This window comes from Panthera tigris, chromosome E1, assembly GCF_018350195.1.
Source record: "Panthera tigris isolate Pti1 chromosome E1, P.tigris_Pti1_mat1.1, whole genome shotgun sequence".
NCBI classification, from domain to species: domain Eukaryota; kingdom Metazoa; phylum Chordata; class Mammalia; order Carnivora; family Felidae; genus Panthera; species Panthera tigris.
The window spans coordinates 57,403,613-57,461,084 of NC_056673.1; the positions used below are offsets into that span (position 1 = coordinate 57,403,613).

General features: G+C 54.4%; 4 protein-coding genes across 8 annotated transcripts; 3 read left to right on the forward strand and 1 right to left on the reverse strand.

Annotated features, from left to right (window-relative positions):
• Window positions 1–10,010: 10,010 nt before the first annotated feature.
• SYNGR2 (synaptogyrin 2) lies at window positions 10,011–13,852 on the forward strand. 2 transcript variants are annotated; one of them, XM_042966808.1, is made up of 4 exons: window positions 10,011–10,142; window positions 11,950–12,187; window positions 12,567–12,706; window positions 12,794–13,852. In XM_042966808.1, exons 1-4 carry the CDS (start codon window positions 10,044–10,046, stop codon window positions 12,989–12,991), a joined length of 675 nt encoding a protein of 224 aa, XP_042822742.1. In that variant the 5' UTR covers window positions 10,011–10,043; the 3' UTR covers window positions 12,992–13,852. The 2 variants fall into 2 exon arrangements, with proteins under 2 accessions (XP_042822742.1, XP_042822743.1); XM_042966809.1 differs by lacking the exon at window positions 12,567–12,706.
• A 1,186-nt stretch (window positions 13,853–15,038) lies between these two features.
• Window positions 15,039–25,416, reverse strand: TK1 (thymidine kinase 1). 2 transcript variants are annotated; one of them, XM_042966806.1, is made up of 7 exons: window positions 25,174–25,409; window positions 25,038–25,069; window positions 23,567–23,677; window positions 21,050–21,143; window positions 16,482–16,571; window positions 15,983–16,102; window positions 15,039–15,862 (listed from the first exon to the last, which is right to left on the reverse strand). In XM_042966806.1, the coding sequence occupies exons 1-7, from the start codon at window positions 25,237–25,239 to the stop codon at window positions 15,662–15,664; spliced, it is 714 nt and encodes a 237-aa protein (XP_042822740.1). In that variant the 5' UTR covers window positions 25,240–25,409; the 3' UTR covers window positions 15,039–15,661. The 2 variants fall into 2 exon arrangements, with proteins under 2 accessions (XP_042822740.1, XP_042822739.1); XM_042966805.1 differs by having other exon boundaries at window positions 15,039–16,102; window positions 25,174–25,416.
• Window positions 25,417–25,517: 101 nt separating this feature from the next.
• AFMID (arylformamidase) lies at window positions 25,518–43,284 on the forward strand. Of its 3 annotated transcripts, none has more exons than XM_042967015.1 (11): window positions 25,518–25,601; window positions 27,220–27,310; window positions 37,670–37,819; window positions 37,903–37,951; window positions 38,381–38,466; window positions 38,562–38,634; window positions 38,824–38,921; window positions 39,218–39,296; window positions 39,416–39,557; window positions 39,747–39,851; window positions 42,533–43,284. In XM_042967015.1, the coding sequence occupies exons 1-11, from the start codon at window positions 25,542–25,544 to the stop codon at window positions 42,563–42,565; spliced, it is 966 nt and encodes a 321-aa protein (XP_042822949.1). In that variant the 5' UTR covers window positions 25,518–25,541; the 3' UTR covers window positions 42,566–43,284. The 3 variants fall into 3 exon arrangements, with proteins under 3 accessions (XP_042822949.1, XP_015397241.2, XP_042822950.1); XM_015541755.2 differs by having other exon boundaries at window positions 37,715–37,819; XM_042967016.1 differs by lacking the exon at window positions 27,220–27,310 and having other exon boundaries at window positions 37,711–37,819.
• Window positions 43,285–46,270: 2,986 nt separating this feature from the next.
• On the forward strand, window positions 46,271–56,703 carry BIRC5 (baculoviral IAP repeat containing 5). The gene is made up of 4 exons (XM_042967140.1): window positions 46,271–46,460; window positions 47,077–47,186; window positions 48,846–48,963; window positions 54,629–56,703. The coding sequence occupies exons 1-4, from the start codon at window positions 46,350–46,352 to the stop codon at window positions 54,716–54,718; spliced, it is 429 nt and encodes a 142-aa protein (XP_042823074.1). The 5' UTR covers window positions 46,271–46,349; the 3' UTR covers window positions 54,719–56,703.
• Window positions 56,704–57,472: the final 769 nt, after the last annotated feature.

A 57,472-nucleotide genomic window follows, 5' to 3' on the forward strand; every position in this document is an offset into this window, starting at 1 on the left:
GTCATGATCGTGCAGTTTGTGGGTTCTGGCCCCGCGTCTTGGGATTCTCTCTCCCTCCCTCTCTCTCTGCCTCTGTCTCTCTCTCTCTCTCTCCCAAAATAAATAAATACACTTAAAAATATATACTAACAACCTTAATACCCCTCTGCCAGTAACATACATATTCCAGGGTTTATGACTCCAACATCTACCTACCAAACAGGCCCAGGCCCCTACAGCCCAGCAGTGGCAGCTGAGTGTAAGCCCTGGTTTAGTTCCAAGGCCCAGGGGCCTACTAATTCCCCAGGGGGTTGGGGGGGGGGGCGGTGCAGGGGCCTAGCTGTTCTGGGCCCAGCCCTGGTTGCTGAGCCCATGGGGTGCTGTGGCCCTCCGGGTTATCTCCTTGTTGCAGGAACCCACCCTGGGAGCCTCCTAGGGACCCCAGAGTGGAGGTGACCCTGTTGAGGGAGCTCTTGTGAGCCTGAGCAGAGGGCCCTCTGCCAGCAGAGGCATGAGGCTCCTTCAGCTGCTCTGCTTGGCCCTGCTGGGTGAGCCACTGGGGACATCTCGTGGGGGGTGGGCAGGAGGGAGCCCTGCCAGGGCCTCGGGGAAGCAGGCTCGTGAGCACAGGAGGGGGACCTGGAGGCGCAGGAGAGAGGGAGAGACGTGGGCTTGGGTCTCAGACCAGCCCCTTGTGGCCCCTTTACCGGTCGCAGCATCATACTGGGCCCGCTATTTACTCATCCACAAAATGACTGATGACACCAAATGTTGAGGCCTCGAAAGAGCTTTTGTGAGTGAAGACGCTTGCTGAGTCCTAGGCTTCCCTTCTGGCCTCGGCAGGAGGCTCTCCGGGCGGCCTCTGCGTCCTGGGCTCTCTGCTTACTCCCCTATCACCCTCGCCTCTGGAAGCCACCAGCAGCTTCTCTGCGGAGCGGGAGGAGGGCGAGTGGCCCGCGTGAAGGAGATGGCTGGTGGAGGTTGCTGATAGAGAGGGGGTGTTTGTTGGCAGACAGCTGGACGATTCTGGAACTTGGCCTCAACTCCTGCGGGGTCTCGGGGGGGTGCGGAGAGGAGCGGGGTGAGCAGGCCCCTGTGGGACCTCCAGGGGCCATGGGGCCAGGAGAGTGCTGGCTTCCACCTGGGCTGTGGTGGGGGAGGGAGAGGGAGCAGCGCGCATGTCCCTGGGCAGGCGTGTCCAGTCTTTTTACCCCAGGGGCCCGATCTGGAACAGGAGCCCTTCCTGGAGCCCCCCAGCTCTGCCTCGTGGGAGTGGCCCCAGAGAGGGCTGGGGGCATTCCAGTGGGGCGTCTCTGCCCCGAGGAAGAGGAAGTCGAGGCTTCCTCAGAGGTCGGCTGAGGGAGCCTGACTTACTCTCAGAGGCAGCGGGAGGGTGGCAGGGTCCCCGCTCTCCACCAGGGGGTGGTACAGAACCAGGGGGAGGGGATGCTCCTGGGCCCGCCTCCGCGCCTGCCTCCCGCCCTGCTCTGCCTCCGCCCCCATTTCTAGCCCTTAAGGTCAAGGTGGTGGGTCACCTCCTCCTCTCCACCAGGCTGGGGGCTGGCGCGCCTCCCTGACTTGTCTCAACCGTTACCTTCCCTGGGTCACTGGGTCACAGAATTGGCACCTGCCCCTATTCCACTGAAGGGTGGGCCTCGCGCGAAGGCGGCAGAGGCAGAACTATCATTTCCTCATTCGCTTTAAAAACAAACGCGTCAGTTGTGGTGTTTCTGCTAAAAAGAGACAGCAGCTTGAGGCGGCAGACATTCCTGTCCCCGACCCCTACCTGTCCCCACCACCCCCCTCCCCCTCCCCCCCCCCCGTCTGCCCCCCGCCCCGCCCCGCCCCTGCCTTCTGCTCAGAGTCTTACCCAACAACCCTCGCTAACCCAACTCCTGAGAGACCAGCTGCTAAATCATTCATTCATTCAGCACAGCCTGTTGGAGCGCCTACCTGTTCGGTGCCAGGCACTGTTCTAGGCCCCAAGATGGATACACAGGTGCAGAAACAAAACAGAGGTCTCCTGTCCTCACAAAGCTTACTTTCCAGTGGGGCTGGGAGGGGGGGGGGGGACACAGACGACAGTGAAAATAAGCGATTTGCACAGTGTGCTGGGATGTGGTAAGTTCTAGAGAAAAGCAAGCAGGTAAGAGTAGAAGGGAATACGGGGTGGGGCGGGGCGGGGGCAGCAGCATTTACTGGGAGATTGTCGCTGAGAAGGAGACACCCAAGCTGGAGCAGGAAATGGCCCGCGAGGCCTGAGCGCAGGAAGCAGTAGGGAGGGGAGAGCTTGATGGGGAGGAGGGTTGAGCAGTTACAGGGGCAGGGTTTGCCCCGAAGACCTGGGCCGCTTACCCCTTCGCGGGTTCTGTGTTGAGAAGAGACGGGATGGGAACCGCGTCCCAGGGGCCTTCGGGCTGTTCCCTGGATCCAGAGGAGAGATTTGGTGATAGCCAGAGCCCCGGGGGGGGGGGGGGGGGGGGGGGGGAGGGAGGAGAAGTGATCAAGACATTCTGGAGGTCAGGCCAGTGGCACGTGCTGAGGATCCAAGGTGATGCGGTGGGAAAGAGCCGCGGGAGATGATCCCGAGGTTTTTGGCCCGAGCGACTCAGAGGACTGGCTAAGTGAAGCGCAGTCTTGACATAGGATATTGTGCAGACAAACGCCTCAGTGGGAGCAAGAAGCTGGACACGAGAGATTGGACGTGAAGGAACCGAAGAACCAAGATACTGGAAAGATTATCTCTGTGTGTTTTGAAATCCCTAAGAGGGGGGTGGGAGGGAGGGGAGGGTGGGTGATGGGCATGGAGGAGGGCACCTTTTGGGATGAGCACTGGGTGTTGTATGGAAACCAGTTTGACCATAAACTTCATATACTGGAAAAAAAAAAAAAATGAAATCCCCAAGAATTCGGGCAAGTACCGTGGGAACCGGGGGCAAGAATCTTCAGGGAGTGATGGGCGTTTCTAGGTAATGGTAGCCCAGGGGAGCAGGGCAGAATACGTCTGAAGATACGAGGTTTCAGGATGGTGTTTAGGGAGGAAGGAGGGAGACTAGTCCGGAAGTGTCGAGGGGAAGCCCACCCCTGTCCTCCCAGGTCAGTGCTGGGGAGGCTGTGGGGGACCCCCAGCACCCGGGACAACAGCTAGGGTAGGCGGAGCTGGGGGTCTGGGGGTCCCCGTGGGGCCGCCATGAACACATGACAATGTTCTCATTCAGCAGGTGGGGGGAGGGGATCTGGTTGAAGCATGGATCCGAGCTAGATCGTACTCCCTCCCCAAGCGAGAGCAAAGGAACCTCGGATTGTCCCCCATTCATTCCTAAAACCTGTTTGGAATTTTTGAGTGACGTTCTAGACCACTTCATGAGAGCCACATTGGAGGGGGTGCTGTATTAATTCCTTGCGGCAGCAGCCAATTACCCCCGGGGGTGGGGGCAGGGTAGGGCTGGAAGGTGTCTTTTGGGAAGACACAATTCAACCCTCAAAGGTGGGCTGGCTGTTCGGCATCAGATCCCTGGGCCCCACCTTAGGTCTAAGAAATTGGATCTTTGGGTTTGGGACTCAAATCTCCAAGCCTCCGGTTATCTCACACACACACACACACACACACACACACACACACACACACACACACGTCTGGAGAGGGGCCTAGCCACAGGGGCGGCGGCAGCTCCGCTCTCCCCGCTTAGGCCCCAAGGGGCTTCCTTCTTCCCTTAGCAACAGAAGGAGGCTCTGCGCGGCCACCCACTCAGCCCAGCGCAGCCTGGCTCCGCTTCGGGTCTGAGCGTGGGCTTGTCTCCACTCCACCGCATCATTCCAGGGCTCTGACGCGGTGATGAATTTTTAAGTGCGTGCCGGAGCACTCACTACCCGTGGGTTAAATGCATCAACTAAACAATCAAAAGACGAAGACCACGCCCGTCCTGAAAAGTGACCCCCCCCCCAACCCTGCACCCCACCCCCACCCCCCTTACAGAGCTCACGGGACTCTGGTCTGTGAACTTATGTAAATCAAGCTTCTATTAATGGCCATCGAAATGGAAACAAAGGCGGCCAGCTTTTCCTTTGAACTTTTATAGGTCCTCCTTCCGTTGAAGGGAGCAAAAAAAAAAAAAAAAAAAAAAAAAAAATGTCTCCAGACACAAAGGTCCCCTGGAAGCAAGGCCACCTCTGGTGGAGAACCTCTGATCTAGAAAGAACTATGCTTAGGGGTCAGAAACTTCGGGACTCCTGGGAAATGTCTCTGGAGGAAGCACATTCTGGTTGGTTCCAGTTCTCTGCTCCGTGAGCAGTTTTCTGATGGCGGTGTGATTTTCAGAGCCAGTGTGCCCAGCAGGGCAAGGGTAGTGCACAAGGTATATATTTCGATTTGGTAAACTCTTTTCTCTACGCCCCAAGCACTGCCCCCGCACACTATTTTTTTAATGTTTATTATTTATTTTGAGAGAGAGAGACAGAGTCATATGTCTTCCAGTTTGCTTCTTCCTCCTTTTTACATGTTTATTTTTGAGAGAGAGACAGACAGACACAGCATGAGTGGGGGAGGGGCAGAGAGAGAGGGAGACCCAGAATCCCAAGCAGGCTCCAGGCTCTGAGCTGTCAGCACAGAGCCCAACGGGGGGCTCGAACTCACGAGCCGTGAGGTCATGACCTGAGCCGAAGTCATACACTCAACCGACTGAGCCCCCCAGGCGCCCTTCCCGCCCCCCCCCCCCCCCACTATTCTTCAACAGGCACCATTAACATGAACAGTCCGGCCCTCCCCGCGAACCCCCATTCCGAAAGCAGCTCTGTTTCCTCCTGGCCTCTCTGCCTTGGAGAATTCACTATTGGCAGCGAGAGGGCCAGTAGGAAGCTCTTAGAAATGTCTTCTGCATCAGGTCGACTCCAGGATCCGCCTACAAAACAAAGAAGTTACTTCCAAGTTCCGCGTCTTGATGGACGAGCGCCTTCGGGGCGTGGCGGGCAATGGGTCTGGTCCTGGGTTTTCCAGGGGCTGGGAGCGTCCCGTCTCCTTCCGGAATCCTGCTTTCCCAAGTGGCATCTTTCTCTCTGGCTCAGCTGGTCCCTGTGGATCTGGGTCATACCCTCTACCCTCGCCTTCCGACGGTCCCTTTAAACCAGACATTGACCCCTCTGGGAGCAGGGGCCGGGCATCCCAGGCACCCTGGTGGGTCTGGCAGAGGAGGCCTCTGATACCAGGGGGCAGACAGGCCTTCCCGGTCTCAGCTCCCCCTCTCCCCCTCCCCCGTCCAGCATCAGGTCCGAGCTCGGGGCCAGCTGATCGGGTGGCTGGTCGACTTGGCACCTAACTTGTCTCTATCTCGGTGAGGAAATCCCCAGCTCGGCGCGCCCTCGAGGCGCGCACTTTATCGCATTAGGAGATGCCTGGACCGAGCATGCGCTCCCGGCTGGACATGCGCATTAGGAGCTGCCGTCTCCTGTAGCGGGTGGTTCGGCCAACCAACCCGAGATGGGTGGTGTCACCACGAGGCACACCAACGCCTGTCCTGCGAGTTCCAGTCGACAGACTTGTTGAATCTAGAAGTTGAATCCAGCGTCCGCTCTCCCGACCTCTGTTCAAACCTCTCCGTGCTTCCTACTCACATCCTAATTTCATTTTGTCTTTGTAGTAAAATATTCTGGACAAAAAGAGTCTAAGTCCCAGAGGTAGACTTTTATCCAGTAGGGTTTCCTTCCTTCCTTTCTTTCTTTCTTTCTTTCTTCCTTCCTTCCTTCCTTCCTTCCTTCCTTCCTTCCTCCTTTCTTCTTCTTTTTCTCTCTTCCTCATTCCCTCTCTCTATCTTTTCCCTCCCCCCTCCCCTCCCCTACTTTCTCCTTTCTAAATTGAGGTGAGGTGAATTTCACTTAGCACAAAATTAACCATTTTAAAGTGACGATTCACAGCATCTGATGCATTCACAATGTTGTGCAACCACACCTCTATCTAGTTCCAGAACATTTCCATCACCCCGAAAGGAAAGCCCCTACACAACTAGCCATCACTTCCCATTTCCCCCTCCGCCGGCCCCTGCCCACTACCAGTCTGCTTTCTGTCTCAGGATTTTCCTATTCTGGATATTTCCCACGAGCGGAATAGAACAGATGTTGCCTTTTGTGTCTGACTTCTTTCTCCGGGCATAATGTTTTTAAGGTTCGTCTGTGCCGTAGCATGGATCGGAACGTCACTCCCTTTTTTTTTTTATGTTTTTATTTTTTTAATTTTTATTTTATTTTTGAGAGAGAGTGAGAGAGAGAGAGAGTGCGAGCAGAGGAGGGGCACAGAGAGAGGGAGACACAGAATCTGAAGCAGGCTCCAGGCTCCGAGCTGTCAGCACAGACCCTGACGCGGGGCTCGAACTCACAAACTGTGAGATCATGACCTGAGCCGAAGTCGGACGCCCAACCGACTAAGCCACCAAGGAGCCCCTAGAATCCAGATTCTTCTAAGTGACAGTTCTTGTTCTGAAGGAACATGTATTCCAGTAAAAGGGTCAATACTGAAAAAATATAAATAGAGGCTGCCAGATAGATTTTGCACAGGACATATTCATACCGAAAAATTATTCATTATTTACCTGAAACTCAAATTTCACTGGGCATCCTGTATTTTTATTTGGTAAGTCTGGCCACCCAGAATGTACCATAAGAACAAAACCAAATGTGAAATTGTGTGGTACACACTACAAGTAGGGTTGAAACCCAGACATAAGACAGATGGAGGGGCTCCTGGGTGGCTCAGTCGGTTAAGCGTCCGACTTCAGCTCAGGTCGTGATCTCACAGTCCGTGAGTTCGAGCCCCATGTCAGGCTCTGTGGTGACAGCTCGGAGCCTGGAGCCTGCTTCGGATTCTGTGTCTCCCTCTCTCTCCGCCCCTCCCCTGCACACACTCTGTCTCTCTCTGTCTCAAAAATATAATTAATTAATTAATTAATTAAAAAAAAGACAGATGGAGTAATCCAGAAGGCTGCCTGGAGGAGGCAGCAATGACAGGCCTCCAAGCCCAGTAGGCACTTTGAAACGAGGGAATTTGCTGGGGAGAGGGTGTTAAAGTCACGCAGCCATGCCTTCCTAACCTCTTCTACACTATCGGAGCCCATGTCTCAGCTACAGGCTAACTCCACCTTGCTGGATGGAGACACAGGCCCCAGGGTGGAGGTTTCCTGCCAGGTGCCCTCAGGCAGCCCACCCATCGCCTCTAGCCTTGTCGGGAAGGACCCACAGGTCCACGTGCAGCGGGGACCAAACTACGGGCAGTCTGCCAACTTCTTCCCACTTACCCCGATGTCAGCCTGGCATTGGAGCCAGGCTGAAAACGACTTCAGTGGCCACCCCAGCCCGTTCAAGCTGGTGTCCCCAGGTGAGAGGCCCCCTTGGCTTCCAGAGGGGCGGTTGGCACTTCTGGGTGGGTCAGCGGGAGGTAGGAGAGCCCCGCCCTGGCCCTGCCTAAGGGAGGCCAGCTCAGCCACCCCCGCCTCCCTCCCGGGGCAGCTGCCCCTGGTACCCAGCTCTGTGCTGGCTGGTTGGTAGCCTCCTCCATTGCCGCTGTTGCCCCTGGGTTGCTGGGCCAAGCTCGCGGATCGCATAGGAAATGGGTGCAGGATGTGGGGGACAGCGAGAAGGAGGCCGGGTAGCAGGTTTGGAGGACGGGGCTGCCTCCAGGGCAAACGAAGGGCCATGTGGCTCATGCATCACCTGCAAGAGTTTATGAAGGGCCTACTGTGTGCCACGTGTCTGCTGAGGGCTTGCACTTCCGTGGCTTTATCTGACCCTGACCAACACTCCCCTGTGATGGAGTCAGTTGGCCTCCGGGTGGGGCATTTGCCTGTATTCCTGATGGGTCTGGGGAGGGACACGAGGAGCGGTGGTGAAGCCTCCTGGGGACCAGGCTGGATCAGGGGCTTCTGTTCTCCGTGGGAACCACATAGGTCGGTGCTTCCCAGCTGGTGACAAGAGGCAGGGGCTGGACCTCCTGGGGTCCCCTGTCTAAGGTTCTCAGTTCACTGACTTGTAAAGCGACCGGGCCTTTGTGGTGTCTGTCCCCAAGCCCCACAGGCCTCTGCGTGTTGCACCTGTCTGGCCTTTGGCAGCAACAACCTCTGCCCCGTGAACTTCTCACCTGCCTTGGTCTCTAGACACGGCCATCTCCTGGTTGTCTTCCTCCCTCCCTGGCCAGGCTTTTCAGTGGCCGCTGTCCAGGAGTCTATCCTTGGCACTCTCCTCGTCTCACGTCTGTGTCCCTTCCTCCCGTCTCTGTCCTTTCCAGAGGCCAGACTCCTGGGAGAGCCGCATCACCTCTCTGAGCCTCGGTTTTCCCTTTTATAAAGGGGATACAGAGGGGCACCTGGGTGACTCAGTCGGTTGAGCGACCAACTTCGGCTCAGGTCATGATCTCGCAGTCCATGAGTTCAAGCCCCGCGTCGGGCTCTGTGCTGACAGCTTGGAGCCTGGAGCCTGCTTGGGATTCTCTCTGCCCCTCCCCTGCTCATGCTCTGTGTCTCTCTGTCTCTCAATAATAAATAAATGTTAAAAAATTTTTTTTTAATATATAAATGGGATACGGAGACCGGGCTCTCCCTCACCACGTGACCAGGAGCCGATGCTTGCCCTCTTGGTGATTCAGTACCCCCCTTCATTTAGTGGCGTGACTAAGCCTTATACCCCTTCTCCTGCCCAGGGCACTGATGCGCTTGGCCCCATAAAATTCCTGGAGGCCTTGGGAGGGGTGGCTGAAAGGTGTGCTCGCCTAACCTGGAATCTTAACTCCTTTATCATCAAGGCTGTGGCCAGACGATGTGGGCTCAGTAGAGTCCCCTCAGGAGGGCCCCGGCTGTCTGTCCCCTACAGAAGGACTCGCCATTTGAATGAAGGAAATCCCTGCCGGCCCTGATTCTTGAAGGCTGGTGTTCCTCCACGAACACACATGGTGTTAGTGTGACAATTTCAGGACGGGGATGGGGATGGAATGAATAGAAGGGCCTGTGATGGCAGGGGAGGTCCACAGGAAGTGGGGGGACCTCTGTGTGGCCCCTGTCCTCACCGTCCCTGCAGGTCTGGGGAGAGGGTGGGGTAGACTGTGAAAAGGCCCAGCTGCAACAACCCACTCAGCGTCCCCTCCTCCTCCCCCACCCCTGCTCCCCTCTTCCCTGGTGTGGCACCCCATCTCCTGGTGGCCTAGTCGCCTGTCACTGTGCGGCTTACCTGGGAGGATTCTGAGCACCGCCCTCACCCCCCCCCCCCCCCCCAGCACCCACTCATTAATCCTTACCCGCAACTAGCAAAAACTGTCTGGAATTTTTCCCTTCCGGTCAGTCCGTGGCCCCTAGGGAGCGCACCCCCACCCCACCCCACCCCATCAGCCTTCTCTGTTCAGATGCTCTAAAGATGTTGGGGTGGGGGAGGGCTGGGTTAAACTCTGCCCTCTGCCTGTCACCCTGGAAACTTTGTTTCTGTCTGCCTACCATCTTGGGCATGGAAGTCTGAAGTCACACACCCCTGGGGCCTGGCTCAGCCCCGGAAAATTTGCGGAGAGGGTCCTCGGCACCACCCCCAGGCTTAGCTCCAGACGGGAGCAAAGAGCGACAGGCCAGTCGAGGAGGCCGTCCAGGCTGTGGGCTGGGGTTTGGGATGGAATGGGGAGAAAAGAGGGGGTGCTTCTGAGCCTGGGTCCTGGGCGGGTGAGGCCCAGACAGGCATCTATCTGGTGGGCTTCCTGGAGAAGGCGGGAGGGCAGGAGGCAAAGTGTGGGTGGGGCAGAGGGGCGGGCCCTCCTGGCGTCCCTCTCTTCCTGGGGACTCTCTGGCCCCTTGCTGGGGGCAGGGGGACGCGGCCCCCGCCACGACGTGGGCTGGACGTTTGTCGGCCGCCAGAACGTAGGCAGGCCCAGCCGTCGGAGCGTCCGGGCCGCTCTGCTCGCCGCTGGCTGCGGACCGTATTTTGCCCTCGGTCCCTGGGGCCGCGCTGGCCACGCCCCTGGGGGCGGGGCCGAGCCGGGGCGGGGCGGGGTGGTGGCAGGGTCCTAGGCTGGCGGCGGCGGCTACGGCGGCGGCGGCGGCGGAGGCGACATGGAGAGCGGGGCCTACGGCGCGGCCAAGGCAGGCGGCTCCTTCGACCTGTGGCGCTTCCTGACGCAGCCGCAGGTGGTGGCGCGCGCCGTGTGCCTGGTGAGCGGGTGGGGAGCCGGGCGGGGGTACCGGACTCCGCCGCCGGGGACCGGGCGGGGGAGGGGGTGCCGCGAGCCTGCGAGCGCGACAGGTGGCGGCGGCCGAGGACCGGGGGAGGGGTGCGGGTGGCGCGCGTGGGGCCGGCGAGGGGGCCCGGGCCCCGCCGCCCTCCATCCTCCGGGCCCCGCCGGCCGCCACTCGCGCGCCGCAGCTTTCCCCGGCTTCCCCTGGTCCCCACTGCCCCCCACCGGCCGGGCCCGGGCGCGGGGTGGCCCGGAGGCGCCGCGGGGGAGCAGGCCTGTCGCCCTGCTGGCGGTGGGAGGAGCTTGGGGCAGCTCCAGGACAGGTGGCCGCCGTGCTGGGACTCTCTGCTGGGGGAATTCATGCGGAAGGGGCTTTCCCAAGCCACGTTGGGTAATGGGGTCTCCCCTCCACTCGGGGAGCAAGTCACGTGTCTGCCTCCCCACCCAAGATCAGGTGACCCCAGGATGTACCCTTCCCAGGAGGGTAGGGGATCCCTCCAGCACCAGATTACTGGGGGTAAGGGGGTTGGGGGGGGGCGGGGCACAGGAATTTGGACAACCAGCCCCTGGAGCTGGACAAGGTGTTAGTGTGGGCAGGCAGAGGACTAGGACTAAGTGCCCTCACCATGCCTGCCTGGAACTGGAGCCTTCCGAGGTGCCCTGGTGGCACCCATGCCCCCTCCCTGCCTGACCGTGGGGTCTGATCCAAGGAGCAGATGCCCCGTGTGTCGGGACAGCTGTGCCAGGAGTCGGGGCTGGCACACTGCTCCCAGCATCGGGGAGTTCCGGCTTCATCCCCAGCTGGGGGTGGGGCTTGTGACTGCCAGCTCCAGAGTCTATTCAGAGGGCCTTGTCCGGGCAGGGCAAGGGAGAGGCCTGTGCCTGTCCTAGTGGGAGCCAGGTGTCCAGACCGTCCCGCATCTGCTGACATGGGGTGGGGATGGGTGGTGGCCTTGACGTCTGGGGGGGGGCGAGGAGGCCACATGAGGCTGTTGCCGAGGGCCTAGAGCCCCTCCCAGAGTTCTGGCTGGTGAACCCCCTTCCACCCCCGCCCAGGACCTCCAGGGTTCTGAGTGCAGAACTGTATCCACAGGCCTGCCAGTCAGACTAGCCTGGGGGCCCTCAGAGGGGAGGGTCAGGATGTCAAAGGGGCCAGGAGTCCTTGTAGGAAGAAAGCTGGCCAAACTGGGGTGGGGGGTGGGGGGAGCAGCCTGGAGCAGGAAAGAGTGGGAGGGGGCTCCAAGAAGTGGGAGTCTGGGGGCACGGGTTCCAGCTCAGGGCACACTGGTGCAGCTTTCCTGAGAGGTGGGGGGGGAGGTGTCTTTCATCACCCAGGTTTTGGGGCAGAGGTTGGGCTCTGCAGAGGTGATTCAAGCAGAAGGTGATCTGGGGGTGACTCCAGGCCTGGGTTTCTGTGACTTTGTGGCCCATCTCCTACGGAACCACGATGGCCCTTCCCGGCAGGCAGCCGGGGTGGGGATCTCCCTCCCAGGAGATCCCCGTACGTTCCCCACCAGCCCCTGGTCCAAGAGTCTCCCGCCGTGCCCCCGGTGATGGCGACTGTGCTGGCACCTGCAGGTGGCCCGGGAGCACGGAGAAGTGGGGACTGTGCACCAGCCAGAAGCAACTTGCTTATGAGCTCAGTCCCCAAGTTCAGAGGGGGCCTGGTGCCTGCCGTCCCAAAGGGGAACAGCTGCAGTGGGGGAGCCCAGGGTCCCTCTCACGTGTGCCCGCCGCGGGGCTTGTCTGGCGACCGCTCAGCCCTTCCCCACCTGTCCCCTCAGGTCTTTGCGTTGATCGTGTTCTCGTGCATTTTCGGCGAGGGCTACAGCAATACCCACCAGTCCAAACAGAAATACTGCGTGTTCAACCACAACGAGGACGCGTGCGGCTACGGCAGCGCCATCGGGGTGCTAGCCTTCCTGGCCTCGGCCGCCTTCCTAGTGGTCGATGCCTATTTCCCCCAGATCAGCAACGCCACTGACCGCAAATACCTGGTCATCAGCGACCTGCTTTTCTCAGGTACCTTCCAGCGGGACCCCCAGTTGACTTGGGGGAGGTGAATAGGAGTGTTCCTAAGAGGGTTCTGGGATGGCAGGGCCTCGGCAACCCCAGGGGGAACCGAGGGCAGCCCCTACCCAAGCAGACGGGCTTGCACACGGGGATTTCTGTGAGTCTGCTTAAGCCCACCGGCGTTGAGTGCCAATCACGGGACCTTCGAGCCAGGCACCCAGGTCGCCACCCTGGCTTCCGCATCAGTGCCCTTCACACTCCTGGAGGCTTCTGGGAGATCCCTGCCACAGGGCCTCGCCATCGCCGCCCCCACAGGGGGCCCCTCCTGGGTCCCCAGACCGCCCCTGCCTCCGTGGAAGTGACCTTGCCCTTCCGGCCTCCTTCCCAGCTTTCTGGACCTTCCTGTGGTTCGTTGGTTTCTGCTTCCTCACCAACCAGTGGGTGGCCACCAAGGCGGAAGACGTGCTAGCGGGGGCCGACTCGGCCCGGGCAGCCATCACCTTCAGCTTCTTCTCCATCTTCTCCTGGGTAGGTGGGCCGGGCGGGCAGGGGTGCAGTGTCTTTGGGGAAGGGTGGCGGAAGGCTGAGGAACCCAAACCTCGGGGCTCCCTGCAGGGCGTGCTGGCCTCCCTGGCCTACCAGCGCTACAAGGCCGGCGTGGACGACTTCATCCAGAACTACGTGGACCCCACTCCAGACCCCGGCACCGCCTATGCCTCCTACCCCGGTGCGTCTGTGGACAACTACCAACAACCGCCCTTCACCCAGAACGCCGAGACCACGGAGGGCTACCAGCCGCCCCCTGTGTACTGAGCTGCGGCCGGAACGGTCAGGGGAGCAGAGAGGGCGCTCGGGGGCCTTCACTCTATGCTGGACTCCTCCCGTGAGCTTCGCCTCCTGGAGCTGCGGCCCCCTTACCCTGCCGGGTGCCCGTCGGAGCCGCGCACGGCCTGGAGAGCCCCCGCTTCCCCCGCCCTGGCTGCCAGGCTCCCTCTAGCAAGGGCTTCGCCCACCCACTCCTCAAGGGCATTTTTTAGAAAAGGGTTTTTAGCCAGATGTGTTTTGTCATTGCTTTTAATGATCCCCAACACGCTGTGTTGTGCCCGACACGCTGCTTTGACAAGTGCCTTAGCTTCTCCCCAGCCCAAAGGAGCCGGGCCCAGGTCCAGGACCTGGGCCCCGGTGGCCACAGTTACTCGGGGTTCTGTGCCAAAGAGGAGGCCGTGGGGCCAGGGCCCCCTTTCCTGCTCACTCAGGTTTGTTCCCCACCTCCTGGCGCTGCTGTGTCCCCAGCCCCCTGCCTGCCCCGGGAGCCAGCAGCCCCGTGCTCACTGCTGTAGCATCTGGTTGCTCCTGGATCTAGGGTCATTGCCCCATGCCAGTGCCTCCGGACTGCCTGCCTTTCTGCCTGCCAGCCGTGGCGCTGGATGCCCACCCCAGGGGGCACCGGGAGGCATTCCCTCCGCCTTGCTCCCAGCCTTTGGCAACCGGGAGGGGCTTTGCCTGCCGGAAAACACCCAGCTTTATGTAAATACTCTGCCACTGTGAGGTGTGGGGTGTACCCACAGCCCCTGGGCTGTTCTGAATGTATTAAATAGCCTTGGGGGTAAGATGCAGACCCTTGGTTCTGTTAGACTGATTTGAAGACGGAATAAATGTTTTTCTCGTTCATAATCTCCAGGGTCATCAGTTGGGCCTCAGCCCAGGGGTTGGAGACAGATTCCACTCTGGGGTGCACCCTGGGAGGGGGGTGCTTTACGAACCTGCATTTTGAAGTCACGGCAGTGTGCCCCTCCAGCACGCCCAGCGCGCGCACGCACTTGTCTGGGGTCTCATTCCTCACACTGCCGTCCAACGGCATCTTAAAATAGCAACTGTGCTCAGCTTGTAAACAAGACAGTCTTTCTGGACTGCCTTGCCAGGGCCCTGCTGTGCCCTTGCTGGAGTTGGGGTGGGGGCCCCTGGGAGTGGACCCTGCGCGGCAACCCTTTCCTTCCCAACCCTCTTAGCAGAGTGCGGAGCGATCCGGCAGGGCCGAGAGGCCTCCGCTTCTAGCAGACAGGGGTCTGGAGCCCGTCCCGGGATGGCCCACCCTGAGGGAGTGAGCCCATCTCTAGCAGGAAAGGCCAGGGCCCCTGAAGCACCTCACTTCCCTTTTGGAGCAGAGATAGCGAGAACTGTCAAAAGTGGGCCTGTTAGTTTCAAAATCGAGTCAACACTCATAGAGTTCTGCAAATGCCTCACTGTAATTCGGGACCGGTCACTAGCAAGCCGGAATAGAGCAAAGGGGAGAGGCAAGCCAGGGCGAGGAGGCCACCCCAGAACCCCCATCCCATCTCCCCTGGTGGGTACACCCAACCCCAGAAGGTTCTGGCCTCCACGCAAGCCACTGACGGCCCATGTTACAAGGTACAGCTGAGCTAGTCTTCTGGGCTCCTGAACTATCAAGTGTCTGTTTCACAAACAAAACCTGACCCCACAGCCCCAGCGGGCAGCCCCGAGTATAGCCTTGTCTTTCCGTCCCGGGCCCCAGCCTCCTCCGTCCACCCATTTTGTCCTAAACCTGTCCAGACAGGAGAGCAAGCAAATGTGCCTCTTAGGACGCGCTTCGCGGCGCTTCTCAGTTAAAGTGTTGTGGCTAAGAGACCAGCAAGTAGTTCTAAAAAAGATCTGGAAAGAAATCCCCACCCATGGTCCCATCAGAGCTGTCGACAGGGAGACCCAGGGCATCCCAGGCTGTTAAAGACACGTGTGCTCCCACCAACCAGTAAATTTTAATATTAGTTACTAATTTCACACACAACAGAATCAGAGACCCTGTCCCCAGCTACCTCTGCCCCTACCCACCCTACCCCCCCCTCTTTAAAAGATAAGCCCCTGGGATCTGGGCCCCACTAGAGTAAGTGTCCCTCATGTGAGAGAAGCTGTAATTCTGGAGAAAATGACCACCAGAGAGAGGGAAGAGCTTTTAGCCCGAAGGGAAGCCAGAAGGCACAAGTCCAGCCACCCTGAGGGACCAGGAGCCCTTTCCAGGCCAACAGAAATTTTTGCGTGGGATGACACTGTGCTGAGCCAGAGCAACTGGGGAACGGACTTCCCAGCGAGAACAGAAACTCAACAGTGAAAGCCACAAGGGGGAAGAAGCGGCCAGCGGTAGTGTCGCCAGTGTGTGGCTCGGCCCCTCACCCCACGGGAGGAGGGGGCGGGTGTCCGCGGTGGGTGGCCAGACCCTGAGCTCAGGAGTGGATCCGCAGCGGGGAAGGGAACCAAGAAAGCGCCGGCGGGCAGGAAAGGGGAAACGGGACGTGCAGACCACCAGCCCGGGGAAAGCGCCCCGCCGCCGAAAGTTCCGTCCCCGCACCCCACCCCCCTCCACTTCCTCTTCTGGAAAGGCTGCGCCGCACGAGGGCGGGGGCAGTCCTGCAAGCGTCCGCCAGGGGGCGGCAGCGGGAAGGGAGCCGGCGCTCCCCAGGCGCCCACGCCTCAGTTGGCCGAGCTGCACTGCAGGACCTGATGCGGAGCAAACAGCTTGCGCGCCCCCGAGGCCTCTCCCGGCTTCCCCAGCAGCGGGCAGTTCTCCTTATTCTCCTTGCCGTCCGGCCCGGCGGGCAGACCCGAGGCCTTCTTGAAGTAGCACAGGCGGCACACGGAGTGGTATTTGTCTGCGCCCCCGATCACCTCGACCTGGCCGCGGGGATGCAAAGAGCCATGGGCTGAATGGGCTGAGGCGGGGCGGGGCGCCTCCGGGCCACCCCCCCCACCCCTGCCACCCCCCCCCCCCGCCAGAAGGCAGGTGGCGGCTACCTCCTTCTCTGCGCCCAGCCTCTTGGTATAGGCGGCTTCGCGGAAGCACTCCATGCACACCGCCGTCAGCTTCACAACACTCTCCGCCAGGGGCACCAGGTTCAGGATGGTCCCGAAGGCCTACGTTCCAGGGGAGAGACAGCCTCTGGGCGCACCCACCTCGCCAGGCGGGTCTTTCCCTGCAACCCCTTGACTCACAAGCACGGACACAGGGGCACTTTGCCTTGACCTTGCTTTCCCCAGAGTGCCGTCCCCTGCAACACCCCCAGCACCCAGACTGGGATGGACTCGCTCCCAGGCAAACCCCGGGGGGGCCTGGGTCCCGCTCACCTGAGTGCCCGGCTCAGCCTGAGCCGCTCAGAGTGCCCCCCAAGGGCTAAGCCCCGGTCATCCAGGTGGCACCGCGCTGAGAGCAAAGGCTAGCTGGGCTGTCCCTGCTCCTCCCCGGGCCCCCTTCTCCCTCCAGACCCCTTCCCAAGACCTGGATCAGATGACTCACCTTCCTCTGGAAGGTCCCATCCAGTGCAGCCACAATCACGGTCTTCCCGGCGTTGGCCATAGTCTCGCTGAACTCCACGATGTCTGGGAACTGGGAGGGGGCGGAGGGGGGACGGCAGTGGGTTTCCACCCCGAGCAGCTTGCAGCAGCCACGGAGAGACACTGCCACCGGTCAGCGTGGAGCATGAGAACAGGGCGACCCCAACGCTCCCGCCAGTGCCCCGATGAGGAGACCGGCGTTCCTGTGCTTGCCCCACTGCACACAGCCATGTGCACCCACAACCACCCAGCCCGCCTCACCGGCCACCAGCCTTCCGGGACAGAATAGGTCGGCTCCAGGCCCCAGCACAGCACCACAGACCTGTCGCCGGGTGATGTGGCCCCACTGGAGGCGGTCTAAAACCGCGGTGGCCAAAAGCTCAGGCCAGAGGGCTGCCTGCCTTGAACCCTGCTCTGGTGGGACGCGTGTGCTTGGTGACCTTGGCAAGGACTTCACGTTTCCGAACCTTAGAAATGGCAAGGACCGCCCTCGGTGTTGTTTAAGGATCGGAGGCACTCATATAGGGAATAATGTGCCATCTGCTGCCTCGAGAAGGGGTCGGGGTTCCACTGGCCATTTACGGAGCAGGACGCCACAGCGGGCCCCGCGTGTACTTGGTAAATCGACTGTCATTTTAAGTGGCCCAGGGTGAGGTCACAACTTCTGCAGATGCTCGGGCGAGCTGTCCCTGGTCAATCCCACTGCCTTCGGCTGATTGTGTTAGTCTGTCTGGATTGGTCTTCGGGCTGTGAGAACGCGCACGTGCTTGTCTTTGGGCAGCAGGGTCTCTCTCCAAGCCATCAGGCCTGACCTGGCACATTTATCGAGGTGCGAGGTTACCGAGACCTGGACAGTTGGCAAGACAGGTCCCGTGAAGGTGGCTAGAAAAATCACGAGCAATTCAAGGACGATTCGGCCGAAGAAGCCAGACGTGGCTCCCCTCTGTGGGGCTGGCCAGTCCCGAGCTACAGAAACACCCACGACTCCTGTACCGTCATACACGTGTCCCCACTCCGTCACAGGTGACAGAAATGCAGCTCCCAGCCTGCAAGGAGCTCTCAGCCAGTAAACGCCTCCCTCCCTAAGTTGTGGCAAAGCAAACGGTCTCCATATATTTCCAAGGAGAGAGGCCGGGCACACCCTTCCCCTCAGGGCCCTGAGAGGGAAAGGAGCCTGCCCACACCCTGATGTCGGGTTTTCGGCCTCCAGAATTGGGAAAATCAATTCCTGCTGTTTCAGCTGCCTGGTCTGTGGTACCTGTTAGGGCAGCCCTAGGAAAATATTACAGGTTACACTTAAAGTAGAACCTCGGGGTGCCTGGGGAGCTCAGTCTATGGAGCATCCGACCCTTGGTTTGGCTCGGGTCATGATCTCCCCGTCTCGTGAGTTCGAGCCCCACATCATCGGGCTCCAAGCTGGAAAGGTGGAACATGCTTAGGATCCTCTCTCTCTCTCTGTTCCTCTCCCACCCGTGCTATCTCTCTCTCTCTCAAAATAAACAACCTCAAAAGAAAAATACTTTAAAACAGAACCTCAAAGTACTTAGTAAATTTCAGGTTTTCTTGGTAGACAAAAATAATCACGAGACCCACGTAGGAAAGTACCGGGAGGTTTCTTGCTGGGGACGAGTTTGCCCACCCGAGTCCAGCGGCCCGTTCTACACCTCCGGGCGACCTGCAATGAGCCACTTCCCGAACGAGTTCTCATGAAGGGGAAAGAACCCAAAGAAGAGATTAGGAAGCCTACGAGTGGATTTTCACCGCTGCTGTCTTCCTGCCAAGAGCCGGCTGGCTCGAGATGTGCAGCCCAATGACCCCTGGCCCTGCCCCAGCCCAGGCCTCTGCTTCCTGGCAGACAGGCCGGCCTTGAAGGGGCAGAGGCCACAGAAGCCAGGGATAAAGGACGTGACAAAGCAAAACATTTGGCCATGAGTGGTAAAACATGAAACGAAATGCCACAGACAAATCTCCGGGGCAAATAAACAGGGAAGAAAGAAGCAGACCATGTGACAAAGTGGCATTGGCCACTTCGGGTCCACTGGAGAAAGGAGAAACCAAGAGAAAAATGAGTGGAAGCCCTTCAAAGGCCATTGGAAAAAGGAGAAGTAAATACAAGTAACCCATAAACATGGACACAGACATCAGACAGAAGTGATGAGACAAACTTTCACTGGGGTGTGTGTTCGTGTGTGTGTGTGTGTGTGCACATGCGTGCAAGCTCTGCCACCTGCCCCTTACTCCTCCCCTCTCTCCTGGGGATTTCTGCAAAGGCCCAGGGGTCACACTGTCCTGTCATCCGCCCTCCGTCAGCGGGGCCGCCCTTTGGCGGGCTCTGCCCAGGCTAATTCCCGAGTCTTCTCCGCTAGCCTGCCCAGAGCCACCTGCCTCCATCCTGCCCCTGGACACACCCAGCCGGCCAGCAGCTCACTCCCTGGCTCTCCCTCAGACCCCTTTCTGACCGCCTCACCGTAGCTCCGTCCCCTTCACATTGCCGTCTGTCCAGTTGTCCCCACCTGACCTAGGACATCGTTCTCTCCCTAGAAAGGAGAGACTAGACTAGGGACTAGAAAGGATGCTCAAGGGGGGGAGACTCTGGCTGTACCCGCCCCCCAACACCAAGAACACTGCTGGCATGGGGCACAAGCCCAGAAAATACTTAGGAATGAATGAATGAATGAATGAATGAATACTGCACATTTGTTGACATGGGTAAATGGTCAACCATGCGATAGAAGCCCACTCTATTTACTTATTTATTATTTACGGATAATTTATCATCAAGTTAGCTAAATACAGGGTCGTCTTGGCTTCGGGAGATTCCCGCGATCCATCACGGACATCCAACACCCGATGGAGCTCGCGCTATTTAAAAATATACATCTACAAAGACTAGATGGATGTAGACCAACACGTAATGAGTTTTCGTTTGCTTTTCTGGGCTGCAAAAAGAGAAGAGCAGCCCCCGCAGCAGGACCTGGCCTGGCGTTGGCAGCTGGGCCCCGGTGTTACCACGGAGAGCGAAATTCATTTCACGGAACATTCGCATCCGGCAAGACCACTCCTCGGCTGGGATGGGTCAAGATGAAACCAAGACCCTCCGTAATCCTGTCTGAGCACAGAGACGGACGTGAACACTGTCCAGGCTACGGAGGACCACACGTTCCCCCTTCCTGCCCAGGAGGAAGGTTGAGGAGGCCGGTCAGTTACTCCCTTCCCGAGGGCACAGAATCGAGAGCCAGGCCAGCCTCTTAGAAGCCTCCCCAAAATGATCCCCCACAAGCCCAAGCCCTCTCCGGCTCCCTCTGTGAGAGGTCCGTGGTTCCCACGCTGTGGGTTCTCCCTGCAGCAATCACTACCCACTCACCAAACACACACACAGAAGAATTTCAGGGCACAGAGGTAGAATAAATAGGCAGTACAGGGGACCCTCCACCTTCGCGCAATTCCTGTGTCAGGACGCCCACCCAGGGAAATTGTAGAAGCCGCGTCGGCAGACCTCCCCATCACTGACTCACGATAACGTTCTATGTTATTCAGCTGCTGAGATTTTTGGGCCTGATTGTTACAGCAGCTCACGTCACCCTCACGAGTGCACTGGGTGGAGACAGACGCACTCAGAACCCTCCGGAGGGCTGAAGTGAGCCCTGTGGGGAGAGAGTTGCAGTTTCATTCATTCCAGAAGAACTCGCGGAAACAAAAACTCCCAAAGCACACGAAAGACGAGAGACGCCAAGACTACGAAAGACAACCTGCAGAGAGTGCACTCCGGAAGAAAGGGAAAGAGTGAGCTGGAAAAGCCTTTAACACAAGATTCTCGGAAAGACAAGGAAAGGGACAGCAGCCGCCACACAAACAAACAAAAAACGGTAAATCCGCAAACAAAAATGAAGATATGTGAATTAGAGCAGGAGCTACGCAAAGAGAACCAACCAGAAATCCCAGAAACGAATAGAGTCTTTGAGGGGCGCCTGGTGGCTCGGTCAGTTGGGCGTCGGACTTGGGCTCAGGTCGTGATCTCACAGTTTGTGAGTTCGAGCCCTGTGTCAGGCTCGGTGCTGACAGCTCAGAGCCTGGAGTCCGCTTGGGATTCTCTGCCTCCCTCTCTCTCTGCCCTTCCCCCACTCGTGTTCTGTCCCGCTCTCTCTCAAAAATAAGCAAACATTGGGGCGCCTGGGTGGCTCAGTTGGTTGAGCATTGGACTTCAGGTCAGGTCATGATCTCACGGTTCGTGAGTTCGAGCCCCACATCGGGCTCTGTGCTGACAAGCTCAGAGTCTGGAGCCTACTTTGAATTCTGTGTCTCCCTCTCTCTCTCTACCCCTCCCCCGTTCGCACTCTCTCTCTCTGCCTCTCAAAAATAAAGAAACGTAATAAAAAAATGAAAAAAAAAAAAGCAAACATTAAAAAAAAAAAACTGAAAAAGAAAAAAAAAAGATCAGAAATAGAACGAATACCTTCCAAACCAGCAGAGGACAAGGGTGGGGGACAGATAGGGAGTCTGTAGGCAGAATGCCAGGACAAACCAACTTACAAACTGCCCTTCATCGATGCCTATGACAGCCACGCCTAGGGCCTCCTGGGCCACATCCCGGAGCAGGCAGGCTGGCAGTGCCTCCATGGTGTTTCTGGGGAGAGAAAGCCAGGGCGTGAGCAAGGCAAGGGAGTGGGGGCCTGAACGCAGGGGCCGGGGAACAACTCTCGTGACCGCCCTACCCGCAAATCACGCGGCACTGTCTGGCTGGAGCGTGAAGTTAGTGCCTGTGGGAGGGCATCTGGGGAGAATAAAGGCCCATGCTCGGAAAACGAGTTATTCAACACAAGCTATTTCACTGGATGCTTTGGACTAGAAATTAGCAACGCGCAATACAAAGCTTTACTGAGACTCAAAAGCTCCTCCCCGCTTTGGTTTAGTGGGCCGGGGCAGACGAAAGGCTTTAATTTGTTTTAAAAATGAGAAAAGGAATAAGTAAATATAACTCAGCCTGCATTACAGATGTCTTTAGATCAATGCAGTCACAAACTAGAATTTTCTACTTCTTTCTTTTTATGGCGGAAGGGGCCCATGAAAGGCAAAAGTGCCCAGGGAAGTCCAACGTGGCCCTGGGCCAAACATTAGCACCAGACTCGGAGCCCTGTGTATCCTGGCAGAGATAAGTCCGGAACCCCAACCTTCAGTTCTCTAGAGTTCCCTCCATCTGGCTTTTCTGGCAGATTGAAGGGTTTCTTCAAGCTCACAGAGCTGTTAACCAGCAGAGCCAAGATTTATATCTAAGGTCCCACGGCTGCCTGGCGTGCCCTGCGGGGACAGTCGTATCCAGAAGGGTTTGCAAGTGAAAGGTCACATGTGGGTGGGAATGTTCCAGGGCATTAGACCCCATCCTGCTCCCACACCCAGGGCCCTTTCTGAAGAGAAATGCCTTTCTCTGTCCTCTTAAATAGTGTCTTTGTTTTCCACAGTGTTGTTTTCCTTTGTATTCACTTTTCCTGCTGGTACTTAACTAAAGCTCAGCAGTTTGTAGGTGTATTTCGAAAAACATAAAACACCACCACTGCTTAGTTATTGCCGTGCTATAATTCTACTCCAAGATCTGGGAAGAGCATGAAGTGGTATTCCCTGCATTTTAAATTCCCCCTTTCATCCCCAAATAGAGAAGACCAGAGGGCGGGCAAGGGCAGGGTGTGTGGAACTGTCACTCCTGCCAGGGGCTCAGTCCCAGCCGCTGCAGCCCGAGTTAGACAGCACCTGTGCTCAGACAGGCAGAGCTCAGATGTGACCCTGATCTGATGGGACTTCTCATCACTGCACAGTACTGCCTCCTGCTTTCACGGACTTCCCTGGATGCTCCCCTGCCCAGTGCATGTTTTAAGGAGGAAGAAGCAGGGGCACCTGGGTGGCTCAGTCCGTTACGCGTCCGACTTCAGCTCCGGTCATGATCTCACAGTTCGTGGGTTCGAGTCCCACATTCGGCTCTGTGCTGACAGCTCGGAGCCTGGAGCCTGCTTCGGATTCTGTGTCCCCCTCTCTCTCTCTGCCCCTCCCCCACTCGTGCCCTGTCTTTCTCTCTGTCTCAAAAATAAATAAACATTAAAAAAAAAAAAGGCAGGGAGAAAGAAGCAAGCTGGAAGACATACGCGGCCTACATCAGACAGCACGGCCAGGAAGCAATGGTCATGCAAATGCCGGCACTTAACTCCAAACCCCGGGCACTGTCCACCCCACCACCCGCCTGGCTTCCGAAAACCCCACGCTCCCACCCTGAAGCCACACATCAGGCGGTTCTGAGGCTGCAAGCCCCGCCTTCAGCTCAGGTGGACAAGTCCAAAGGGCAGAGACGATGTCCCAGGCTCAGAAGTGTCAGGCCCCAATCTGTAGCAAGGAACGGGCCCGAGTAAGACTAAATGTAACCCTCCACCCCCCCACCTCAGGTTGCAGACTGAAATGATCCCAAGGTGCAGGCAGATAAACATAGAAGGGGATATGCACAAAAGCCACGAGGCCACAGGGAATCAGCCCCAGGGCAGGGCAACTGAAAAGTTACATAAAAAGCCCCGTGCAGGCCCAACAAAACCGGTTTGCAACCGTATAGGTGTAACCTCCAGAGCAGGGTTCCTCAGCCCGGGCACGGCACTGTTGATAATTGGGGCAGGATCAACATTTGGGGGAGGGGGGAGGGGCGGTGCCGCCCTGTGCATTGTGGGATGTCCAGCAGCATCTCTGGCCTCTAGCCACGGACGCCAACAGCCACCCCTAGCCCGCTCCAGTTGTGAAAAATAAATACGTCCCCAGACATCGCCAAATGGACTCTGGGAAGGGGGGGAGGGGGTGCAAAATCTCCCCTGGTGAAGAAACCCGGGGCTAGAATCCTGTGAGAGGCCAAGTCCCGAGATCCCTTGCCATGCAGCCCTCAAAGTCTGCCGAGTTGCACGGTCGGCACGAGCCCCCATTCCTGCTAAAGAGAGCTCTGACAGTACGTTCTATGCCCCCGTGAGTTTCCACCCGGCTTCCAGAGGAGGTGTTAGGAGAGGACAGAAGAGAGCAGACACTGACCGGTCGTGCGTGGAGAAGCTGCTGCTATACCGAGTGTCTTTGGCGTACTTGATGACCAAGCACTTGTACTGGGCGATCTGGAAGCGACGGACCCGTCTCATCAGCTCAGTACTGCAAGAGCAGAGCACAGCGGTTACGAGGGGGCAAAGAAGACTCTCTCAGCACAAGCTGGGCTCCCCACCACCGTCTAGGGGTCTGCAGCCTGAGGCCCGCGCCTTTGGACGGAAAGACCAGTGACGACAGAGAGGGCCGGTGCTCTGAGAGTTCAGTCTAGACCCGAGAGGGACATCAAGACTGTACGTCCCTAGGGAGCCCAGGAATAATAAAGGCATGCCGGGGCAGGACGTGCTCTCCACGTGGGGGGTGGCGAGGGATAACCCCCCAGGTGGCCGGGGGAGGAGGCAGAGAAGTGCAAAGGCCACAGGCAGAGGGGAGGAGTCCAAAGTAACCTCACTCCAGAGGTCTTCACAGAGTCTGAACTGACGTCACAAAATCTTTTTGTGCCAAAGAGGGCGCTTTGCCACCGGATCCCAGAGCCCACCTGAGCGTCACCGCAGCTGTCCCCCAGGGCGGAGGGAGGTACTCAGGGGGCTCACCAGCCCACCAGGTCAGCTAGTGGTCCTGTCACATCAGGGGAGCAAAGGTCCCCTGGCCTGACTCCTTAGTGTTAAATTTTTAGGGGCACCTGGGTGGCACCAATCCTTGGTTTCGGCTCAGGTCATGGTCGCCTGGGTGGTGAGTTGGAGCCCGGCATTGGGACTTGTGATGACAGTCGGGAGCCTGGTTGCGATTCTCTCTCTCTGCCCCTCCCCTGCTGATGCTCACTCTGTCTCTCTCTCTCTCTCTAAATAAATACGTAAATGAAATAAACTTAAACTTAGAATACTTAAAGTCTTACAGGCGCCTCGGTGGCTCAGTCGGTTAAGCCTCCGACTTCGGCTCAGGTCATGATCTCACAGTCTGTGGGTTGGAGCCCCTGTGTGGGGCTCTGTGCTGACAGCTCGGAGCCTGGAGCCTGCTGGAGATTCTATGCCTCCCTCTCTCTCTGTTCCTCCCCCACTCACGCTCTTTCTCCCTGTCTCTCAAAAATAAACAAACATTAAAAAATGTTAAATACTTAAAATTAAAAAAAAAAATTAGGAGACCTGGCTGCCCCTTTCTGAGAGGGCTCTAGCGAGGGGCCAAACGGTCAGCAGCTGCACCCAGCTGCGCGGGTGGTTATCGGACCCTAATGGGAGGGCCTAAACTGGGCGGGAGAGCCTCCTCCAGGACCGGATCCAAGGGCGGAGCGGCATCCTCGGCGGGAAAGCGCGGTCGGGCGGTGGCGGCTGACCTAGGGGGACTGCACGATGGGGGGCTGTCCGAGAGTGGGGACAGGCCCGCAAGAGGCGCCAGGGGAGGACAGACCCTCGGGAGGGAGGGGTGGAGGAGGAAGTGGTCCCGGCCCGCCCTGGCCCCGCGAGGCCATTACCTTTTTCCCGAGAACATGGGTCCTAGAATCACCTAGGAGAGAAAGCGGGGTCACTTCGGAGTCCACTGCACACGGACCCCCGGCCACGACCCCGCCCCCGCCCCCGCCCCCGCGTGCTGGGACCTGCCCCCCGTACCTGGATCTGCCCCCGGGTCTTGCTGGGGGAGCCGGGCAGCACGGTGGGCAGGTTGATGCAGCTCATGGCGCCCCTAGGAAGCTCGCCACTCAGGGACCCTCAGGTGTCACCGCCCAGCTGCCTGGAGCTGGTTCCCGCGCCGCCCGTCTTTATCCCCGGCGCGCTGGCCAATCGGGAGCCGGCGCCGGCGCCCGAGAGCCAATCAGCGCGCGGCCGCGGACTGGCGGGAGGTTTGACCGCAGCCCGCCCCTAGTGGGCAGCGCCGAGGACCCGGCGGGCTGACGTCACCAGGACGGCAGGCCCCGCCCCGCCCCGCCTCCCCGCGTAGAAAAAGCAGGCGGGGAGCACCGTCTCGCGGTAGCGGCGGGATGGAGGTTCCCCAGCGGGGTCGCCGGGCCGAGGCTCCCTGGAAGAAGCTGTCTAAGGAGGTAGGCGGGTTGCAGGCGGCGGCTGGGGCTGAGCTGGGCAGCGCGGAGATTGGATGCAGTTCCAGGAACGGAGCTTCGGAGCCCGTTGACCCACCACCCCCGAGCGCGCCGGCGAGCGCCGGGCGTGCCTGCTCCGAAAGCTTTGGCGCCCCGGTCTGGTTTGCTTCTGGCCACAGGCAGCCTTTTAAGGGCAGAGAAGACCGAAGCTGTGCCGATAGCCATCCAGGGGGCCACGCTGCCGACCTCAAGCGCAGGGTCTCACCGTGCAGGCAGGTCGCAGGATGCTGGATGCAGGCAGGCAGGAAGGCTGCAGGTGTTTACTGCAGGGTGGTTGTGAGGGCTGGAAACCACACCGGCAAAGCATGTGTTGTGATCATTCAACTGTAACTTCCTAACCAGTTTCCCCCGCATGTCAGGCAGTGGTTGGTTTGTTTTGGGAGTTTTGTTAGTTTTTTTCGGTTTTTTTTTTTTTTTTATTCTGGCCACTGATACATCTGGGAATCTGGTTAAGTTATGGACACTAACCCCCCAAGAAATCCCATTCTCTGTCTCTGTGTCTCTGTCCCCCACACACTTGCCTACAATATCAGAGGACTCTCAGAAGCCCGTTGCATTATCATTAGCATACTTAAGAACAGTGAAGACGGTGACAGCAGTCACCGTGTGTGCCAGGGATGGCTGTGAACGTCTGACAGGCACAGATTGTACAGATCTAAAGAACCCTGGCCAGCAACCTCGTTCAGCTCGAGGAGGCAATAACCCGCATTTGAATGGCTGGTTTTACTTCATTTACGTGCCTTATGACCTTTCACCTTGTGAGGCTGCTATTTTGCCCGTTATATAGATGTGGGAACTGAGACTCAGAGACTGTAAGTTGCCCAGGGTAAAAACAGCCTGTAAGTGACGGAGCATGGATGGCCCTCAACCCATCTGACTCCAGAGCCCCAGATCCTTCTGTGAAGCTACCCTGTCTTCCAGTTTCCCATTTGGGGCTTCACTCTTTCTCCTTGCCTTTGAACTTTTTCTCCAAAACCTGGTTCTTGTTACTTTCTACATGAAGTCTGAACATCTTAGCCTGATATGTGAGACCCTCCGTCTTCCGGTCCCAGCTGCCCAGCCTCACCTCTGTGATTCAGCAGTCTGGCCTATCACTATCTCCAGACCGACCTTTGATTCCCCCCTCCTGAGCCCTGTACCTTTGCTCTGGGCCCTCCTGCAGTCAGAACCGTGGCCTCTCAGAGATAAGCTCTGCCACACTTTCTCTGCGGTGACCACCCCAGCAACCTGGCCTCCTGCAGTAGGAGTGGTGCCCATGGTGGCATTAACCAGAACACATTTTATAGGACCTTATCTCCCCTTTAAGGCTGGCCACTAGTTAAAAGCATGGCCATAGCTCTAGACCGTGAATCTGAGAGCCCCTGTGATGTTGTATCTGAAATACCTAATTAATTGGTGTCGGGGGAGAGTGGAAAGTGGGATACCAGGGGCTTGAAGGAAGCTGAGGGCCTCTAAAGAGCCTGAGATATTGGGGAGGGGGCTTCTCAAGGCAGGCATTCGGAGGGGTGGGGGCACGTTGTGTGGAGAACAAAGGTCTTACGGAAACTTCTGTGTTCCATAGGAGCTGGAGAATCAGTACAGCCCCAGCAGATGGGTCATCCGACTGGGAGCCGAGGAGGCCCTGAGGACCTACTCACAGATAGGGGATGAGGGTACTGGGGGCCCTCCCCTTGGATGCTGTGGGTGGACTCTAGCATATGGCAGTGGTTCAGAATGCTGGGGGCAGGAGGAGGCTCTCGGGACAGTTCCCAAAGTCCAGGTACCATGCAAGCCTCTTTGGCTCAGGGCCAGGCATCCAGGAGCCCTCGCCACAGGTCAGCTGGAGGCAGGAAAGGCCCAATAGGCTGTGTTCCACCTCCTCTCCTGCTCGGCTGACAGTGCCCAGACCAGTAAGGCCACATGCTACAGGGGCGCCAGGAAGTAGGGTGAGAAAAAGGCAGGCCTCCCACTTGGCTGAACCTGGAATGTTGTTGATATTTATAAAAAGCAAAAAGGGCTCCTGGGTGGCTCAGTCGGTCGGGCGTCCGACTTCGGCTCAGGTCACCATCTCGCGGTTCATGAGTTCGAGCCCCGCGTCGGGCTCTGTGCCGACAGCTCGGAGCTTGAAGCCTACTTCCGATCCTGTGTCTCCCCCTCTCTCTACCCCTCCCCTGCTCACGCTCTGTGTCTCACTGTCTCTCAATAATAAATAAACGTTAAAAAAATTTTTTTTTAATTTAAAAAGTAGAACAAAATAAAATGTTGACATTTTGTTGGCCATGGACATTTAGCATTAATTATTAATTTTGATTTATATATATATATATTGCATTTAAATACTATTTATCTTTATATTGGTCAGCTTGGGCTGCCATTGCAAAATGCCATAGAACGGGTGGCTTAAATGATAGGAATCTGTTTCTCACAGTTCTGGGGGCTAAGAAGGCCCAAGAGCGAGGTGCTGGCCAGTTTGGTTCCCTGATGAGAGTTCTCCCGGCTTGCAGACAGCTGCTTTTTCCATGCTGTCCTCACATGGCAGAGAGACAGTGAGAGCTCTGGTCTGTCTTCCTCTCCTTTTAAAAAGTTTTTTAAGTTTATTTATTTTGAGAGAGAGAGAGAGAGAGAGAGAGAAAGAGCATGCACGCACGAGCAGGGGAGGGGCAGAGAGAGAGAGAGAGAGAGAGAGAGAATCTCCAGCAGGCTCTGCACTGTCAGCACAGACAGAACCCGATGTGGGGCTCGAACCCACGAACCCTGAGATCCTGACCTGAGCCCTTAACCGACTGAGCCACCCAAGTGCCCCCTCTTTCTTCTTATTTTTTTTAAATTTCTTTTTTAATGTTTATTTGTGAGAGAAAGAGAGGGAGAGAGAGAGACAGAGCGTGAGTAGGAGGAATGGCAGAGAGGGAGAGAGAGACAGCATCCGAAGCAGGCTCCAGGCTCTGAGCTGTCAGCACAGAGCCCAACGCCGGGCTTCAACTCACGAACCGCGAGATGGTGACCTGAACCGAAGTCAGATGCTTCACCGACTGAGCCACCCAGGCGTCCCCTTCTTCCTCTTTTTATAAGGCCTCTAATCCTACCATAGCGCTTCACCCCATCGAAACCCAACTACCTTCCAAAGTTACCACCTGTCATACCATCACGTTACGGGGCAGTGCTTCAACATATGAGCGCTGGGGGACACAGACCTTCAGCCCAAAACGAACTTCATGACTGAAGTTTTGGTGCTGACGCCCCCATGCTGTGCCCAGAGCAAGGGCCTCACCCCTGCTCGATGAGGTTAAATAACTTACCCAAGTCACGCAGCTCGTGACGGTAGCCACCTCCCGGAGCTGAGCTTCCAGAAAGGAGCGGGGCAGCCTGATGGGGTGAGGTGGGTCGGGCAGTGTCCGTTGAGTGTGCAATAGTCGGCCTCTCCTGAAGGTGCTCCCCAGACCTCCTCGGTGCTGCCTGCCGTCTCCGGGATTGCCTCCTCCCATGCAAGCTCACGGGGGGCGGCAAAGGCACAGGAAGGGCAAGTGAAGAGAAATAGATTCCTGCTGAGCCAGAAAGCCTCTCCACAAAGGACAGAGAGAAAGAAAATGAGTTTTTATTGAATAAGGGTTAAACCGAACTGTGATGTGCACCACAGGCAAGCTGCTAAAGAGACTGTGAAACCAGAAAGAAACCTCACCCTTTTTTTTAAAAAAAAAAAAAAAAAGCTTTTATTTGTTTATGCATTTAAGTCATCTCGACACCCAACGTGGGGCTCGAACTCACGACCCAGAGATCGAGAGTTGCACGCCCTCCCTACTGAGCCAGGCAGGCACCCCAGAAACCTCACCCTTTTATGCAGGCAGGCAGATACACCCCCACTGCATACCTGTTCTCAAGAGAAATGATACCTGTGCTGAAGCAGGTGGCCTCACAGTGCCACTTGTCCTCCTAGATCTTCCTAAGTCCACCTGGTAATGAGGGTGGCCATCTGTGCTTGCCAATTGCCTTTCTCCAGAGGAAAAAGAAGCCTTCCCAACAAAGTACTTTTGTAACTTGGAGCCGGGCACCTGTAGAAGGTAGGCTCCTGTCTGACCGCAGAATCTGGGGGTAGGGGCACTGTATCTTGATGATTACATTTCAAAGTGATGACGCCCCAGGTCCTGGAGGAAAACATTCCGAGGTTGGAAAACTGGCAAGAGACTCATTTAGCTCTTCAAAATATTTACATACACTTCAAAGGGGAGAGGAAAGATTCATAAAGAGTTTCGCAAAATAACTGCTCTAAGAAAAGGGAAGGAGGAGGCTCTCTTTTCCTTTTCTGCACCAGGGAGACTTAATTTTTTTTTTTTCTCTCTCTCTCTCTCATACTTTGATTTGTATTCATCCTCATAGCCATCAACCTATTAACTGGCAGGGGGGCCGTGTTCTTTTCTAACAAGTAGACAGACCACCTTTATCTGCCACAAAGACCTGGCCTCCCTCAGGCCAGGGGACTGCTCGGTGAGCAGGGGCAGAAAGCAGAGGCGAGCTGGCAGGACAGGTTTTCAGAACTATTTCCTCTCTCAGTAGTTTTAGACTTGTTTTACCGAGACTCAGTGTCGTAGACTCTGGGTCTAGAGTTCTTTCTTGTCCAGCAAGAAAGCGGGACGCAGGATTAAAATCTGAGAGACGGCTAATGCCCAAGAGAAGACAAGAGCCCCGATTCAGGGTCCTTGCTCTGTTTTTATTGGGATCAGAAGGCTTACAAACATGGTGATGGGGGTGCACAAAGAGACAATAAATCTGTGAACATTAACTCATGGGCGTGAGGGAAAGGGGGGTTTGAAGATATACAGTGTTAGGGGTTTCGGCGGCCAATATAAAACAAAATCCTGGCGCCGGGCAGATGGTTGTTAACGGCAGACAGGAGGCGCCGTGTCTGTTTGTCTTAGGTAGCCTAGGGGATAAGACGGACCGAGTGTGCTACCTCAGGGTCAGCAAGGCACCTTTCTTTTGATAATTAGCTCCTCTCTGGGCCACTTCACCGCACAGAGATCTATGGCCCTATTTACCTGTTTACCTAACTTGGTTCTTCCTTCCTGTGAAAGCAGCTTTCTGCTATAGTACTAAATTGGGGGGTCCGCCCTGAATACCTAATCTTATTTACCGCATATACCTTTGTATTGGGGCCTTTGCCCCACCCTCTCTCTATTTATTTACCTCATCTTGTTTACCCAGACTTGGGTGTGAGCATCCTATGGCTTTGCAATTCTTTATGCCTTGTTAACCCATCAGTGCAGGCTCAGGGAATTCCTAAGCTTATTCCCCACCTCTTAGTACCAATACATTGTACACGAAATGAGGGAGGGATACATGGATGGATAGATGGATGGATGAATAAGGTAGGTAGGTGGGTAGGTTGGTAGATAGGCAGATACTGAACTGCCTTCTGGGCGCCCTACCTCTGCTAGCTTCCGGCAGGTCCTAGTCCACGCCCCTCTCCAGGAGAACCAATCACCAGTGACGTGGGTGGAGCCTCGTGTCCGCCAGCCTCTACTAGGGATCCCCACCCCACTACCTTCGCAGGCTCCCAGCTTGGGCTTTTCCCTCTCCACCGGAAAAGTGAAAGGAGAAAAACAAAGGCACAAAAGATACAAGCCCCAGTTTTGTCGGACTGTGCTACAGTACATATAAAATTGACCATTCTAACCATTTTAAAGCGTACAATTCGGTAGCGTTTAGAACCTTCAAGATTTGTGCAGCCATCATCAGTACCTTGTTCCAAATATCATTTTCGTTGCCTCAGAAGGAGCCCTACCATCAGTCACTCCCCATTTCCCCCCCTCGCCGTCGCTGTCTACGGATTTACCTATTCTGGACACCCGGTCGGAATGGAATCCTACATGTATGTGTGGCCTTTTGTGGCTGGCTTCTTGGCATAATGTTCCGGAGCTCCATCCACGGTATATAATGCCGATCACTACTTCACGCCTTCATCGTATGGACCTACCACGTCATGTTTATTCACTGACAGACATTTGGGCTGTCCGCCTTTTGACAACTGTGAATAGGGCTGCTGTGAACCATCCGTGTACACGTTTTCGTTTGAAAGCTCTTGATTTCTTATTACTAAGTCCAGTAGACAAAGCCGTTCGACACAATTGCATACATTCCAAATGCTTACTTTCACTTTGTGTATTCAGCTCATCATAGACCGGTAGCAAACAGGGTAGGGCTCCCAGTGTCCCCAGATTGCAGGCCAAGCAGCCCTGCTCTGTGCCACCTTGGCTATTTTTAGGTAACCGTTGTTTTCTTATTAGGAAAGGAGCATATGCTTACTCGAATAGACTTACAAAATAAAATCATCAATAATTCCACCACCCATCGTTAACCAGAGGATGACTGATGGGACCCTGCCATTTTTTTAAAGTGCTGCCACAGCCTGGTGGAATAAGGTCTTCAGCCTTTCTGGGACCGTGTGGTCCCCCTGCTGTATCTTGCATAAGTCCCTAAGGACTCTGGTCTCCCCTTCCTCTAATTCCCCTGACATGTGCTCTGGATGGGTCCCCGGGCCTGGGGTTTCTGTCTGTAAGAGTTTGGATACTTTCAGTTGCAAATAATAGAAACTCAGTTTCTTCAGTATCAAAAAGAGGACGTTTTAATGAGGTCTATTCATTGACGTCCTCCCGTGTTCCTGCCCTGGGGTCCGGAGACTGGAGGGCTGGTGGTGTTCACCCTCGGTGGGGAGGCTGTGAGTCACCTCGTTCTCTGCCCCTGCACCCAGCTGCCCGTCACCAGCCGCAGGGTCCACTCCTGGAGAGAAACAGTTCCTCTCTTTCTCAGGGTCAGCTGAGCTTTTTAATAGCTGAGGGAGACACGTCCATGATAGTGCATATCTACAGCTGTGTGGTTTGAATCACTCTTCAACTCAGAACATAAATTTCATAGTCTTTTCTTAGTTCTGGCACAAAATGAATCTGGCTGGTCCATGTGTACTTTAAGAACTCTTGAGAAGGGGCGCCTGGGTGGCTCAGTCGGTTAAGCCTCTAACTCTCGGTTTCAGCTCAGGTCATGATTTCACAGTTCATGAGATCGAGCCCCACGTCAGCCTCTGTGCTGACAACGCAGAACTTGCTTGGGATTGTCTCTGCTCCTCCCCTGCTCGCTTGCGTGCTCTCTCAAATAAATAAATAAACTTTTTTAAAAAAATGAGAAATGAATAGACCTCCTAATGCAGAAATTCCACTGCTGAGAGTGCTTCCTTCAGACCCCCACACACAGTGGTGACGTGTGCACGGGGCTGATCACGGCAGGGTTACTTGTGCTAACCCAGCCCAAATGCCTCCAGCAGAGGACTCCTTCCTCAGGTGCCAATCCGTTCAATGAATATTTACTGGGTGCCTGACATGTACTGGTCACTCATTTTGTGCACGGAATACATCAGTGAGCAAAACACACAAACCCCTGCCCGTGCATCAATGTGAATCTTTTTCTCTTTCTTCTTATTTTATTTTTTAAAAATAAATTTTTTGGGGGGCGCCTGGGTGGCTCGGTCGGTTAAGCGTCCGACTTCGGCTCGGGTCATGATCTCGCGGTCCGTGAGTTCGAGCCCCGCGTCGGGCTCTGTGCTGACAGCTCAGAGCCTGGAGCCTGTTTCAGATTCTGTGTCTCCCTCTCTCCCTGCCCCTCCCCTGTTCATGCTCTGTCTCTTTCTGTCTCAAAAATAAATAAACGTTAAAAAAATTAATTAATTAATTAATATATTTTTTTTAACTTTTATTTATTTATTTTGGAAGAGAGAGAAAGCTCGTGCTCGTATGCACAAGCAGGGGAGGGGCAGAGAGGAGAGACAGAATCCCAAACCGGCTCCTGGCCATCAGCGCAGAGCCTGGTGCAGGGCTCACACTCACAAATTGTGAGAGTTGTTTTTTTTTTTTTTTTTTTTTTTGAGCAGCAGGCAAAGGTTTACTAGGGTATAAGATCAGAAAGCAAGAGGAGTATGAAAGCTCTCTTTACAGAGAGGGGGGCATTCAAAAGTGAATGCCCCACTAGTTGTGAGATCATGACCTGAGCTGAGATCAAGAGTCGGAGGCTTAACCGACTGCGCCCCCCTGGTGCCCCCCTTCTTACCGTGTTATTGAAATACAGTCGACTTACAAGGTATATTAATTTCAGGTGTATAACACAATGATTCAACAGTTCTCTACATGACTCTGTGCTCATCATGAGAAGTGGAGTCACCATCTGTCACTTTCCACATTATCACAGTGGTATTGCCTGTATTCTCTGCTGTCTTTCACTGTGATTTTTTTTTTTTTTTTTTTTTTTTTTTGGAGAGACAGAGATGGAGTGCAAGTGGGGGAGGGGCAGAGAGCGAGGGAGACACAGAATCGGAAGGAGGCACCAGGCTCTGAGCCGTCAGCTCTAACTCGTGAATCGAGAGATCATGACCTGGGTCGAAGTGAGACGCTTCACTGACGGAGCCACCCAGGTGCCCTGGTCGTGACTCTTAACGGGGCAGGGGAAGAGGACAAAGTAAATGCCGTAGTCCGTTAGAAGGGACAAGCCCTCTGGCAGTATGGAGCAGGCGAGGCGGGTGCTGGGCGGGGGGTGTTAGGGTGGCCAGGGTCGACCCCTAGAGGAAGGTGTGCTGGGCAGGGTTGATTTTGTAGAGCCCCAGGGCTTTTGGGGGTGGTGTGCCAGATGCTGCGGACTGAATCTTTGTGCCCTCCCCAGATTCACATGCTGAAGCCTTAACCCTTAGGGTGGCTGTATTTGGAGTGATTAGGTAAATTGAGGTCATAAGCGTGGGGTCCTGACCTGGCTGGATTCTTAGAAGAGACACCCGAGGGCTTGCCTCCCTAGAGACGCCAAGAGCCCACAGCCCCACCCAGAAGAGGCGTGTATGCACCCAGTGAGGAGGTGGCCACCTGCCACCCAAGGGGAGGGCCGTCCCCAGACACAAGCCCCTCTGGCGCCTGGATCTAGGCCTTCCGGGACCCAGAACTGTGAAAAGTAAATGTAGGTTAAGCCTCCGCACCCTGAGGTATTTGGTCACAGCAGTGGGAGCCAACTCGCACAGGAGCCCCGGACGGACTTGAACCTGAGAGGGAAAGGTGTGCCCAGGACTGGCTCACACCTGTGGCCGGAGGGCATTTGGCGGAAGAAGTAGGCAAGCAGTGAGGGCCGCCCGTTGCTTCCAGCGGAGAAGGGGAGGGACATCCAACAAGGTAGTCACAGGGGAGGCGGGAGGAGACGCACGGAGAGGATTTCCTGATGATGGGATGTGGTTTGTTGGGCCTGCGCAACTGGCATGACTGGTTAGCATGCAACCCTCAGATGGAATATAAGAGCGGAGGAAGGTCTATAAAGAAGGGAAGAACAAGGAAGCTGTGTACAGATGGGGAAAACTCTCCAAGAAACACTACGCGAAGTGGGCAGGGCAGACACGTATTTTATATGCTGCCCTTTGGACGAAAGGTTGAGAGGGTCTATATCCGTGTTAGTAACGGAGGTCACCTGGGCAAGGGGCCGGGAAAGCAGGCAGGTGAGAGGCGGTGAGGGAACGTCTCACTGGAAAGCCTTTTTTTTTTTTTTTTTTAAGGTGTATTTATTGGGAGAGGTGGGGGAGGGGCAGAGAGAGAGGGAGAGAAAGAGAATCTCAGACAGACTCTGCGTTGTCAGGGCAGACATGGAGTTCAATCTCAGAACCATGAGATCATGACCTGAGCTGAAATCAAGAGTTGGACGCTTAACCGGCTGAGCCACCCAGGCACCCGTAGGAAGCCTTGTGTGTGTGTGTGTGTGTGTGTGTGTGTGTGTGTGTGTGTGTGTGTGTGTGAACCATACAAACATATTGTGTCTCCATAAGAAAAATTAATGACAGGGGCGCCTGGGTGGCTCAGTCGATTGAGCGTCCAACTTTGCTGCTCAGGTCATGATCTCGCGGTTCGTGAGTTCGAGCCCCGCGTCGGGCTCTGGGCTGACAGCTCGGGACCTGGAGCCTGCTTCGGATTCTGTGTCTCCCTCTCTGCTCCTCCCCCTGCTCACACACTCTCTCTCCCTCAGAAATAAATAAACATTAAAAAAATTATCTAATTAATAATAGATCCATTCCGTTAAGCAAGTCCTTCAGAGTGAGCTGTGTCCAGTGTGGCCGGCACAGGGGGAGCCTGTTTTGTTCCGTTCGTTAGACACTTGCAGGAGTCACACATCAGGCTCTCTGAGCAGCTGGTCGCTTTGGGAGATGGGAAGTCTCCCCCTGCCGCTGCCCAGCACCAGAGAGGGAGCAGGGACACACAGCAAGCCACATCTCCTCTAAGAAGCCTTGTCTCGTCCTTTCACTCTCAGGACAGGGGCGTCAGTAGACAAGGTCTGACAGCAAAACTGGTTTTACAGCCACTTGGCCTGTTCTGCAGAGGCAGCCTCGTCTCTGGTTTTGGCATGGGGGGAAACTTGGCATCTCCCATCATTTTTGTTTCTGTTGGCCTTGAGCGGTCTCTCTGAAATGGAGACGGCCTATTTTACCAGTGAGTTTAGGCCTAAACATACTTTATACAAACTATCTTTTCCTACTGGGTTTGTCCCTTCTAGAGTTGCAGAATCATCCAGCCAAGAGGTGCACTGGTTTCCTTTTGGGCCCGCCTCTATGGACCCCAAGGCTGGGGACCTGGGCACCTCCAGGGACACGGATCCCAAGTTCATGTCTCACTGCCCCAATGTTCAGTATCAGAAAGATCACACTGATCAGGCTCTATTGTATTTATGTAAACTGTTTTGCAATTAATCTCCACACCCAACATGGGGCTCAAACTCACAACCCCGAGATCCAGAGTCACGTGCTCTACTGACTGAGACAGCCAGGCACCCCTCCTTTTTGATTAGTACATGTTGGGTCCTATTTATGCAATCTTTGTCTATCCCAAGATCATGAAGATCTCCTGTTTTCTTTTCCAAGAGCTTTGTTGCCTTCTCTTTCATGTTTAGATAGTCCATCAGGAACTGATCTGATGTGGTGTGAGGTAAGGATCAAGAAACTTTTTTTTTTTTAACGTTTATTTTTGAGAGAGAGAGAGAGGGAGCACAAGCAGGGGAAGGGCAGAGAGAGGGGGGGACAGAGGATCCGAAGCAGGCTCTGTGCTGACAGCAGACAGCCCAATGTGGGGCTTGAGCTCACAAACGTCAAGATCATGACCTGGGCCGAAGTTGGACGCTTAACCGACTGAGACACCCAGGTGCCCTAACAAACTATTTTGTTTTCATTTGGATATTCATTTGACCCAGCACTGCTTAGTGAAATATTTACTTATCACACACTTTTCTTTTTCTTTCTTTTCCACACAACTTTCTTTGAATTGTTTACTACGTATCAGATCCTGGGTGTACAGAGGTGGGCAAAGCCAAGCCCTTGACAGTGAGGGCAACAGACAGTAAACAAGGTAAAAAATATATCAAGGATGATGAATGCCCGGCTGCACGATAACGCAGAGAAAGGGGATATACCGTACTGTATTTAAGCAGCCTTCTGTTACAGGCAGTATTTTGCTGTTACACATAGCATTACTGTGGGCATCTTTAAAACAAGTCCTTGGGAATGTTTCTGATTATTTCCTTATAAAAATTACGTGCATAAGGACTCATGCATCAAGGAGTATGATCTTCTCGGGCTTTGATACGTATCGTTATTTATTTGAAGTGAGTTTATATCTTGCTTCCCTGGAAGATTGATTTTCCAAAGACTTGGAAAAGTTTATACTTCCTGGAGCGTGAAACGGAGTACAACGCACGAAGCGGGTGCGTAAGAAAGTGGTGGTAAAAGGTGACCTTCAGAACCACAGCTCACTTACAGACAGATGTCAGCGCATAGTACTGGTCGCACTTGGGTGGGACAGTCTGGTCTCTTTGCAACTACACCCCCAGGGGAGGCTCCAGAACCCGGCACAGTTGATCATGAGGACTTGGGGGGGGGGAGGGGCATCTTTCACGGAGTTCTGAAAAGTGGGGCTGATCGGCCGACCCAAAGGGGCTTTCAGCAGAAAGGTTTCTACCTTCGGTAAAATGGAAAACTGCTGCAGGTCAGCAGGTCGTGCTAATAGTGACCCGTCCACTTCTCGAGACAGCTACTAAGAGGGCCCGAGCCACCAGGAGGAACCTGCTGCATGTCCCCTACGGAGACGGCGAGGGGGAGAACCTGGACATCTACTTTCCCGAGCAAGTGTCTGAAGGTAGGCGAATGGGCGGGTGGTCCCGCAGCAGGGCTCAGCTGGGCACCCGGCTCAGCCCCCCACGCCCTGTGTCTGTCTTACAGCCTCGCCTTTCTGTGTGTTCTTCCATGGCGGGTACTGGCAGAGCGGAAGGTGAGTCGGGAGCTTGGATGAACAGGGAGAAAGGGACATCCGCCCTTCCCTGGTGTAGGAGATCGAGCGAGCTGCTGCTTCAAACTCCGTGTCTGACCACAGCAGTGCGTTCTCTCACAGCTCTGGAGGCCAGAAGTCTGAGATAAAGGTGTGGGCAGGGCCCTGCTCCCTCCAGAGGCGCCGGGGGGGGGGGGGGGAGAACCCACTCCTGCGTCTTCCAGCGGCTGGGGGCTCTGGGTTTTCGTTGGCTGTGGCCGCATCACCCCCGTCTCTGCGTCCATCCTCACGGGGCCTCCTCTGTGTCCGTGTCTCAGATCATCCCCCGCCCTTCTCTTATAGTGTCACCAGTCATGGGATTTATGCCCACCCTGAATCAGGGATGATCTCACCTCGGGATCCTTAACTACACCTCCGTCTCTCTTTCTGCAGTAAAGATACATCAGCCTTCATGGTCAACCCACTGACAGCACAGGGAGTGGCCGTGGTGATAGTGGCTTATGACATAGCCCCCAAAGGTAAGGACGACGGTCTCACCGGTTTGAAGCCTGGTGGGCTTTGGAGGGGAGAGAGCCCCTGACGGATCCTGCCCCGACTCGTGTTCTCTGTGCAGGTACCCTGGACCAGATGGTACACCAAGCGACCCGGAGCATCGTGTATATCCAGAAGCAGTATCCACGCAACGAGTAGGTATCACTGCAGATTTCCCTTTGGCCAGACGATGTGGGAGGACCGTGGATTCAGCCCCCGGGATGCAGCCCAGCTGCTCCCTCTGGCCTGTGGAGCAGAAGGCGAACCGGGACTCCTCGATACCGACCTGATGCACTCGGGCCACCGAGTGCAAATCCGGCTCTCTCTCCTCTGACCCAACCCAGGGGGATTTACCTGTGCGGACACTCAGCTGGGGCCCACCTGGCCGCCATGATGCTCCTGGCCGACTGGACCAAGCATGCAGTCGCACCCAACCTCAGAGGTTTCCCTGGGACTGCGGGCTGGCCGGGCAGCCTTCTCCCTCCCCAGATGGGCCCGAGGGCCGCACCAGCTGCACAAAATCCCAACAGCCATGACGTGCTTGAGCTGGGGGCTTGGAGCCCTGTGACATGGGCTCGTCTTTGCTTCTTCTCTACCCCTACCCTGGTCTCGCCCCTTTGGGCCTGGACGCTGGGCTGGCCCCATATTGCCCCACTGGGTGCCTACAGGAAGCCTGGTATGGGTGGGGTGTTGGCCCCACCTAGAGCCTGGCCCTCTGACGGCTCTTCACCTTTACAGGCTTTTTCCTGGTAAGTGGGATCTATGACCTAGAGCCCATCGTGTTCACCTCTCAGAACGGCCCTCTCCTCATGACCCTGTGAGTCACTTGCCCCCTCCTTCCCTAGCTGAGCTTGAACCTACCAGGCGGGCCAGGGGTGACGCGCGGGCTTTTCTCCGTCCTGACCCATGCCTGCCCCCCCCCGACCCCCGCATCAGGGAGGATGCTCGGAGGAATGGTCCACAGCAGCTCCTGGAGGCGGCCCTGACACAGCCCGTGGATCCCGCCTGCCACGTGCTGGTGATCGTGGGCCAACACGACTCCCCCGAATTCTCCCGACAGTCCAGGGAATTTTATCAGGTACCCCCAGCACCCCGCCTCTGGCCAGAGGTTGAGGGTCATGCGCTGTCATTACCTTCCCCTTTATTTCACCCAAAGGGACCCCAAGACCATCAGCCATTTATTCAACAAATACCGAGCGAGCACCTGCTCCGGGTCAGGCAGGGCCCTGCTGCCTCACGCTCCTGCTTGGCCCTTTTCTCTACCCAGACACTGTGCAGAGGAGGATGGAACGCCTCGTTTGAAGAACTCCACGATGTGGATCACTTTGAAATCATCTGGAAGCTAACCCAGGACGACTACGTGCTCACCCAGGTGGGGCACATCCCTTCACTGTGGAGGGCATGGGTCCTGCGTTAGCACCCCCAGACATACAGACAGGAGGGTAGGTGGGGAGCACAGAGGAGTCACTTCATTAGTTCCTTGGCCTCTGGGAGGCTGGGGACCCTATGGTAGGACTTGAGTCCCCCCCCCCCCCCGGCTGCCTAGACTTCACCTCTCTTTGAAAGAGCCCCAGACTCTGTGCCTGGGCACACAGGTGGGAGTTGCACGGGGCTTGGTGCCGAGGCGGAGAGGCATTGATCTGGGCCAAGGAAAGTGTTAGCCTGTGTTAAGCATAAGGCAGAGCCAACTCCATACAGGACAAGATGGGCGGATTTGGTTCAGAAATGTTGATTACAACTTAAACGTGGAGAATCCTTTTGAAAATCAAACATTACAATTTTAACGTGGAGAATTCTTTTACAAGTCAAAGAATAAGCTGGGGAGAGTATTTGCCGCAGGCCTGGCAGATACAGAGTTACCACTTCTCTTCTCTTCTTTTTCTTTTTCTCCGCGCCCCCCCCACCCCCAACGGGAAAGTGGTTCTTCAGAATTTCAATTTTAATCAGCTGCCACCTCAGTAAGGCTTTGATAGCATTCAGTGTTTTTTTTTTTTAATTTTTAAAAAATATTTATTTTTGAACGAGAGAGAGAGACACACACACAGAGAGCAGGGGAGGGGCAGGGAGACAGGGAGACACAGAATCCGAAGCAGGTTTCGGGCTCTGAGCCGTCAGCACAGAGCCCGACACGGGGCTCGAACCCACGAACTGTTGAGATCATGACCTGGGCCAAAGTCGGATGCTTAACTGACTGAGCCACCCAGGCACCCCTATAGCATTCAGTTTAATTCTTACATAATTAATATTCTTACTGTATAAAGAGTACTTTCGAATCAATAAGAACTGTTTTAATTTCTATTTAGAAACAGACATAAATAGCAAAAATGGATAAAGAATAAGGGATGGTTTAAGAAAAAATATAAATGGCCAATAAACATGGGGGGAAGATTATACCAGGGATATTAGAAATGTCACTTAAAATGACAGTCCTTTCCCACCTGTCATTGAAAATGTTCTCATAAGGGGCGCCTGGGTACAGTTAGTTAAGCACCCGACTCTTGATTTTGGCTCAGGTCATGATCTCGTGGTTTCATAGGTTCAGCCCCATGTCAGGCTCTGTACTGGCAGCACAGAGCCTGCTTGGGATTCTCTCTCTCTCTCTCTCTCTCTCTCTCTCTCTCTCCCTCTCCCTCTCCGTCTCCCTCTCCCTCTCTCTGCCCCCACCCCCAACACACTGTCTCTGTCTCTCTCAAAATAAATAAACAAATGTCTAAAAAATTAAAAAATAGAAAAAAAGGAAGAGAAAATGTTCTAATGATAATTATGCCCAGCACTGCTGGAGAGATGGTGGAGGGGGTCCTCTCCAGTTCTGCCGGGGGGCGCACAGCCTGGCAATATGGATCCAAACCCACTAGCCCAGTAATTCTGCAGCTTGGAATTTCTCTTCCGGATAATCAAAGAAATACACAGAGATAGCCCCTGCAACTGTATGAATATTCAAAACTGGGAAACAACCTAAATGTCCCAATGAGGTTACATTATGACATAATCAGGTAATGGAACACAGTTTGTGAAAAGTAGTGAGGATACATCAAATTGATTCAGATGTGAAAGCAAAAACACAAGAAACTGATCCAGTATATCCCCAATTCAATGATACATAGACAGCTAGACCCTTGGAGGCATATGTATGCATACGAAAAACTCAATTGTCAGTAGTATCACACAGTGCATTTTAAAAATTCATTTCCAAAAAAAAAAAAAAATTCATTTCCAGGGGCGCCTGGGTGGCTCAGTCGGTGAAGCGTCCGACTTCAGCTCAGGTCATGATCTCATGGTTCATGAGTTCCAGCCCTGTGTCAGGCTCTATGCTGACAGCTTGGAGCCTGGAACCTGCTTCCGATTCTGTCTCCTTCTCTCTCTGCCCCTCCCCCACTCACACTCTGTCTCTCTCTCAAAAATAAACAGTAAAAAAAAAAAAATGCAATTCCACATTTGCTAACATGAGCACGTATTACTTAAAAAAAATGTGCTTTTGATTTTTTTTTTTTTGAGACAGCACCAGTGGGGGAGGGGCAGAGAGATTGGGAGACAGAGAATCCCAAGCGGGCTCCACCCCGTCAGGGTGGAGCCCCATGCGGGGCTCGAACTCATGAACCGTGAGATCATGACCTGAACTGAAATCAAGAGTCAGGCACTTAACTGACTGAGCCACCCAGGCGCCCCTGTGTTAGGTTTTCAACTGGGGGGAAACAAATGCTCATGAGTGACATGAAAACTTTATTTATGAATGCTGACACTTGAATCTTACATAATTTTTACACGTTGTGAAATAATATTGTTTCGGTCTTTTCTCGACCATTTAAAAGAGTGAAGCCATTCTTAGCTCATGGGTCGTACAAAACCGCATGTCGAGCTGGAGGTAAATCTACGTATGGTCGAGAGCTTCTTTCGAACCCTTCAAAGGAAGGATGGGACTGGGCTGTCATTTTAAGTGGCATTTCTATCATCAGTAATGCAGCCTGTTTCTTTCTTTCATCAGATTCCCCCTGAGAGAGCCTTGCAAGCGCCTCTCCAATCCTGAGGCTTTTGTGTCTTTTCTTATCGCTGCAGATGATTTTGAGAACAATCCTCCAGGAGCCCTGACGGCATTGGACCCCCACCAGCGGGCACCCCGACGGTGAAGCTCCCCCCCCAGACCCCGCGGGCTTCCCCTTCCTGCCAACCTGGCCTCTCCCCACGCCCAGGAGCGCCTCCATTTTCTCTGAACACCACTAAAAATCTCCACGGCCTTTTGCTGGTCTGGATACATCAGATCGATTCAGATGTGAAAGCTGAATGTAGCATGTAATCTGAAACACTAAAATATTCAAAAAGCTTCCACGACGCAGGCACACGAGAATGACATTATAGGAGTGACTTGAACTTATTATTCCAGATCGTCAAAGGAAATGAGTCACAAAGTGTGGGACTTCGTTTAACGTTTGCAACAAATTCCTTGTGGGACATCCCACAGCTGCTGGCAGGAAACCCAGGCTGTCTCCACACCTAGGTCAAGAATTGCGCCCCCTAGGTTATGCCCTGTGAAAGCAAAATGCCTTAAACTAAGCAAAAGACAGAACAAAAATGTGTCCGCCACCTCTATGATCCTGTTTTCACTTAAGAAGGATGCATAGACCTCTATGTGGGCACGTGACATACGATACACAGATATCTATAGATCTAGAAAAAAGACCAGCAGGATATACACAGGGTAACAGCAGTAAACAAAGCGAGACCGTGGGAAATTTTAATTTCTTCCTCTCATCTAATATAAATGATTGTATTACTATAAACAATTGAATATAAAAGTTATACTAAATAGACTGTGGACTGGATAACTATTTTCATGGCTTGTTAAAAATGGGGTAGGGACGCCTGGGTGGCTTGGTTGGTTAAGCGCCTGACTCCAGCTCAGGTCGTGATCTCACAGGTCGTGAGTTCGAGCCCCGCGTGGGGCTCTGTGCTGACAGCTCAGAGCCTGGAGCCTGCTTCGGATCCTGTGTCTCCCTCTCTCTCTGCCCCTCCCCTGCTCATTCTCTCTCTCTCAAAAATAAACATTTAAAACTAAATAAATTTAAAAACTGGCAGGGCACCTGGGTGCCTCAGTCGGTTGAGCATCTGACTCGATTTCGGCTTAGGTCATGATCTCCTGGTTTGTGATTTCAAGCCCGGAGATGGGCTCTGTGCTGACAGGATGGAGCCTGCTTGGGATTCTGTCTCTCTCCCCTTCTCTCTGACCTTCCCCTGTTCGCTCTCTCTCTCTCTCACACACACAATAAATAAATATTTAAAAAAATTTTAAATGATACAGGGGCGCCTGGGTGGCTCAGTCGGTTAGGCGGCCGACTTCGGCTAAGGTCATTATCTCGTGGTTCGTGAGTTCGAGCCCCGCGTCGGGCTCTGTGCCGACAGCTCAGAGCCTGGAGCCTGTTTCAGATTCTGTGTCTCCCTCTCTCTGCCCCTCCCCCGTTCATGCTCTGTCTCTGTCTCAAAAATAAATAAACATTAAAAAAAAAATTTTAAAAAAAATTTAAATGATACAGTAAAAAGTTTCCCGGGGTACCCGCCTGGCTCAGTCGATAGAGCATGGTAGAATATACGACTCTTGATCTCAGGGTCATGAGTTCAGGCCACATGTTGGGCTTGGAGCCTACTTAAATTTTTAAAAAAGAAAAAGTTTCCAAGAAGTTGTGACATTAAAAGAATAGAAGCCAGCAGCCCGCATAGAGCTGGAGCACTGAGGAGGTCTCTTATTTCTGGCCTGCGGATGTGAGAGGCGCCACTCAGCCACCCCTGCAGCTCGGGAAGTGACTTCAGAACACCCTGTTCCTGACAGAGGACACACAGATTTTTCCCGTAGGCTGCAGGATTTGCCGTTGCTGGGACACCGCTTTGAGGTGGGAACCAGCCCCACCCACCCTCCCTCTCTTTCCTTGTTCTCTCCCAAGTTTGCCACTGCCCCGGGCCCCTCCTGGACGCCCAGGTCTGGGAGGTCAGTGATGCCTTCAGGGACTTCAGTTCTTTCTCTGTCCCTTTGTCCTTCAAGCTCACTTGAAGCTTTGGGGCGGCAGTGAAGCCCTCTAGAACTCTCCTGACTTTGTGGAGCAGGTGGGGGCCTGTCTTGGCCCTCTTTGGTTGCCTAGCAGCCAGGAGCTGCTCAGAGCTCTGTTCCTGGAGACTGGATTCACTCCCTGTCCTTTCCAGACTCCCACCAGCCACTCTGGGTCTCCGTTTATTCACCTGTAAAAGAATCTAGCTAGAGCAGGAGCAAACAGACCCATGGGCAGAAACAACGCTGCAGAGATGGGCCCCCAGCACATAGTGGACCTAAGCATGTGACTCGGGTGGTGTTTCAAACCTGCCTTTGTTCAAAGCCACTTACTGGACAGTGTGGGGGCAACTGGCCAGATCTTGGAAAACAAATCTGAACCCGTTTCATGCACCTTCCATTGATATACTTCTCAAAGAATCAAGGCTTTTTTTTTTTTTTTCAGATCAAGACTTTAACAATAAAAAAGAAAACCAAAAGAAATCTTCAATGAATACCTTTTCTAAATCATCTCAGAGCAGAACAAGCCTTTCTAAGCGTGGCAAAAACAAAACAAAAGAAGCCAGCCAGAAACAAAAAATAAAAGTCAGGGGCACCTGGCTGGCTCAGTCAGAAGAGCCCATGGCTCTTGACTGGGGAGGGGTTAGGGGTGGGTGCTGAGTTCAGGCCCACTTTGGGTGTTGAGATTACTAAATAAATAAATAAATAAATAAATAAACTAAAAAAAAAAGTCAAAAAGAAAAGGAGTGATAAATATGACGGCATAAAAATTTAAAACTTCTGCAAGAAAAAATATACGACAGAGTGAAAAGACAACAAACTGGGGTCCAGGGCACGGAGGGCAGGACAAATGAGGCTAAGTGCCTTTTGAATAAAAACTCACCCGGCAGTAGGAAAAATGTCATTAACCCAACAGCAAAGCAGACATGAAGAGGCAATTCACAGGCGAGATGAAAGTGACAGGTTTGAGATGATCAGCCTCCCTCGTAATCCCAGCAGTGCAGTTTAAAACAAGCGCGTGTTGCTCGCAATTTTCTTGTGCATTAGGCTAGGAAATAAATGCAAGCTACTAACTTTTTTTTCTCCTTTTTAAGTTTACTTATTTAAATAATCTCTACACCCCACGAGGGGTCTGAATTTACAACTCCAAGATCAAGAGTCACAGGCTCCACCCACTGAGCCCGCCAGGGGCCCCTGCAGGCTACCAGTTTCTGATCCAATTCTTAAAGACTGTTACCCATAGAAATGAACAAAATTAGTCTGACAACGGCCAAAACTGCACATGCTCAGTGTCTTTACTAACGCTGATGAAAGCCTCGAGATTTTTTTCTTTCAGGTACTACATTTAGATGTTAAAATGTTGACTCCAGACAATAGGAACGTGGTACAAATAACCTAGAAGACTCAAACTGGCAGAAGCTGTTATCGGTAAAATTTGATTTAGCCAAAGGCTGATCTGTGAATGAAATATTTGTTACAAAAACTTATGAAAAAGGGGAGTGAGTGTTTAGTGGGCACAGGCTTAATTTATATGTGCTCGACAGGGGCCAGTCCCTGAACCCGTCACAGGGACTCCAGCGCCTCCTCAGCCCCTCTTCCCACCAGACTTTGCAATCATTCGGGAAAGCGCTACAAGGGGGAAGGGACCAGCGCCGGCGAGGACGGCGCTGGGCGCGGCGGAAGGACTACAACTCCCAGCAGGCACCGCGCCGCCCAGCCTTGCATTCCCAGAAGGCCGCGGGCGGCGCGCTCAGGGACCGTGCGTTCCCGACATGCCCCGCGACGGCCGCCAACCTCCGGATTTGAATCGAGTCAGCGCTCGGCGGTTGCGGTGTCGGGATGGGCGCTTCGTCGTTGCCCCCGGCCTGGCAGCTCTACCTCAAGGACCACCGCATCTCTACGTTCAAGAACTGGCCGTTCTTGGAGGGCTGCGCCTGCACCCCGGAGCGGGTGAGACCCCACGGCCCCCCGCCGGCCCCAGGCCCGCCCCTCCCCAGGGTCCCGACGCGGCCCCCGGGCGACCCCTGCCTCTGCGGGCTCCCGAATCCCGGGCGACCCCTGCCTCTGCGGGCTCCCGAATCCCGGGCGACCCCTGCCTCTGCGGGCTTCCCGTCCCAGGCGACCCCTCCCTCTGTGGCCTTCCGGGTCCCGGGCAGACCCTCCCTCTATGGGCTCCCGAATCCCGGGCGACCTCTCCCTCCGTGGACTCCCGGGCCCCCGGGGCGACCTCTCCTTCTGTGGCCTTCCGGTCCCAGGCGACCCCTCCCTCTATGGGCTCCTGAATCCCGAGCGACCCCTCCCTCTGTGGCCTTCCGGTCCCAGGCGACCCCTCCCTCTATGGGCTCCTGAATCCCGAGCGACCCCTCCCTCTGTGGCCTTCCGGTCCCAGGCGACCCCTCCCTCTATGGGCTCCTGAATCCCGGGCGACCCCTCCCTCTGTGGCCTTCCGGTCCCAGGCGACCCCTCCCTCTATGGGCTCCTGAATCCCGGGCGACCCCTCCCTCTGTGGGCTCCTGGGCGCCTGGAGCGCCCCCGCCAGCGCCTGAGCCTCAACTCTCCCCTGCAGATGGCCGAGGCCGGCTTCATCCACTGTCCCACTGAGAACGAGCCCGATTTGGCTCAGTGTTTCTTCTGCTTCAAGGAGCTGGAAGGCTGGGAGCCAGACGATGACCCCATGTAAGTCCCCCGGGCCGCCTCGCTGCCGCTTCCAGGGAGCCCCGGCTCCACCCCCGGCTTTTGTTGTGCGCGGGGCCTGCAAAAACTTAGCGATGGGGCCCTGGCTTTGCAATTTCATTTTGTGCCCTAAACAGTTACCGCAGATGGATGAGTCTGAGTGTCGGTGCCCCGGTGGTGCTTTCAACCTAATCACACCCGATGTGGCCAAACGGCCCTCAGAGTGGATGCCGAAGAAAGGCTCGTTCTTAGGGTTCGGTACTTGATGCCCTTCAGGTTTGACAGAATACAGGAGCCGATCCTGTTGTGACCTGGGGGTGTCCAGGTGCTTCCCTGGTTACAGAGTTTTTTCAAGGTTTATTGAGGGGCACCTGGGTGGCTCAGGTCATGATCTCGCGTTCATGGGTTCGAGGACACCCCACCCCCTCCCCATCGGAGCCTGGAGCCTGCTTCAGATTCTGTGTCTCCCTCTCTCTGACCCTACCCTGTTCATGCTCTGTCTCTCCCTGTCTCAAAAATAAATAAAACGCTAAAAAATAAGTAAATAAGTAAATAAATAAATAATAAAAATTCTGTGTATATGTTCAGATAGACAGTGACAGCTGACTTTCTGTATGTGATGCTGATGCCGCGTTCTTTTCTCACCTTTTTTTCCCTGTCGGGACCGATCGCTTCCATACCTTTAATATTTTCCTCTAGAGAATCACCCGAGTTGTCTCTCCTTGGCCAGAAGAGAGTTGCTGTTTTCACTAATGTGTTTGCTCTCATGACCCATTGTTGACTGGGATGGCGTGGTGATCATACCAGGGATCACTGGCAAAGTACTGGCTGTATTCTTGCCAGTGAAATTTTTTTTTTTAAGTTTATTCATTTATTTTGAGACAGAGAGCACGTGAGCAAGTGTGCTTGTGCGAGTGGGGGAGGGGCAGAGAGAGGGTCCCGAGCAGGCTCCAAGGCAGAGCCCAACATGGGGCTTGATCCCACGACCGAGAGATCATGACCTGAGCCAAGGTCCGGAGTCGGCCACTTAACGGACTGAGCCACCCAGGCACCCCGGGAGTGAGTTTCCCAGTGCTAGAATATTTTCAGAGGCTGCTTTCTGCGGGCTGTCCTTTGGGTCTTTGTGTGGCTGTGCGTTCATTCCGGTACTGTTGTGGTCACTGCTGTCCGCTGTGTAGGGAAAAGTCCCAGCGCAGAGAGTGAAGCCGAGGAGTCCCCTGGAGAAGCCCGGCCGATGGTGCCCTTATTCGGGACCAGCAGATTATGTAGCAATTCCAGGGAAATGACATTACTTCAAACAGTTCCTTCCTTGAGGATTTTAGAGGGATTTGGCGTGTGCTACCTCTGCGCTCACACCGTGTCACGCTTCCTATTGGTTGAAATGCCTATTCATTTATACGGGACTCCGTATAAAACCCATCCGCCCCAAGCGTGGCGGGGAGACGTCCACGGGGGGGGGGGGGGGGGTGAGGGGGCAGAGACAGGCTGTGCGGCAGGGTGCACCGGGACCTCCCGCTGGCCCTGTGCACTTCGCACTGCGGTCCGGAAGCCGAGGGAGGCGTGTCCCGTGAGGCGGGGTGGTGGGTGTTGGTGACAGACGGTTGCTTTTCTCCCTCTCCCCGACTCTTCTCTCCTGACGTGCTCCTGTATTGATTTTTCTAGAGAGGAACATAAGAAGCATTCATCTGGTTGTGCCTTTCTTTCTGTCAAGAAGCAGTTTGAAGAATTGACCCTCAGTGAATTTTTGAAACTGGACAAAGAGAGAGCCAAGAACAAAATTGTATGTATTATCAGGAATAAGAACCAAGGGCAAGCTGTTGAGCACCTGTACCACTGAGCTCCCCGCCCCTCATTTTGGAGGGGCTCTTCTCCTCAGTTAACATTTGAAGCCCCTCGGATGCACATGTGACAGGAAAGCATCTGTCCTGGAATGTGGCCTTGGGGTCGTGCAGTCAGATGGGAGAGAAACGTGCTCCCTCCTGTGTTTAGCGTGAGGTGCCTTTGGTGGTGGGACGGCGGTGGTTAGACTGGCGCTCCTGCCTTCGGCGGCGGTCTGTGGGAGGCCGTTCATGTGGCGTGTGAGCGCGGTGGGGACAGAGGGTTTGGGAGCACATAACGCCATTTCGGGGAAGGAGCATTGTGGGTGTTGGGGGAAAGGACCTTGGGTTTCTGCAAGTGAACTTTCACCTGGGGACAGGCATCCTAGGGTATCCGGAGAGGAGAGGGGTGAACCTGCGGACCCACTAAGGCGTGGGAACCCAGCAGCCCAGACCATGGAGAAAATCGGGGCTCCCCGTTAAGTCTGAATCTCAGGTACACAGGGAATAGTTTCTTAGTAGAGCTCACGTTTTGTATGGTTGTATACGAAAAAATTACTTGGGTTTTTTTTTTTTTCCAGAGTTTTATTTGCTAAGTATGGCCATGTTACAGAGCACAGACGTTCGGGGGTTGATACCGTAGCGAAGCACTGAGCTGGCGGTCAGTGTCCTGGTTCTGTCCCTGCCACTCGTGGGCTTTGCGGGTTGAGACCAGCCTTGGCCACACTTTCCCTGCTGCAAAATGGAAGGCTGATCTGCCCCACCCTCCCGGTTTCTGAGGTCCTTTTTTGATTGAAAATGACGTTCCCTTTTAGAGATGGTTCCGAAATAGTTCCAGTAGGGTAGGTTTTAAATGCTGAGGACCAGTTATGTTTTGTTAGGAAGGGGGAAGAAATTGGTGGTCAGTATAGCAAGGTGTGGAAGAGGTGTTGACTCGTGGGGGCCTTGGGAGCCGCAGTGTTGGAATCGGGAAGCGGGCTGGGGACAGCCTTCTCGGCTGGGGGCCCGCACACCTGTGAAGTGCCGAGGTATTTTAGCCTTTGCGGGCCTTCGAGGGCCTTCGCGGGCCGCCTGGTTTCTGTTAGGTGGTATTCTTGTTCTTCTCACAACCGTTTAAAAACGCGAAAACCATCCTTCGCCTAATGACTGTATGAGAAACAAGCCATGTGTCCCGCAGGCCACAGCCGGCCGACCCCATTCTAGGTGACAGAGCAGCCTGTATACTTAAGGGACAGTCGTGAGAAAGCCGTCCTCTGGCAAGCAGGAGGGAGACTGATGTGTGACCCGGGGCGGCTGAAACCGAACTGTGGGGCACTGAAACAGACAAAACGATGTCAAGTGGGGGGCTCTTGGGTGAGGGCAGTCAGTCCGTGGGGAGAGGGGGCTCATTGGAGCGGGAAGCCCACCGAGAGACGCTCGGTCACCAGCGTCTGCGTGCACAGCGGTGGGGCGGAACCGGACCAGGTGAACATCCAGGGGACCGAAGTGCGGGGGTGGGAAGAAAATGCTTTGCTTTCCCCCAAGGGCTGCTTTTGTTCTCCTCAAGTCAGGATAAGGAAATACTTTAACATGATGCATTTATTTTTATTACTTTAATTATAAAATAAATGATATAAATTCCTGTAAGGAAGAATCAAAAGCCCTACCTACCTCTATACTTAGGGTGCCCACCGTTAACGGATGTGTTTCCTTCCAGATCATTTTTAAATTTATGTATTTTAAAGAAGAATGCAAAGCGTAAGCTTTCAGACTTTCCTTATTTGGTTTATACTACTTCCAAACAGGAGAGTTTCTGTCAGCCCGTGGCACTCAACTATAGCACTGTGACGTTCTAGAGCTGTGCTGCCCAGCACTGTGGCCGTCGGCCACCCTTGGCTTTTATGACGAAAATTCTGTAAAATGCAGAATTCGGTGCTCCGGTCATACAAACAGCATCTCACCTGTCCAACGGCTGCATGTGGCCAGTCGCTGCTGCGCTGAGTGGTGTTTTTGTCATTGCGAGAGGTTTTGCTGGACGTGGTGTTGTAGAGTGTCAGCCAGTTGTGATTTGCTGTGAATAATTTCTAAGTTTATTCGCTTATTTTGAGAGAGAGAGAGAGAGCACACACGCATGCGCGCATGAGCAGGGGAGGGGCAGAGAGAGGGGGAGAGAGAGAATCCCAAGCAGGGCACGAACCCACAAACCGCAAGACCGTGACCTGAGCCAAAATCCAGAGTTGGAAGCTCAACCAACTGAGCCATCCAGACGCCCCTGCTGCAAATAATTTATCGCTAATATAAAACTCGGGTCCCCATGCACGTTTCCATGTGAATGGATGGTCACGTCGAGTCAGAGCCAAGTGCAGGGGACCGGCATCACCAGAGGCCTATCTGCTTCGCCCTGGAGCACCCACGTGGGCACTCTAGGGTACCGCCCTCCTGGAGGCGGGCTGGCACGCAAACCTCATGTTTTGTAGGGGTAAATAAGGTTGGAGGCTGAAACTTTGAATGATTTATTAAATCGGTTATGTGATTGCAGTATGTAGTTTAAGATAATCGTTTGCCAGACGTTCTGGCAAAAGAACACGATGGAATAATTGTTTTGGGTTACACGAATACCAAAGGGACAAATGTTTGCTGTGAGGCTGTGGATTTCTGAGGCCCCAGATTTAAATGTGAGGCGCCAGGCAGCGTGACGGGATCGCCGATGAGCAGCCCATCCGGGTCCTGACGCACAGAAGGCGTGCTGCATCGGTAGACGGCCGGGGCTGTCGGGGGGCTAACTTGGGAGCACGCCACATGCCCTGTGACTCGTTTTCTGCTGCTGCGTGGCCACCTCTGCATTTTGAGAAAAATGAAATAAAGTGGAACCAATTAGAAAATAAATCTGTTCAGGGGACGAACTTCCTATGGGAGCAGCAGAGAAGTGCCAGGCTTGAAGTGCCAGAAGTGCCCACTGTTTGTGGGCACCAACAGTGAGGATAAAGTGAGGCACGAGAGGAAGGAAAAAGGGGTCCTAAGCTCCAGATAGCACATGTGTGCTCAGTGAGTTTTAATATGCTTTTTTTTAACTTATTTTTTTAATAATTTTTTAAATGTTTATTTTTTTATTTTTTTTTTCAACTTTTTTTTTTTTTAATTTTTTTTTTCAACGTTTTTTATTTATTTTTGGGACAGAGAGAGACAGAGCATGAACGGGGGAGGGGCAGAGAGAGAGGGAGACACAAAATCGGAAACAGGCTCCAGGCTCTGAGCCATCAGCCCAGAGCCCGACGCGGGGCTCGAACTCACAGACCGCGAGATCGTGACCTGGCTGAAGTCGGACGCTTAACCGACTGCGCCACCCAGGCGCCCCTCAACGTTTTTTATTTTTATTTTTGAGACAGAGAGAGACAGAGCATGAACGGGGGAGGGGCAGAGAGAGAGGGAGACACAGAATCGGAAACAGGCTCCAGGCTCCGAGCCATCAGCCCAGAGCCCGACGCGGGGCTCGAACTCATGGACCGCGAGATCGTGACCTGGCTGAAGTCGGACGCTTAACCGACTGCGCCACCCAGGCGCCCCTTAATGTTTATTTTTGAGAGAGACAGAGCGCAAGTTGGGGAGGGGCAGAGCGAGAGGGAGACAGAATCCGAAGCAGGCTCCAGGTTCTGAGCTGTCAGCACAGAGTCTGACAAGGGGCTCAAACTCAGGAACCACGAGATCGTGACCTGAGCCGAAGTTGGACGCTTAACCGACTGAGCCAGCCTGGTGCCCCTTATTGTGTTTTTCATAGTGAGTTTCTGAATTTTGCTTCGATCCACCTTTATTAAGAAAATAGATAAAATGGAGATGTTGACCTCCGTGTCGTGGTGGTTAAATTACAGACTGTGTACAAAGGGGCTTAATTAATTTTAGGCTTTTTTGAAAGAGAAGAAGAAAGTAAATAAAAAATATATTTTGCAAGGCCATGGGCCAGGCGCCTGGCTGGCTCAGTCGGGACAGTGTGCAACTCTTGATGTGTGTAGGTCATGAGTTTGAGCCTCATATTGGGTGTAGAGATTACTTTAAAAACAACAACAAAAAAAGCCATTGTCATCTTTCCATTGTCAGTAAAGACGAGGCTCCATTGCTAGGCACACTGTTTCTTGTCATGTGCTGTTTTCCCTTTTTCATGTTAAATCTTATTTTTTTAAGTAATTTTTTAATTAGTAATTTTATCCTTATACATGCAGCAAAAGTAAGATATCCAAAAAAGTACATATTGAAAAGTAATTCTTTTCAATTCTTATTTATATTTGAGAGAGAGACAGAGTGTGAGCAGGGGAGGGGCAGAGAGAGAGGAAGACTCAGAATCAGAAGCAGGCTCCAGGCTTGGAGCTGTCAGCACAGAGCCTGACATGGGGCTTGAACCCATGAACGCAAGATCGTGACCTGAGCCTAAGTCAGAGGCTTAACCGACTGAGCCACCCAGGGGCCCCTTGAAAAGTAATTTTTTTGTTTTAAGTTAGCCTCTAATTAGACAACTATATATATATATATATATATATATATATATATTTTTTTTTTTTTTTTTTTTTTTTTTTTTTTTTTTTTAAAGAGGTCATGCGTGCAAGTGGAGGAGAGGGGCAGGAGGGGAGAGAGGGAAAGAGAATCTTAAGCAGGCTCCAGGCTCCACACAGAGTACTCCCATGGTCGTGGGATCATACCTGAGCTGAAATCAAGAGGCAGCTGCCCCTAGAAAACAAATTCAACCCAATAAAGGTCTGTTCGTTTTTAATGTGTCAGAGAAGCCCAGGAGAACACAGATTAGGGTAGGAGAAAAGGTCCCTGGATCTGCTAATGAGGTCGGCATTTGTTCTCCTGGAGAGAACGCTTAGGGGAATGACAAGGTCGGAAGGCAGGTTCCGGGAGCGCCTGGCGGCAAAAGAAGTTCTTCTGTTGTTTTTTTTTTTTGTTAATTTTTTTTTTCAACGTTTTTTATTTATTTTTGGGACAGAGAGAGACAGAGCATGAACGGGGGAGGGGCAGAGAGAGAGGGAGACACAGAATCGGAAACAGGCTCCAGGCTCCGAGCCATCAGCCCAGAGCCTGACGCGGGGCTCGAACTCACGGACCGCGAGATCGTGACCTGGCTGAAGTCAGACGCTTAACCGACTGCGCCACCCAGGCGCCCTGAAGTTCTTCTGTTTTAAGGAAAAAGCTGATGTTCAACAGTGTCTCTGAGTGGACAAGGAGAGGGCTCTGGACTTCACCTGGGGGAGCTTCGGAAGCCGTGCAGGGTGCTGGTCGAGAGCAGGGCCCTTCCACAGACGGTTGGACACGTCGCTGGCCCTCGGTTTCCTCATGTGTATGATGGAAATAATGATACGCCTGCCTCACGGGGACGCTGAACAATAAAGCAGTTCATGTGTGTGAAGCAGGTGGCATGGTGTTTGCGCAAATGTCGTCTGTTATAATTATTGGGGTGCAGTTTAAATGACAGGCCCTTGAGTTGAATCAGCACGTTCACCCCGTATGGCTGGGTGTCCCCACCCTGGCACAGCACCCGATTTACTTAGGTGCTCGGTAAATGCTTCCTTGTTTTCCCCTTTTGATCTTACCTGCAGGGTGTGATTGGGAAGCTCGGTTCAGGTTCACGTGGCCTTTTTTTTTTTTTTTTTTTTCCAGGCAAAGGAAACCAACCATAAACAGAAAGAATTTGAAGAGACTGCAAAGAGAGTGCGCTGTGCCATTGAGCAGCTGGCGGCCCTGGAGTGACCCCCGGCCACCACGCTGGGCCCGGAGCGGAGCGCGGCTGCCCACGCACGCGCCCCGGAGTGACCGGCTCTTCCGGGGCCCTTTAACCGCGCCTTAGGAAAGGACGTCCACGTTTTGAAATTAGAATATTTAAGCTAAGCTTTTGTTTTTTTCTTGCAAGTGGTGCCGGGGGCTCCTCTTTGGGCAGCCGGTGCTGCTGAGCTCAGTAACTGAGTCTCTCTCTCTCTTTTTTCTTCGGTAGTTTCTGGGCCATTGGTTCCTGGACTTTCCAGGGTGACCGGGTGAGAAGAGTGTTCTCGTGGGCAGAGCCCTTTCACAGGGAAACATCTGGGCTTCAGGTTGACTAGCTGTGGAGCCTGAGATTCGATGCCTGAATGCTACTGTGGGTCTGTTGTGACTGGACAAACAGAGCGAAGGAGACCATTTTAGATGTTATTTGTGTAATAATCTAAGTTTCTAGCGCGCGTGTCTCGTGTGGTCAGCACTCCGTGTCACCTCCCCTGGATGCGACAAGTCGTGCGGCCTTCCTTTTCCCCCGTCAGGTCTGTGGTACTGCACTGGCCTCCCATACTCCAGAGCGGATTATACAAAATCCCACCCCTGCCCAAAGCTCTGAAGGTGCCGAGTGTGGGAAGGGGCTCCCTCGCCTGTCTCGTCACTTTGTAATCTTCAAGTTCATACCGGGGGAGCTGGTGGAATTCAACCCCAGACTGCCTCGGGCCTCGAGGTGTGACAGAAGCCCAGACGGCAGGAGTGCGGTGGGGGAGGGCAGAGGTCTTGACAGTGAAGCCAAGATATCCCTTCACCTCCAGTGGGCACCATAGGCACACCACAAGGTTGTGACATTTCTCTAAAACGGGTGAGGAAGAGGTCCTTGATGCGAGACAGTGCATTTTCTAGAGGCCTGGCTCCCTGCTCTGGAGGAGCCGTCACACGGCCGGGGACAGGCAGGGTGGGACGAGAAACCCGTGGAAGGAGTTTCCTGGTCTTTGTGTTCCCGGGCCTCTGCAAACAGCTGCTTCCTGTTCATGACGTGGCTCAGGTGGCTGACAGGGCACCTGTGTCTTTCTAATGTGAACCCTCCTCAAGGAAGGCAGTGGGATCGATGATCTAAAAGGTGGATCGGGCCTCTCTTTGGGGGGAAACTTGTTTTTATAGGGAACTTGTTTATATTGTTTGCAGTCTTTTACAAGACCATCAACTGGGTGATGTGATGTACAAGTTGGAGCAGTGGTGATGAGCATGGCAGGCGGGGTGCTCCCTCGGGCCCCGGCCACGGTGCCCTCGCACAGGCCGCCCTCCAGGGGGTCCGGTCCCTGCGCTCGTTGAACCTGAGCTGTGGTGTCTTCATCTAACATGGGGTCATGAAACCTGTGCTGCCTCGGCTGGCTTTCTCGTGTCATGATGTCTGTGTGAGACGCATTCCTCAGCTTCTGAGGTTCTGCAATGTCCTTTTCTTACTTTGTTTGAATTATTACTTCACAGAACGTCACAAACTACAATTAAGTGAGCACAAAGCCGTCCCAAGTCATTGGGCAAACAGGGTGAACCTCCAGTGGATCTGGAGACAGAGCAAGGTAGCAGGAGGTGGGTAGCAGAAATTGTCGTTTATGAAATTGCTTCGCCACTAGACAGCCCGACTGAGTCGTCAGCCGCACGCCGGTTCTCCCTCCCCGAGCACCGGGCAGTGGCTCAGGAACTCGCCTCAGACGTGTGGGGACTCGGTGGCCACTGCGGGTGATCCGTCGGCCCTGGTCGGCCGAGTCTCCGTTGCCGTTTCTCGCTCCCGCACACCCGTGTCCCGTCCACGTCGTCGTCTCCACACCCGTTCTCCCTGCTGTCCTCCCAGAGGCTCACACAGCAGTTACAGGGACGGATTTCGTTTCTCCCTCTGAAATCGAGCTGCAGGGTGGGTTGTTTCGGCCCAGTTGGAGGTCATCCCGCCATTTCTGAAAAATAAAAACGACTTCATTTCAAACACTTCATTTCAGGGTCTCCTCCTGGGTTTTTAAAGTCTTGTTGGGTTTTTGTTGTGGTTCCCTAGCCTGCCAACTGCTGCTTCCCGCCCACACGGGTGTGGGGAAGGGCTGAGCCTTGGCAGACACAAAGCCGGCCCTGGGCCACAAGGCCCGCTTGTGCATGTCGTCTGGACCCATTCCCCATGTAAACCAGCTATGCGAGATGCATCTCCGGCTTCTTTTTCTTCTTAAAAATTTGTTTAATGTTTACTTTTTATTCTTGACAGAGAGAGGGAGACAGCACGAGCAGGGGAGGGGCAGAGAGAGGGAGACACAGAATCCAAAGCAGGCTCCAGGCACTGAGCTGTCAGCACAGAGCCCGACGTGGGGCTCGAACTCACAAACCATGAGGTCATGAGCTGAGCTGAAGTCGGACGCTCAACCAACCGAGCCCCCCAGGCGCCCCACATCTCAGTCGTTGAGTAAAGCGTGCTTTTCCCTTCGATCTTGGAGAATATTTATTGGCAGTAGTTTTGTTGGGGGAGAAAGCATTCTAGCCTCTATACTCCTCTAAGTTGCTTATTTTTGGTTATTTGTGCCAGTCTGTAAGTGGATACTTCACCTTAATAACTGGTCCTTACAGGTTGGCTTTGTAGAGAAGCTGGCCCTTTGCACGGCGGGCAGCGATGCAGTTCTTGGCTTTGTCGGGCTGTGCTGTGGACCGGGACCGTGGTGGAGCCTGACCCTCAGTCCCTCCCGCATTTGCGCGTCTACAAATGTATTTTCTGTCTTTTGT

Excerpts from the sequence above, each read along its gene's own strand:
- BIRC5 (XM_042967140.1), top strand. The coding sequence starts at position 46,350 with ATGGGCGCTTCGTCGTTGCCCCCGGCCTGGCAGCTCTACCTCAAGGAC. Across the intron at positions 46,461-47,076 it reads GCGCCTGCACCCCGGAGCGG|ATGGCCGAGGCCGGCTTCAT; the intron begins GTGAGACCCCAC and ends TCTCCCCTGCAG. Across the intron at positions 48,964-54,628 it reads AGAGAGCCAAGAACAAAATT|GCAAAGGAAACCAACCATAA; the intron begins GTATGTATTATC and ends TTTTTTTTCCAG.
- AFMID (XM_042967015.1), top strand. The coding sequence starts at position 25,542 with ATGGAGGTTCCCCAGCGGGGTCGCCGGGCCGAGGCTCCCTGGAAGAAG. Across the intron at positions 25,602-27,219 it reads GGAAGAAGCTGTCTAAGGAG|GAGCTGGAGAATCAGTACAG; the intron begins GTAGGCGGGTTG and ends TGTGTTCCATAG. Across the intron at positions 27,311-37,669 it reads CTCACAGATAGGGGATGAGG|GTCAGCAGGTCGTGCTAATA; the intron begins GTACTGGGGGCC and ends AAACTGCTGCAG.
- TK1 (XM_042966805.1), bottom strand. The coding sequence starts at position 25,239 with ATGAGCTGCATCAACCTGCCCACCGTGCTGCCCGGCTCCCCCAGCAAG. Across the intron at positions 21,144-23,566 it reads AGCTTCTCCACGCACGACCG|AAACACCATGGAGGCACTGC; the intron begins GTCAGTGTCTGC and ends TTCTCTCCCCAG. Across the intron at positions 16,572-21,049 it reads GCATCGATGAAGGGCAGTTT|TTCCCAGACATCGTGGAGTT; the intron begins GTAAGTTGGTTT and ends GCCCCCTCCCAG.
- SYNGR2 (XM_042966808.1), top strand. The coding sequence starts at position 10,044 with ATGGAGAGCGGGGCCTACGGCGCGGCCAAGGCAGGCGGCTCCTTCGAC. Across the intron at positions 10,143-11,949 it reads TGGCGCGCGCCGTGTGCCTG|GTCTTTGCGTTGATCGTGTT; the intron begins GTGAGCGGGTGG and ends CTGTCCCCTCAG. Across the intron at positions 12,707-12,793 it reads TCTTCTCCATCTTCTCCTGG|GGCGTGCTGGCCTCCCTGGC; the intron begins GTAGGTGGGCCG and ends GGCTCCCTGCAG.